Genomic DNA, 61397 nt, shown 5'->3' on the forward strand with positions numbered 1-61397 from the left:
GTTAGAATTAAATCTTGGATAGTGTGTTAACTTGCTGTTCAGGTTTAGGTAGGCATTCACTTCCTAATGGGAAACATGAAAATAAATCTATCCACAAGGTCTGACTACAAAGCCAGAATAAAGTTTATTAACCGAATGATCAAAATGGATTTATTTCTCCAAGGTGATGAAATAGCCTAAAAGACAGAAAGGAGGTCTCAACGCTGTACCCCAGAAAAGACAAGAATTAAGAAGGATTCATCAAGACTTGGCCGAGGTTGAGATGGCCTTAGCCTTGATGCTGGGAAGCTGATAGTGAGTGCAAGCCTGGGTGGTGCAGAGGAGGACGTGGAAGGCAGCCACCTCACGGAACGTGTGTGCAGACTTGGCTGGGTTAACAGCGGGGCTGCATAGGGACTCTCACAGCCAGGCTGAACATAGGAGTGGTCAAGGTTGATCCCTCAGGCCGGGGAGTCCAGGTGACAGTTGTTAGGCAGCCAGCCATTGGCACAGGTATCCAGGCTTGCAGCAGGGTGGGGGCAGGTGCTCACCTTGAGATGGGCTGAAGGCTGATCTCATGTGGGCGGAGTGCTGGAGCCAGACTCCCACAGGCAGCTTTATCAAAGGAGCAGCAGAGGTGGTAGCAGGAGGCCAATTAGGGGTAGCTCTTGGGAAGTACAGCAATCCATAGCAATGGGAGGTGGGTTTTGTTGAGTGAGAGAAGTCAGCTGGTGTCTCGATGCTCCTCTCTTCTACCCTGGCTCTTATATACCCCATCTCCTAAATGTGTACTGAGTTTCCCCATGTTTCACTTTATAGCTATCTCCATAAAACCGTCTAATTACTTGAAGTGTTTATTACCTAAGATGCACTGCTCACCTCATAAAGAGATTTAGGTTGTTTGTTATCCAAATTAGGACTCTTCCACATTTGCAATTTCCACTGCACAGAAAGCTTCATTCCAGTCTTCAAAGGTACGGGCCATTTATCTTCCTAATCATTATACCTCACTAATAATGGCTTGAGCAGGCATCCTACAAACCTTTCCCACTTCTTTTTGTTTGCTTTTCAGATGGAGGACAAGTAAGCTTTTTTGTTTGTTATACTACTAGTGACCAAAGGTTCACAATATGTGATCCTTTAGAGCCCTCAGCTGCAGAAAAAGTGATATCATTTTAGATTTATTATTTGTAGTAAAGAAATGAATGAGAGTAGTGGATAGAATCTATAGAATAGATTTTTGGTTTTGTGTAAAGAGGCACTTTTACAGGCTAGCAACAAATCATTTGTTCTCCATTTCTTTTCCAAATATGCCATGAGCGATAACTTGGTAAGAAGAACCTGCACAGGTGAGATGAAAGACCTGCATGGGTGACAAGATGATAGATTGTCCTTTAGCTCCATCAACTGTGTGTTATAAATGAAGATTATTTATGACCAAAAATCTAGTTGTATTATAGGCCATTCAGGCTAGTGCAGTATTTCCCAGACTGAGTTCCATGAACACGGTTCCAAGAGGGGCAGAGAGAGTTCTCTCTAGTGATAAGTTTGGAAGGGCTGAGTTCTTCATCGTTAGACTCCCAGACCTTTAATGTGCTAAGGTGCTCTACGACTTTCAATGCAAAGATAGAGGCATATGTTTTTCCTCAAACTTACTTGACCGTGGACTGCTTTTGTTTGTTTCCAGAGATTGGCACATAGGTCAGTGCTTTATCTAGGTGGAACATACTTGGGGAGTTGCTTGGCAGCTTACAGCAAACCTTGTCCAGCCTATAGAAGCATAGGTCACATGTGGCCCAGAATGGCCTTAGATATGCTTCAGCACAAATTTAAACTTTCTTAAAAGGCTTATTGTAAAGTTTTTTGTGGTTTTTTCTTTTTGCTCATCAGCTGTCATTTAATTATTTAGTGTTTTTACGTGTGGTCCAAGACAATTCTTAACGCTACTCCAAAGTGGTCCAGAGCCAGAGCCTTGAACACCCCGTCTTATTTCCAGGCTCTACTGTGGTCCAGAATAGAGACATTTCCAAGTTTCATCTAAAACCACTAAAACTCTAAAAATAAAGTTTAAAGTAGATGAGTAGAAAATTTAGTATGATTTAAAATTACTTTAGAATAGGAAAAATATTGAACTGGTAAAACCATTGAAATAAGCTTACTTAGAAGGTTTAAAAACATGTATATATTTTTTCTTATTACATTTTCAAGATGGATGGCTCAGAAGTTCTAAAGACAAGTAGAAAAGTATGCAATGCCAGAATCAAAGCCAAATGAGGATGCAAATCAACAGATGATCAGTTAAAAAAATGCTTAGCATGAGAACTGCTTTCATTTTGCATGTTTTTATTGGAATGAGATTTTGCAGTTTGGATTCCCTATGCTAAATTCCCATCTCTTAGATGTTACATATCAAGGAGTGAATTTATATGGAAATGCTCATTGATTGAGCACCTGCCAGCAGGTGACATCATGCAAAAGTCACAATAGGCTCCTGCCCTTACAGGGTCATAGAAAGAGAGACACAGAGTAGTAACCAGAGCAATTAACTTAGAAAGAGTTGTACATTTGGATTTTCCAGGTTATGATAGCAGGAGTTTGGAATAGAGCTATATAGACTTTACCTGGAAACTTAGGAAGCCCTTCACAGAGGAGAACTGTTTGAAGGGTGAAAAGACTTGTAGATAGAGATAAATGGGAAGGATTTCCAGCCATTAAAACAAAATGCCACAGGGGCACTCACTTGGGAGAGAGGACAAAAGTGTTGCCTGGTTGGAAGTATAGGTTCTGAATCTATTTGGAATGGAGTGGAAAGGTAGGTTGAGTACCCATAGCAGAAGAATTTACTGTGCTTAGTATCCTACACTTGGATTTTGGGCTATCTTGGAAGCAATATGGTCTGACTATCTAAGTTTACTAGACAAGTATGCTTACTTGGGTTGGAAATACACTGTAGTTTTAGGGAGGTTCATCATAGTTTATCATTGTCACCTACTAAGTATTGGTGATATGCCAGAGTGCTTTGCATGCATTGTCTCATACAGTTCTGCCTGAACAGGCAGCCTTATGATGATGTATGCAGTGATGGCCCATCCTTGCCCTTTGACAGACCAGGAGACCTGGGAACAGTGGCCTGATGGAGTAGCTGGCATTTGGGCCCAAGTAGTGGCTTTAGATTTGCAAGCCTTAATCACTGCTTATCCCCTCTTACTTCCAGGGATTATTGTCTGGCTACAGTGCAGGGCCTCAGATTAGTTGAGTGCTTAAGATTGGAAGGTAGGAAGGATAGAGGCCCCAGGTCATTTGGTCTTTAGGACCCACAGGGAGTTGGGTTAGATCTATTTTTCTGAAATGAAAGACTGCTTTTAAGAGGTATTAGATTTGTTGTTTAGAAATAGGGATAGTAGGAAGCTATTTGGAGTGTTCTAGAATCTTTAGAAATACTCCATAGTTTGTAGAGGAAATAGAAGGGACTTTGTCTGAGAGATTTCTGCTACATCATTCCAGTAGTTTTAGGGACCACCAACTGGGTAGTACACTTCGGTTCCACAATAAAATTAATATTTTTGTTTTAAGGTGGTGAGACACACTAATCCCTCTACTAACCGCTTTGCATATGGATGTATACACCATGTATCGGAAGCGCTTAGTGCAAGTATGTATCTTCTATATCCTGGCTTCTTTAAGAGATCACTATAGATTTTACAGTTACTGCACCCATTTCACAGATGATGAAACAGAGTAAGGATATTAGTAATAATGTTAAAGTCACAGATGATGGGCTCCACTGAGTGTTTTGCAGAAGTCTGCACTCTCGATTAAATTTTATGTAACTGAATTATGCTCATGTACTTTTAAGAACACTAATGTCTTCAGCAAAGGTAATAAGACTATAGGTGCTAAGCATGAGAGCCAGCCAACAGGTCAGATAAAGGTCCTTGTTTGATTAATTAATTCTAATTAGGAGAAACAGACTAATAAAAAACTAAAATGAATAAATAAGAACTCCAGAGAAGTGCTGGGGTGTACCTACTGTAGTGATTAGAGTGGTCAGAGTAGGCTGGACTGAGTGAAGAGAAGGTGTATAGGAAATATGAGGATACAGAAGGTGGCAGGTGGCAGGGCGTGGGACTTTTTAGTTGTTCTACACAGTTTGATTCTACTCTAAATTATTTGAAATCCACTGGATGACTTGAGAAGAGGGAGTAAAGGTCACGATTTATATGTTCAAGGAAAATAGACACGGCAGAGCAAAGTAAGAACTGGCGACTAGAAATTGTGAGGATAGACAGTTGATGCCAGTTTTGATGAACTATTAAGAGAATTGGTAGAGTTTGGAAGCCCTTGCAGAAGTGGAGATGAAAGGTCATAGCTGATTGGGATCATTGGAGCCAGGATCATATCTAGGTGTCAGCAGATTTACTCATGAAAAAGCCTTCTGTCTGGGTGGGTGATAGAGGTTGGAGATTGATAGATTTGGTTGGGACCTGCAATGAAGTCCTCTGGAAGAGGCTACGTGAAGGGGAAGCCCAGCTGGAGGTGGGTGGGAGGCTCCAACATATGGGAGAAAAATTTTGCTTTTTTATGAGATGGTCACTTTTATGTGCGTTAGTCAATGTTTTGCTGTGAGCCACTTTGTGCCTGCCCATCATCTCCCAACAACTCAGTGGGTTCTGGGTGGCTGTTGGGGCTGCCTTCCCACAGTGGCACCTCCTGGAGTCCAGCCCAGGGGTGTTAGGCTTCACACCTCAGGGCCACTCAGTTTTCCCTAAAGCCTGTTGGATTCTTCATCCCTTCACAAGCAGGATATAGAAACCTTCAAATTTGTCATCCTAATAAAATAAAATAAGTAAAAACGTATAGTCTTCATTTCCTGAATTGCATGATCTTTGAAACTGCCAATTACATTCATTCCCTTTGTAATAGATTGAAAGAAAGAATATGGCTGGAGTATCAGAATGCCATTGATATCAATGTATTCTTTGTTGTTTACTGTACATTTGCTGGAGCATTCACTTAAAGGATTCTAGGCTTAGGTTAAATGGTGAACTTTGGGGGTTTTCAGTTGCATCAGATTGTTTCACTTTTTCCAGTTTGTAGGTATAGTCAAGCCTGATATATCTCTTGCCACCTTTATTAAGCTTGCACTAAAATTACCCCCAAATTGAATTTCTTTTCAAGGGAAATAGTGGTGTTTTTCCACTTGAGGGCATCTGATAGTCTGGTTGTCATCTAGCAGCATGCAGAGCTGATCTCATAGCTTTCAGTCCGTGGCACATGCAACGATCCTTCTTGCAAGTGGTTGCTTAATAGCTGGCTGGAAGTGTTACTATTTCTTCCTGGAACTAGGCTCTCAGTTTAATTCTCATATGTATTATTTAGGCTGTGGAGTATACAGATAGTAACAGATAATTATGTATGATTAATATATAAAAATATTAACTAAATTAATCTGTTTAGAATGAACCCCACTCAATAAAATTTTGAGTACCTACTATATACCAGGCACTGGTGAAATAAAATTTGAAGCTGCCTACTATGTAGAATATTGAGGATATTTAAACATAATTATTCTAAGTAAGCTTTGGAATTTTTCATCCTTATGATTATTTTCTAGCAATGGATTGTACTTTTACAATTTTATTTTGAATCAGGACTTTTTCTCAATTGATTTACATAGAATCAAACTCCTATACATTGGTCATTACTGTTTTCCAAAAAAGGAACTCCATATATAGTACTCAAAAGTTTGGGAATTAAGGGCTTGTTTATGTATTTAAATATTAGCTGACACTAGGGTTTAAAATATACTTTGAGTTTTAACTTATTTTACTAAAACATATAGACTATATGAAAGAGCAAAACTCCTCATACCAAATTTTCTGTGTAATAACAGATTTTTTAAAAGTGCATTACATGCATCATGTCATTTAATTCTGCCACAGCCTATAGGAGGCTGGTATTAAAATATCTCTTTATACCTAAAGGAAACTGAGGCATAGAGTTAAGTAAGTTGCTCAGGTCAATAGCTGGTAAGTGGTGGAATTAAAATCTAGACAAGACCATCTGGCTCCATAGTCTATGTTCTTAGTCACTATACATTTAATCCTATAATCTCTCTATTATTGATTGTAGCCACATTTTTCAGAGAAAATACATAACTTGGTTTATTTCAATAATCTATTTAGGCACCTGGTATTTGCTTTGTATACTGTGCTACAGGGGCTAGGGACGCATTTCAAGGCCAAACGGGACATAGTGTACCCTTAAATATCTTTAAATTTACTGGGATTCTCAGGGTACAGGGCTTGGATACAGAGGCAGAGGAGTAGGAAAGGCATTCCAGCTGTAAGGAACAGCAGCAGTAAATGCATAGAAGCAGAAGAAAAGAACAAATGGTTGTTAGGAGCCGTGAATAGTGCAGTGTCTCTAGAGAACCATTGTGAGATAAAAGCAAAGTGGAGTCTTATTGGGATGAGGGAGTTTGAACTTGAATTAAGTAGACCCATGGGAGCGACTGGTATATATTTTTCAGGTAGGGAACTTACCTCTTGCTCCTTCATTTTATAGCAAATGGCACAATATTACTATCCACGGTGATAGAGTGTTTAAAGAATAAATTAAAAGAAAGCATTAAAATGTGATACGGTGCCTGGAACATAGTAAGTCCCTCAGTAGTAAATGATTCTAATAGGTGTGATAGTTGTTACTAAATAAGCAGAGGGAGGGCTGGAGCTTTTTTCCCTGAACATTTCAGGTATTCTTTCTCTCCAACAATAGGGCATCTAGGGCTAAATTTGGGAGTTTAGTTTTGGAACCTCAGGCCTGGGAAGCCTGCCTGTTGATAGTCTTCATTATAGTTTTGTAACCAGTGAGACCCCCACCTCCCACAAAGGGCACTGTGCCCCTCGGCCTTGCTTTGCTGGAGCCCCTGTGAGATCCTTTGGTGGTGTGTGTCCCTCATGTCTCCTACCACGTTGCCTTGCCTTTTCAGGGCAATACATCACAAATGCCTAGCAGGATTTATTACTCAGGGGACTAAAGAGTGCTCTATCCTGCTTGGTGGCTGCTTTTACTCATTCTACCATCTTTCTGATCACTCTCTGTAGTTTACATGAGTGATGATTTATATTCTGATACAGTTAGGAATTTCCTCTAGCAGAATAAGATGTATTGCAGCAACATGTAATCAAGCTGGTCAGTTTCCTGAGTGGAAATTTGACTTCTAGGTTCATTGGGATGAAAAGAGGCAGAAAGGAGGAAGATAACATGAGAGAAAACGTTCCACAAATATTAGGCGTGTTTTGTTTTTTACTTGAGAGTACAAGCTCAGTGCTGGAGGTAGAAGATTTGGAAGGCTTCTGGCTTTGGATAGAAATTTTGGATTTACTAATAAGAAGCGCTTGAACTGAGAATGAGATGATCATTTTTGTGTGATTCATTTTATTCTAATGGAATACAACATCACCCTAAGCAATGCTTTTCCTATTTTTAAAGCTATTTTCCACACATGACTATCTGGCTCATGCTATTCTCTCCACAGCCAAAAGGGCTTTCTGCTCCTGAAGACATACGTTTGAATGGAGAAGAGGAATAGAAAATAAAATTTTTTGAGCACCTACTATATGCCAGGCGTATTACTATTAATAACCTTATTTATTATTCACAGCAATACTGTGACATATTAGAACCCCCATTTGATATACAATACAAAACTGAGCTTCTGAGAATATTTGTCTAAGGTCACAGTGAGTGAGAGTAGATTTGGGATTTTAAACTCAGGTCTTCTGATTCCTTTCTCATCCCACTCTCTGTCCCTTCCTACAGTTAAAAACGTCTTTAGGGTGATCAAATTGTTAACCTATACTCAAACACAATAGCAGTCCCCAGGCTTTTTGACACAAGGGGACTGGTTTCATGGAGGACAATTTTTCCACGGACTGTGGGTGGGATGGGAGTGGGATGGTTTTGGGATGAAACTGTCCCATCTCAGACAGATTCTCACAAGGAGTGTGCAACCTGGATCCCTCGCATGTGCAGTTCACAGTAGGCTTTGCGCTCCTATGAAAATCGAATGCTGCCGCCGATCTGCTGATCTGACAGAAGGCGGAGCTCAGGCGGGAATACTTGCTCCTCTGCTGCTCACCTCCTGCTGTGTGATCCAGTTCCTAACAGGCCAGGGACAGCTATCGCTCCGCAGCCCGGGACTTGGGGACCCCTGAAAAACAACATGACAAGTTTGTTTTGCTTAGTACGTGTTAACACACAAAGCAAGTGTTTCGTATTACTTCTAATCTCAGCTTCCAGTTCCCTCTAACTTCTATCTGTGGCTTTTGTGCAGCTCTCTTTCCGTTTGGCCTTGTCTGATCACTAAACCAACAAGTGTAGGAATAAAGGGTAAAAACGTTAACCTCAGAGTTGCCGAATTCTATCTCTAGGATTCTATTGTTTTGTCTCCCTCAACCTCTCCTGAATAGAGAACCTTGAATTTCCTTCTTTTAAGAGCCTTTTTGTGGCTGTTGCTGTCAACCTCTGTCATCTCCAGCTCTTCTCTAACTTCCTCATGCTTCCTGGCTTCAGTTGCAAATCCTGAGTTCTTTCCCTTCTTCCTACCGTGAGCTTATCAGCCCACGAGGATCTTTTTTTTTCAGGGTCACAGGTGTCATATTTTGAACAAGTCAGTACTGTCTTAGAGTTAACATAATTGTAGTTCTTTACTGTGACCCCATTCGGAAAAAGACTTCTCTGATCCTTTTGGGAAAATATTTGGTGTGTTTCATTCATGCAACTAAAATAAATAAGATACTAAAAAATTGAGAAAGCAAAAGTCTTGACATTTTGTATATTAAGTGTTAACCCATTAAAAGCCAGGGATTTTGATTTTCGTGTTGTGTAGTGTACCAGTCCTGTTTCTCTATGTCATATTTGTAATGCAGGAACAAAGAAGAACAAAGAGAACATGCTTAGAAATGAATAGGCCAACATAGGCTCATAATACTTGGTGCTTTGGATTAGTCTCTCTCAACCTCACAAAACGATTTTACTAAACTCTAAATCTCCAGTCTTACCTAAGGCTTTCATGCTTTAGTTGATGTGATGATTCAACATTTTCTCCCTTCAAGTTTCTCAAAATCCCTTTGTGTCTTTGAGCTTTTAAAACTAATTCTGTCTAATGGCATTTAACAGAATAATCATGATGGACAATAGGTTTCTTAAGTCAGAGTTATGATTTGGGGGATAAATCAGTCGTTAACAAAGGGCCGTCTGCAGTCAGGTGTCTGGGCACATCCCACTTTTCATGGAAGGCTTTTGGTAGAAAAGGTGGAACTTTCTTAACTACAGAGCTTAACGTTGCCAAGTAATCTTTCTAGTTTCTCAGTTGGATTCTGTCAGGCCTAAAATGCTGTAATTCTCTGACTACCATCTCCAAAGCTCTGAGATAATTTTTTTCCCATATCCACTATGGTGATTAATGAAAGGGAGTAAGTGAACATTCTGTACAAATGGCTCACTAAATAATCGAATTTTCCAAAGGCAATAAGAGTATAACAGTTAGGGTCCCACAGGAGGTGAGAACCAAATGCTGTTTTTTCTATTGAATAAAATTTGTATGAAGAATTTTTAAGTTGTTCACTAGAGAACTGAAAGGATTGAAAGAGGACTCTAAAATATCACAAATGTGGAAACTGCAGAAAGTCCTGGTTTTCAAGGGAAGCTTTAAAGGCCTAGCTTTAAATGTAAGAGGCAAGGAATTAAACCTTAGAGAGGCGGATGTCCTGTAGAGCTGAAACTGTTGTTTTAAGAGAGGACTGGTTAGTCCTGGTGACCCTGGAAAGGAGACAATGAAGCTGGTTCTACAAGTGTTGAGAAAACTGCAAACTGAATTCGTGTGCTGCCATGGGCAGGATCTGCACCTGCTGGACTGAGAAGTGTGACTTGGGGCGATTATCCTGGGATCTGCTTAGCATACAGGAAGCCCCAAATGGAGCAGAAAGAAGGAACAAATCTCACCTTACTCTTCCAGCTTTGCAGTTTTCCTCTGTCGCCCCCTAGTGGAAAAGCCTAACAGAACAATGGGCAAAGTCACGCTGTGTTTTGCAGAGTACAGAAAGCAGGTCTTGGAGCCGAGAAATAGGAACGTAATGGCACAAAGGGGAACTTATTCTGAAGCCCACAGCTGCCCAGAGAGATATCCTTAGATCTACTGAATCTCCCAACACCAATCTTTACTTCCAATTCCTTAACTTCGTGGTCTCATCATGAATTTTGGGGTCAGAGTTGGGTTTGTATTTCTGTGTTTTACTTATGAACAAACTATTGAACTGCCTTTAGGTTTGATTTCCTCATCTACGAAGGTAAGGTAACAGTATCTATTTTACAGGATTGATGTAAGTACTCAATGAAATTAAGTTCATATGACACTTACTTAGCTTGGGATATAGCATACAGCAGTGGCCCCCAACCTTTTTGGCATGAGGGACCGGCTTCAAGAAAGACAATTTTTCCATGGACTGGGGAGGTCAGTAGGGTTGGTTCAGGATAAGTCAAGTGCATTACATTTATTGTGCACTTTATTTCTATTATTATTATAGTGTAACATAGAATGAGATAATTATACAACTCACCATCGTGTAGAATCGATGGGAGCCCTGAGCTTGTTTTCCTGCAACTAGATGGTCCCACCTGTGAGTGATAGGAGACAGTGACATATCATCAGGCATTAGAGTCTCATAAGGAGCCCACAGCCTAGATCCCTCACATGCACAGTTCACAATAGGGTTTGTGCTTCTGTGAGAATCTAATCCCACTGCTGATCTGACAGGAGACAGAGCTCAGGCAGTAATGCTTCTGGTCGGTGGCTTACCTCCTGCTGTGCTGCCTGGTTCCTAACAGGCCACGGACTGGTACCGGTCCACTGCCCAGGGGTTGGGGACCCTTGCCTTAATAGATTGCTCCTATGCACATCCAGCCTTATAGTTTGGTGGGTGGATAACACCCAGTTAAGCATGAGAAGCTCAGGTTGCACAGTCATTCCATTTTTTCTAGTTCTTGCCCACTAGCAAGCTGGAAGTAGTTTTTTAAAAGGACAGTAGTTATTTTCAGAGGAGGGCATGGATTTTCTCCAAAACCTTAGAAGTCTGACCTATAATTCTTCTATTGCTGCTTGCCAGAGGCTACATACAGTGAGCCTGTATTTTCCATAGACACTTCAAATACGGTTGGATGTGCTGGTTATAAGGCTCAAATGAAATAGCAGCTTGAATTATAGCTGGGACTTTTCTGTTCTCTTTCTTCCTTTCTTCCTTTCTTTCTTTCTTCCTTTCTTTCTTTCTTCCTTTTTCTTCCTTTCTTCCTTTCTTCCTTTCTTCCTTTCTTCCTTTCTTCCTTTTTCTTTCTTTCTTTCTTTCTTTCTTTCTTTCTTTCTTTCTTTCTAATGGAGTCTTGCTCTGTCGCCCAGGCTGGAGTGCAGTGGCATGATCTGGGCTCATTGCAACCTCCGCCTACCAGGTTCAAGCAATTCTCCTGCCTCAGCCTCCCAAGTTGCTGGGATTATAGGTGCCCACCACCACACCCATAGCTGGGACTTTTTAGAGCCTTCTCTTGCTCTTGTCCCCCCTAAAACCTAGCAGCATTTTGAGTTATTCATTAAGTGGGTTGAAATAACACACTCAAATATGGTATATATTGACCCCCAAATACAAAAATGCCCACCAAGAGTTGTGCCTTTTTAGTTGAAGTTAGCTTAAAATACAGCAGTTTTTCTTTCACCTTGGAAAGGATATCTCAATATGTTCCAGACAGTTGGACTCCAGGAAACTTCACTGAGGTGATGAGCTTTTTAATTTTTGTAGAGTTTGTTTCTTGCCCTGGAGTTCATTAATGTTTTATCAAGTCCTCTAAGGTACTTGTCACTTCCTGCTCATCAAATGTAACCAGCATGATGTCATAGATGTAGTGGACTGCTATGATGTTGTGTGGAAAGTCAAGATGATTAATATCATGAGTATATTAGGACAGAGAGCAGGATAGTTGACATAGCCCTGAGGCAATGCTTGGAATGTTACTGTTGGCCATGCCAGGTCAAAGAAAAGTACTTCTGGTCGCCCTGATACAGAGAAAAATGCATTTTCATGTCAATAGGTGCATACCAGGTGCCAGGGGTTGTCTTAATTTGCTCCATTCAAGATACAACATTTGGGACATCTTCTCCGGTTGAGGTCACCACCTGAATTCATTTAAAATAATAATAATATATAATTGTTCTGTTATACTCCAGGGTTTATCTGCTTTGTCCATAGGATAAACAAGCTCAGTGGGGAGATGGTAGGTATCACAATCCAGCTTTTTCCAAGTCTCTGATAATGGAACCCATCTTCAAAATTTTCCCATCAATATAGTACTATTTTTTTATTTACCATTCTTGTGTCAAGGGAAACTCCTGGGGGCTTCAACTTGACCCCTTTTCCAAATGAGCCTTATTCCTCAGGCCAGTGTGCCAATGTGGGGATTCTGCCAGTTGTCAAACATGATAATTCCAATTATACTTTCACAAATTGTGTGATTATTCTGCAGGCCCACTGGGTCTACTGTGATTCAGACGTAGACCAAGATTCTAACTATCATCTGGCTACCAAAAGTCACCACTTTTTTTTTTGGAGGGCCAGTGGCATTTGGGTCTCTAGAAATTAGAGTCAACTTAATGTCTAATAGTTCCTGTGATTGGCAGAATTTCAGCCTCCAAGGCCTCTGAGCCCTTGTCATGACCATGGCTATGTTTTGCTACATAACAAAAGGGACATTTCAAATGTAATTAAGGTTACTAATCAGTTGACTTCAAGATAGTGAGAGTATCCTGAATTATCCAGGTGCATCCAGTGTAACTATATGTGCCCTTAAAAGCAGAACATTTTCTTCTAGCTGAGAGCAGAAGAGGACATTGGAGAGGGAAGCGGGGGTAGGGTAGGAAATCAGAGAGATTCAAAGTATAACATGAACTTGACCTACCATTGCTGTTTTGAAGATGGAGGGGACTATATTAAAATGTGAGAAGGAAGGACTATATTAAAATGTGAGAAGGAAATGAATCCTGCCAACAAAACAATTCCTGGAAGAAAACTAAGCCTCAGATGAGAATCAGCTGATACTTTGGTTTTATTCCCGTAAGACCAAGAGCAAAGAATCTCACCATGCCCTGCTGTACTCCTGACCCACAAAATCTGTGAGATAATACATTTGTGTTGTTTTTGGTTGCCAATTTTGTGGTAATTTGTTAGAGGAGCAATTGGAAACTAATCCCCCGAAGATCTGAGTATAGTTATCAACCAACATTTTAATACGCCTCTCCTTAATTTCATTCCAAGGATACCATAATAAACTAACTACTGACAGATCCCTGTGGGTCAAAGCATTCTGGCTCCCACTATATCTCTATTTCTCTTTACAGTGAAGGTACAGTTGTCTCTCAGTGTACTGGGTGGGGAGGATTTTTTCCAGGTCTCCTGTATATACAAAATCTGCTCATACTCAAGTCTCACACTCAGCCCTGTGGAGTGTTTATGAAAAGTCAGCCTTCCATATATGCAAGTTTTGCATCTTGAGAATACTGTATCTCAATCAGTGTTTGGTTGAAAAAATTCTGTGTGTAAGTGGACCCATGCAATTCAAACAGGCCAACTGCACTTACTTTTACTTTGGTAGTCAAGTTTTGTGACTTAACTTCCACTGCTCTGAGATCCTATTATCTCTACTGAAATCAAAGAGAGAGAGAGTGTCTCCACCATCATACCTAGGCTACTGCAAGAGTCCCCTATGAATATAAAAGCCTTGGGTGAAGGCAGTTTTCTCTGGGACCTGTGGGAAGTTACTTGGCGATGCGTATGTGTGCAGTGTCATATGATAAATCTTCTCCAAAATTCCTATCTCCTTAAGTCTTTGATTCCTTTCCTTTACATTATGTCAAAAAAGTCCCGACACCTGAGCATCAGTAAACATAGACCATTATTGATTTCAAGTTTAAGCCAACAAACCGAATAATTCTTTGTACAACAATTTTACATCCAGAATCTTTAAGTGTAATCACATCATTTAGGCATTCCTTACACACAACTTCCCCAAGTGAGATTATTAGAGTGAGACCGTGTTATATTCCATCTTCTTTGCTTTACTACCCTAAAAATACACTTACACATATTCCTCAGGTTTCTGCTAATACATAATAATGCAATAATGCTTTTTAAAAATACACTTTATTTTCCAGAGTAGTTTTGGGTTCACAGCAAAATCAAGCAGGAGGCACACAGGTTTCCTATATACCCCCTGTTTTCACACCTGTGTAGCTTCCCCTATTATCAACATCCCCTGCTAGGGTGATACATTTTTTATAATTGATAAATCTACATTGACACATAATCACCTAGAGTCCAAGTTTTCATTTGGGTTCACTTTTGTTGTTCATTTTATGGGTTTAGATAAATACATAATTTGTACCCACCTTACAGTATCATACAGAATGGTTTCACTGCCCTCAAATCCTTTTTTGTTGTTCCTTTTCCACCCCTTTTACCCATAACCCCTGGCAACCACTCATTTTTTTTAGTCTTCATAGTTTTACCTTTTTCAGAATGTCATATACTTGGAGTCATACAGTATACAGCCTTTTCAAATTGGCTTCTTTCATTTAGTCATATGCATTTAAATCTCATCTATGTCTTTTCATGGCTTGATAACTCATTTCTTTTCAGTGCTAAATAATATTTCATTGTCTGGATGTACCACAGTTTATCCATTCTCCTACTGAAGGGCATCTTGGTTGTTTTCAAGTTTGGACAATTATGAATAAAGCTACTTTAAACATCCATAGGCAGGTTTCTGAGTGGACATATGTTTTCAACTTTTTAAGGTATATACCAAGTTGTATGCTTGCTGGATTGTATGGTGAGAATATGTTTAGTTTTGTGAGAAACCACCAAACTGCCTTGCAAAGTGGCTGTACCATTTTCCATTCCCTCCAGCAATGAATGAGAGTTCCTACTGCTCCATAATCTTGTCAGCATTTGGTGTTGTCAGTATTCTGGATTTTGGCCTATGGCATGTTTTTTCATGTATGAGCTATTTTTCCTGGATGATACATCATATTTGCCTTATGGAGCATCTGAAATTTGATCAGAAGTACAGGACTAGTAGGAAAAAGATATAGTTATGGTGGCTATTCAGGACGATAGGAATTCCATATAAGTACCTTTCCCAAGTGAGATTATTAGAGGATTTTCCAGCAGTGGACAGCTGTTCTCATCAGACTCAGGGGGGAAATCTATTTTTACTGGTCAAAGAAGCTCAGAATGACTTGGAGATTCAAGATCCTCAGCCCCCTTTGAGTTCAGATGGAAACCCTTATGCCAGGTTTCAATTCTAAAACTTCTTCCTTGTCAAACCCCTAACTTTCACATGACAGTCTTGTTGAAGCTGTGAATTCAACTTACCTTTCAATTGTGCAACTCACACAATTAAATTTAGTTAGTGTTTAATATGGGACAGTACCAGTCCTGTGGCTATAAGAAACAAGTGATTATTTTAGGGCTGCTGCTGAATCTTTTCTGGATCTCTGATTATGACTTGACATGAGATATTAAAGTCTTGAATTTGCCATTTTTCTTTCTGAAAGCACGCAGTACACTCAGAAGACATCCTCCACAACAACGCTTATAATCATCATGACTGTCTTAAGAGTCAAGAGCAGCAGCAACTTGGGCTCCCAAGCCACTTATTTCAATAGGTACTTTATTTAAACAACCAAAGTAATAATGGTGATGCTATTGCATGCGATGCATTTCATTTTTCATTGGCAAGGAGTTTAACACTGGGTTCAAGCTCAGGGACTTTGCCAAAGCAATCCCCAACTCCCATCTATGAAGGTCGATTTTCCAGGACCACTCCTGGTAACAACTTTTCTGTCAGTCAGCACCTAATGAGGAGACAAAATCCATGCCAATTATTTGAACATGGAAGTAGCAACTACAGGAAGCAGCTACTGACCCAAGGGTTGAAGGAACAAAGGAAGAGTTAGGAGTTTTTAAAATGTATACATTTAGAGGCTGGGTCCTGCAGAACTGACAGTCATATTTTTTCTTCACATATTCTGATGTCTCTGAACTAGGAGGATAGTCCCAGTGGATCTGACTCAGAACTCTGAGGACGGGGTGCTGGCTGGCTGGAGCAAGGCCTAACATGGAGAGCTGGAAAAGCAACAATGTGGCTTGCAGATTTCATCACTAACATCACAAAGCTGAGTATAGTAGGGAGGGTGTGGAGTTCTGAGACCGCAACTTAACCAGCAGCACAGAGTAACTTATTCTGAAGCCCACAGTCTCCGAAATAGCCGTCTTTAAATCTTATAAACTTTCCCACACTTTCCTTTATATCCATTTTCTTAATTTCATTCTCTCCATAAATTTTGGAGTCGGCAGAGTTGCATTCAGATTCAGTTTTGTTTCTAAACTTATGAGCTATGTGACTGTAAGCAAGCTATTTAACTTCTTTTAGACTTACTTATCTATAAGCCAGGATCGCAATATCTATTTCACAGGATTGGTGTAGATGTTATGTGAAGCAAAGTTCGCATGATGTGTACTTGGCATATGCACAGCGTGTGGTACTAGCAAGGCCACGCTGGTTCACCTCCTTCCCCTTCAGATGTGTCTTCTCCATCACTCTTCCTCCTTTTCTTTCAGCCTCTCGTACCTAGCCTTTTTCACTGTGTCTTCTCTCTGTCTTTTCTCCTCTATTTTGTTCTCTTCTCCCCCTTTTCATTCTTGTCTCCATCCTTTAATACTCTAATTCATCTTGCTTCATCCCTTTCATTGTCCACCTACCCTTACATGGCCAATGATCCTCAATAAAAGAAAGGCTCCCACGTTTGCTTTGGACTTGGAAATGTATGTCTTTTTACCATTACTTAACTGTTTAGTGCACCTTATATCTTCTTTGGTGTCATATATAGAAAATTGCCATTTTGAGAGCTTATTGCAATTTATCGCATAGTGTAATGGAGTGCAGTAGCACGATCTCAGCTCACTGAAACCTCCGTCTCTCAGGTTCAAGCGATTCTCCTGCCTCAGCCTCCCAAGTAGTTGGGACTACAGGCATACATCACCACGCCCAGTAATTTTTTTTTTTTTTTGTATTTTTAGTAGAGACAGGGTTTCACCATGTTGCCCAGACTGGTCTCAAACTCGTGAGCTCAGGTTATCCGCCCGCTTCAGGCTCCCAGATTGCTAGGATTACAGGTGTGTACCACTGCTCCTGGCCTCAAGTAGACATTCTTTTCTTTTTTTTTCTTTTTTGAGACGGAGTCTTGCTCTGTCACCCAGGCTGGAGTGCAGTGGCGCGATCTTGGCTCACTGCAAGCTCTGCCTCCTGGGTTCACCCGCCATCCTCCTGCCTCAGCCTCCTGGGTAGCTGGGACTACAGGTGCCCACCACCACGCCTGGCAAATTTTTGTATTTTTAGTAGAGACGGGGTTTCACCGTGTTAGCCAGGATGGTCTCGATCTCCTGACCTCATGATCCACCTGCCTTGGCCTCCCAAAGTGCTGGGATTACAGGTGTGAGCCACCGCGCCCAGCCTCAAGTAGACATTCTTGAATTATAAGCAGTTAAACCAGGTGATGTACAAGTGAAAACAAATACAATGGTTTCTTTGCCTAGTATATACTATTTATTAAGAAATGACAGAAGACATTGTATTACAGATATAACTGAAATATCCAGCAGGCAAGATCATTATGATCCAAAAATCAAGGGATGGATCAGATGTTAAAATGTAGAAAGTCCAGCCTACTTCTTAGAAGCTGAATGTTGGGTAATGAGCTTCCATTCTCTCTGGTGACACTTGAGGAATGTCACCTGGCTATAATTTGGTGTCTTTGATGTTGCAAAAACTTTTAGGTAAACAAGATAAATATGGATTATAAAGCATAGAAACATTAGACTTGTGGATAGCTCTCATGGATAAATTCCACAACATGTCAGTAATTTTTAATCCTGCAGAAATATCAGAAATAGTATATCCCAAGCAAACTGATGATCAGCAGGTGACTTTGTAGCATTTCTGTGTCCGCAGTGAAGAGTCCAGGTATTCACTGTAGAATGGAATCAGATAGAATTGTGAACTCTTATACTTAGTAGTCTCCATCACAGACAATGCAAAGTCCGAGAACTTGTTAGTGGTCCAGGGGTGGTCAAGGGATGAACAGTTCAGAGATACTGTGACGTAGGCAATTGAAAATAAGCAAACTGGCTTTCAGCAAATGGGCTCACAGCAGCAGACTGGGCGGCAGCAGGACTGTCCACAGTAGGACGGGCGGCAGCAGGAGGCCTCGGCGTGGTGCAGCTGGCAGCAGGATGGGGGTGTGCAGCTCACCACACAGCAGGGGGGCAGGTAGGTGCCCTCCACACGGCAGTCTGGGCGGCACCACCTGATACGGGTGCTCACGGATCCACTGCTGCCCTCTTGGCCATAGCCGATGCCACCACCAATGCCATAGCTGGTTCCGCAGGAGCTGGTCTGGCAGCAGCTTGGCTGGCAGCAGCTGGTCTCACAGCAGCTTGGCTGGCAGCAGCTGGAGCCACAGGTCCCACTGGTTTTGAAGCTGGGAAATCCGCAGAAGCTGGTCTGGCAGCAGCTTGGCTGGCAGCAGCTGGTCTCACAGCAGCGTGGCTGGCAGCAGCTAGTTTCACAGCAGCTTGGCTGGCAGCAGCTGGAGCCACAAGTCCCACTGGTTGAGAAGCTGGGAAATCCGCAGAAGCTGGTCTGGCAGCAGCTTGGCTGGCAGCAGCTGGTCTCACAGCAGCGTGGCTGGCAGGAGCTGGTCTCACAGCAGCTTGGCTGGCAGCAGCTGGGGCCGCAGGTCCCACTGGTAGAGAAGCTGGGATATCCACAGGGGCTGGTCTGGCAGCAGGTCATGGTGTTGGGAGTTGGGTTGAGAGCTGCGTTGCTTGGAGGAGTTTCTGAGTTTTGGTGGTGACTTCCACATTGGCCCTTTTATACATCTGAGCCAGCTGCTGTTTACAAAATTGTTAACATATTTTCTTTGTTTTTGTTTAAATTTGTTTCTCAGTGGATCTCCAATTGGCTTACGTTGAAGTACTTATGACACATTATGAGCAATAGTTTAGAAATTGCTCTGTTTTATAGTTTCTTCCGGACTCCTCATATCAGTCCTTTGCTCTTTGGAGTATGTTTGTGGTTTCCCATGTTCCAAGAGTCCTTCCATTTTAGTCCAAATGAATGCTCTCATTTTATGTAATAGTTATTCCATGTGACAATCTATTCAGACCTCTAAGGCTAAGAGTAATAACTGTGTTGTTATATTTAACTATTATTTTTTCCTCCTGGATAGATAGACTAAATTCTATTAAGTTTTGGATATCTGGATATCTACTGAACTGAAGGAGTACCTTTGGTCATGCATAATTCGCAGATTTCACCTTGTTTTGTTCCAGTGTTGTATTGAATTACCGATTACAGTTCCTTTGATTTCAACCAATTTGAAATGTGTGAATATTATTCCTGTTCCAGACCAGAAATCTGTTCTTGGGAACCAAACTGACATAGTATTTAGGAAGGTATCCAGCAGAGTCCTTAGTTTGTGGTAGAACCTTAATAAATGTTTATTGAATCTGATTCAATAAATGTTTATTGAATAGGTGGAGTAAAAGGCATGATTCATGGATATCAATACCACTCCCACATAATTAAAGAGAAATTTCAAGCTGTAGTACCTCTCATGAAAGAGTCTTGTTATTTACTGTAAAGAGACTAGGAAATGTGTTTTTTGGTTTATTTTATTTTATTTTATTTTATTTTTTGGTTTAGTAGTGGAACCGGGCTTAGGAAAAAATATCTAGGAGTTGTGACACTTTGAAGAATGTACTGCCATCTACTTTATTCCTCTTGGAAATTGCATAATCTTGTGTGTAATCCATCATTGCTACCAAGTAAATGATAGAGGTAAGTTCTGGGAGCTTGTAAATAATGTGGAAAATATGTTCCTTTCTATATTTGCATCCTATTGTATTTTGTATATTACACTCTAATACCTAATGAAGAGTTTAAAAATTAAATGGTAAAATATGTTTTGTTTTGTTCTAGGTTGTGTTAACTTCTTTTTTTTTTTTTTTAGACAGAGTCTCGCTCTGTCACCCAGGCTGGAGTGCAGTGGCATGATCTCGGCTCACTGCAAGCTCCGCCTCCTGAGTTCATGCCCTTCTCCTGCCTCAGCCTCCTGAGTAGCTGGGACTACAGGTGTCCACTACCATGCCCGGCTAATTTTTTTTTTTTTTTTTTGTATTTTTTAGTAAAGACAGGGTTTCACCGTGTTAGCCAGGATGGTCTCAATCTCCTGACCTCATGATCTGCCCGCCTCGGCCTCCCAAAGTGCTGGGATTACAGGCATGAGCCACTGTGCCCGGCGTGTTAACTTCTTAAGAGAACATCTTTTAAGTTGGGTTGCAAAGTGCAAAATATAATAGAGCTGTTTCAGATTTCTAACGCATCTGCCTGACAAATGGCAACGGTAGAACTCAGCAGGTGCTCTCTATAGCTGTTTCTTCTATTATAATTTAGACCAGAGATACACTTTATGCATACCTACCTACATCAAATGAAGGTGAATACTGGAAGTTGAAGCTTAGAGAGCAATTCAGGGATCAGTGGGAAGAATGTGAAAGGCTAAGGCATAGAAATTAAACCTAAATACTCTTGGAAAATAGGTAGTATCTGGTAGATATTTTAAAATCTATTTAGAAAGTAATACAATGTCTTTAGATTTGGGGGCATAAATGAAGGAGAATATTTAGTATATAAAATGGAAGGAGACAAAAGATGGTAGAATTACATTTAGGTTGAAATCAATAGCTTTGATCAACCTTAAAATTTTAGCTGAAGGTCAACCTTTATTGGTCTAGACCTAATTGTAATAGATTAGAGCATGCAAATATTGGAATAACTATAAAATTATTTAATTCATGGAGCATTTCTAAGTTGATGGATTCAAGCATAATTTACTTTGTTTTTAATCTTTCTGGTTTAGACTTTGTGGTTATACCTTGGTATTATTATCAAATTGCGAATCCACTCTTAAATACCAGCCACAGGAAGACATGCTTAAAGGTAGAAGGTGGACATAACTCAGTTTGCTTTGCACATTAAAACATTTTATTTGAATTAATCAGAGATATTCAAGGAAAAACCAGGTCTGAAGATGCATGGGCATCAAGAGAGAGTTGGGGGAGCAGAGATGTCACTGAAATGATGAACTATTCCATCCTGGTCCTCTGCTCAAGCAACGTAAGCTATCCAGAACTGATTGATACGTGTTTCAGTGAGTGAATTCGGCACATCCACAGTGTCTTCACTAGGAGTTTCATTATCTCTGAGCAGCTTAACAACATCATGGTACTTAGCATCCAAGTAAAATCGAACAGTTCTTCAGAAATCAGCATAATTTTGCTGTGCTTCCCCTTTCATTCGTAAGCGATCAGCAACCTGGTTTTTAGCAGGTGGGCTCACAGCATTGGCAGCAGCAGGCTGGGCGGCAGCAGGACTGCCCACAGTAGGATGGACGGCAGCAGGAGGCCTCAGCATGGTGCAGCTGGCAGCAGGATGGGGGTGTGCAGCTTACCAGGCAGCAGGGGGGCAGGCAGGTGCCCTCCACGCGGCAATCTGGGCGGCACCACCTGATACGGGTCCTCACAGCTCCACCCCTGCCCTCCTGGCCACAACTGATGCTACCACCCATGCCACAGCCAGTTCCGCAGGAGCTGGTCTGGCAGCAGCTTGGCTGGCAGCAGCTGGTCTCACAGCAGCTTGGCTGGCAGCAACTGGAGCCACAGGTCCCACTGGTGGAACAGCTGGCCATGGTGTCAGGAGCTGGGTTGAGAGCTGTGTTGTTAAGAGAGGTTTCTGAGTTTGTGCTGCACCTTCTATATCTGTCCTTTTATATGTTCCCTAGAGCTGCATATTTACCTAACATCTTTTCTTGATGTCAATTTCAGCATGAGTCTCTGGCTAATACCCGAGGTGTTTAGAAAGTTATAAATAGCATTTCAATAGCCTGCTTTTTCCATTGTCCAGTTGAGTCTCATTATGTTTCTTCTTTGCCCTCCGGACTAAGTGAAGGCTCATCATGGAAGCCAAGCACAAAAGTGCCTCTTGATGCAAGTCACATGACAGACTAGCCTTGAGCCAAGTGTTGCCCTGGCATGCTTTGTCATACTTGTCCTTTGATAACCTTTAGGCATAATTTATCTTAAGTGACCATTTTTCCTTAAATGATCACTTAACCATGATCATGGTTTTATAAACAATTGTCTAGACTTGGAAAGACTAACATTAGTGTCATCAAAACATGAACTGTAACCTGATGTATCAGCTTTCAAACCAAGTATGCCTTTCTATGATCAATTTGTGCAAGTTATAGGATCCTCAGAGCTCTATCTAATATTCTTGCCTTCAGTAGTAGTGAATGTACATGTTGATAACCAAAATCTTTAATGACTTTTGCTTGTAGATTGTTTTCTGACACTATTAAATTAAACATATGTGCTAGTAATGAATACACATTGTAACAAGTCAAAGAGTACAGAGGCATATAAAGAAAAACTAATATCCTTTCCCTTCCCTGAAGATGCACACATCTCTACCAAAATTAATGCTCTAGAGGTAATCAATAGTAAGAATTTGGTGCACATTCTTTGATACCTTTATCCCTGCTTCTGCAAATATAAACCAGCATATATACATATATATCTTCTATTTCAGTAAAGTTTGGGTCTCCTACATGTTTATACTTACAAATTTTTAATTGTGGTAAAATATACATACCATAAAATTCATGAACCGTTTAAGTTAACCATCTTAACCATTTGTAAATAGTCTTGTCACCCTTGTTGAAAATCGTTTGACCACATTCACATGCAGAAGAATGAAATTAGACCATTATCTCACATCATATACAAAAACCAACTTACAATGGATTAAAAGACTGAAATGTAAGAAAGACTCAAAATGAAAACTATTAGAAGAAAATAGAGGCAAACTCCATGACTTTTGCCTGGCCAATGATATTGTGAACATGAACCCAAAAGCATTAGCAAAAATAGACAAATGGGATTACATCAAACTAAAAAGCTTCTACACAGCCAATAAAACACTAAACTGAGAGAAGAGACAAACCACAGAACGGGAGAAAATATTTACAAACTACATATCTGATAGGGGGTTAATATCCAAAATATAGAAGAAACTCAAACAACTCAATACCCATAGTAAGAAAACAAATAACATAATTGAAAAATGGGCAAAGAATCTAAATAGACATTTCTCAAAAAGAGATCTACAAATGGCCAACAGGTATATGAAAAAGTTTTCAAAATCACCAATCATCGAATAATGCAAATTGAAACCACAATGAGATATCATCTCACATATGTTAGATGGTTATTATCAAAAAGACAAAAGATAGCAAGTGTTGGAGAGGAAGTGTAGAAAACAGAACTCTGGCACACTGTTGGTGGAAATGTAAATTAGTACAGTCTTTATGGAAAACAATATAAGGTTCCTGAAAACATTAAAAATAGAACTGTCATATAATCAAGCAATCCCACTTCTGTGTATATACCCGAAGGAAACTAAATCAGTATTTTGAAGAGACATCTGCATTCCTGTGTTCATTGCAGCATTACTCCCAATAGCCAAGATATGGAAGCAACCTAAGTGTCCATGTCCATCATTAAATGAGTGGATAAATAAAATGTGACACACACACACTCACACACTGGAATTTTCTTAGTCATAAAAGAAGGAAATCCTGCTATTTGGGGCAACACAGATGAAACTTGAGAACATTATCTAAGTGAAATAAGTCAGACAAAGAAAAAGACTAATATTGCACTTTCTCACTTACAAGTGGAATACAAAAAAGTTGAATTCATAGAAGTAGAAAGTAGAATGGTGGTTACCAGGGGCTAGGGTGGTGGTGGAGTGTGTTGGGGAGATGTTGGTCAAAGGATTACAAAATTTCAGTTAGGTAAGAGGAATAAATTAAAGAGATCTGTTGTACGACATAGTGACTATAGTTCATAACAATATGTTATAGTCTTGAAAATTGCTAAGAGAGTAGATTTTGTGTTTTCACTACAAAAAAATTATGTGAGGTAAAGCATATGTTAATTAGTTTGATTTAGCCATTGTACAAAGTATGCATATTTCAAAACAATGTGTTGTACACATAAATACATATAACTTTTGTTAATTCAAATAAATAAATAAATGAACTCATTTAACCATGTATGTATTTGAGGGTTTATTTCCAGGTTCTCTGTTCTTTTCCATTGCTTTATATGTCTGTCTTTATGTCAGTACCACACTGTTATGATTACTGTAGTTTTGCAGTAAATTTTGAAATAGGAAAATGTGAGACCAACTTTGTTCATTTTTAAGATTGTTTTGGCTATATAGGACCCCTTCTGATTTTGTATGTATTTTAGGATGGATTTTTTTTTTTATTTCTGCAAAAACATCATTGGGATTTTTATAGGGTTTGCATTAAATCTGTAGATTCTCTGGGTAGTATTGACCTCTTAACAATATTAAATCCTACAATTCATGATGTCAGGATGTCTTTTCATTTATTTGTATCTTCTTTAATTTCTTTCAGTAACATTTTGTAGTTTCTGCTGTACAAGTCTTTCCCTTCCAAGGTTAAGTTTGTTCCTAAGTATTTTATTCTTTATTTTATTATTATTATTATTATTTTTTGAGATGGAGTCTCACTCTATCACCCAGGCTGGAGTGCAGTGGCACAATCTCGGCTTACTGTAACCTCCACCTCCTGGGTTCAAGCAATTCTCTAGCCTCAGCCTCCCCAGTAGCTGGGACCATAGGCATCCACGACTATGCCTGGCTAATTTTTGTATTTTTAGTAGAGACAGGGTTTCACTATATTGGCCGGGCTGGACTTGAACTCCTAACCTCAGGTGATCTGCCCGCCTCAGCTTACCAAAGTGCTAGGATTACAGGCATGAGCCACCATGCCCAGCCATAAGTATTTTATTCTTTTGATGTTATTGTAAATGGAATTGTTTTTAAATTTTTCTTTGTATATTTTTCATGGTTAGTGTATAGAAATGCAATTGATTTTTGTGCATTGGTTTTGTATCTGCAACTTCACTGAACTTGTTTATTAGTTATAACTGTGTGTAAGTGTGTGTAAAATCTTTAGATTTTTTTACATATAAAGTCATATTATCTGTGAATGGAGAGAATTTACTATTTCCTTTCCAATTTGGATATCTTTTATTTCTTTTTCTTGCCTAGTTGCTCTGGCTAGGACTCCTAGTACTATGATAAATAGAATGGGCAAAAGTGGGCATGTTTGTCTTGTTCCTAATCTTAGAAAAAAAACTGTTGATTATGATGTTGCCTATGGCCTTTTCACATATGGCTTTAGTTATGTTGAGGTCATTTGCTTCTATTCCTAGTTTGTTAGATTTTTTTTTTTAATCGCAAAAGAGTTTGGAATTTTGTCAAATGCTTCTTCTGTATCAATAGAGATGAGCAAGTGCTTTTTCCTCTTCATTCTACTAATGATTCATTTTTGTATGTTGAACCGTCCTTGCCTTCCAGGATAAAATTTCATTTGATTATAGCATTTAATGCTTTTAATGTATTGTTTAATTCTATTTGCTGGGATTTTGAAAGGATTTTTCATGAATATTCATCAGGGATTTAGGTCTGTAGTTTTCTTTTTCTTATAGTATCTTTGTCTGACTTTGGTATTAGAGTAATGCTGGTTTCATGGAATGAGTTTGAAAGTGTTTTCTCCTTTCTAATTTTTAAAAAGAGTTTGAGGAGGATTGGTGTTATTTTTTCTATAATGTTTTGTATATGTCACCAATGAAGCCATCTGGTTCTGAGCTTTTCTTTGTTAGGAGGTTTCTGATTACTGATTCAATCTCCTTGTTATAGGTCTGTTCAGATTTTTTATTTCTTCATGATTCAGTTTTGGTAGGTTGTACATTTCTAGGAATTTCTCCATTTCATCTAGATTGTGCAATTTGTAGATGCATTCTATACATATTAGTAACTCTTTTTAATAGTTATATAATATTTCAGAGTATGATCATACCACAAATCACTAAACCATCCCCAATGATAAAACATCAATCATTTTTATTTTATGCTTTTGAATTTAAAAACAATCATAGAATTTTAAGCTTAACTGGGTCCAACTTTAGATGATTAGGGATGGTTACATGATGTATAGGACCAAATTCTTAACTGAAAATTAAATTAATTAAACTAGTTGGACTTCTCAGACTGGTTCTACCACTGACTGACTGTATGACCTTAAAAAAGTCATATAATTCCTCTGAATATTGGTTTATTCATCTGTAAAATGAGATAATCTCTCAGACATCTTTCAGGGCTCTACCAGATTGTCCATTCCTTAAAAGCATAATCTGCCTATGTCTAATGCATCTGGGTATCCCTTGTAGTGCTTTCTGTACTATTTTGCATATAGATGCTCAGTGAATGCTTGTTAATAAAAGAGGGAATGAACGACTAGCAGTGTACAGTAATGATGAAAAGCCCAATTTGCATTTTACCTAAATCACTTGTCATGTGTTTATTTATTTATTTATTTATTTATTCATTCATTCTAGCAGGAGCTTCTTAGGTGGTGATACCGGCATTTAGGATCAAAGGGCCAAAAGGACAAAACATGTCTCAATTTCTGTTCTGTTGTTCAAGGGTGTTTTCTGGATTGGATTAGGTCTCTAGATAGTATGTTGGGGAAATTGGTTCTTTGCTTTGCAAATGTTATCCTTTGTTCATACCTTCTAATTTTCTGATTTTCATTAACCACTGAATAAAGCATTGTAATTTTAACCTAAGTAAAAAACAAAAAACAAAAAAAAAACACCTTCGATACTCTCAGTTCTAAGTCCAAGGAACCGTGAATTAATCCTAAGCCTTGTTCTAAAAACCTTTCAAATTTATAAAGCATTCTCTGATATTTGTCTTTAAATGTGTACAAATTTATTGTGTATGTGTATTATATATAAAAGCATATTTATATATGTATATGTTTACTTTGAAGTGAACATTTTAAACCAAAGTATATATGTTGATTCTAAAAATACAGTAAATTCATTGTTATCCTCACTTCTGTTTAGAAACTGGAGGAAAAAATTCAGAGTAAAAATTTCCATCTAATTGAGAGTGTATTTCCTCAGAGAGGCTTTCCCACCCTATATTTCTCTTGCAATCCTTCGCAAGGTTACATGTGAATGGAAGACTGTGATTTATTAGCATACATTACCATTCTTTGATGATTGCCTGAAAGAGCATTTCTCTAACAGACAGGAAAAATAAGTAATATTTTGGCTCTAGATTCAGAGATTTTTATTTTTTATTTTTTTCAAAATGGGGTCTTGCTCTATCACCCAGGCTGGAGTGCAATGACACGATTTTGGCTCACTGCAACCTCCACCTCCTGGGTTCAAGCAATTCTCCTGCCTCAGCCTCCCGAGTAGCTAGGATAACAGGTGCGTGGCATGACGCCCGGCTAATTTTTTGTACTTTTAGTAGAGATGGGGTTTCACCAGGTTGGCCAAGCTGATCTCGAACTCCTGACCTAGTGATCTGCCCACCTCTGCCTCCCAAAATGCTGGGATTACAGGTGTGAGCCACTGCACCCAGCCAGAGATTTTGATTTCTGTAACTTCCTGGTTGTGAAAGCACTGTGTAAAGTTAAGTTATGGTAACAGAGCCTTTACCATTTCTGAGGCCCTAAATAACTACATTTACTCTATGTTTTTATGGGCATTAACCTCCACAGGGCCTCTGGATAACAAATTTCCTAATGTGGTATTAGAAGAGAAGGGATATCAAAAGCAGATTAAAATTTTTCATATGACATTCTATGAAATATACATCCTGAATACACTCAATGAAAAAAAGAGACATGTTTGTTGCACCAATAGTTACAATTTATTAGACCTTGGTGTATTATTCCTCTTTCATAGGGGGTGCAATTTGCAGGGTGGTGGAATAGAGAAAGTGAGTGTCCTGAGAAGAACAGATGGCTCTTCCATGGTCTCGTCGGCACTGAGACTCAGAGCGTGGGCTTCAATGCTTGTAAAGGGTCAATTTCAAGGTAAATCGGCTTTTTCATTTTTTGGGTCAAACTTGTATTTTGGCGTCCTCAGAGAGAAGAGCAAGGTCTTTCTGGAACTGAAAGGAATCAGGTAATTCTGAGGCCTAAATATTTGGTAACCCCCATAACAAAGCCAAAGAAAAGTTCAAGAATTTGTTAGTGGTCCACAAGTGCTTGAAGAAATAATTCATTCATGAATTGAACTGAAAGTGGAAATTTCAAGTTGAAAATCAGCAAACTGGCTTTTAGCAGCTGGGCTCACAGGAGTAGCAGCAGCAGGCTGGTGACAGCAGGACTGTCCACACAGTAGGGCCAGGCGGCAGCAGGAGGCCTCGGCGTGGTGCAGCTGGCAGCAGGATGGGGGTGTGCAGCTCACCACGCAGCAGGGGCAGGTAGGTGCCCTCTACGGCAGTCCTGGGCGGCGCGCACCACCTGTCTGGTGCTCCGCGGATCACCGCTGCCCTCTTGGCCATAGCCGATGCACCACCACCAATGCCATAGCTGGTTCCGCGGGAGCTGGTCTGGCAGCAGCAGCTGGCAGCAGCTGATCTCTGGCAGCTTGGCTGGCAGCAGCTGAGCCACAGGTCCCACTGGTTTTTGAGCTGCAAATCCGCAGAAGCTGGTCCTGGCAGCTTGGCAGTTGGCAGCAGCTGGTCTCACAGCAGCAGTGGCTGGCAGGAGGCTGGTCTCACAGCAGCTTGGCTGGCAGCAGCTGGAGCCGCAGATCCCACTGAGGTGGGCAACTGGGAAATCCGCGAAGCTGTGGTCTGACGGCAGGCCATGGTGTCAGGAGTTGGTCTGAAGTTTGGGTTGCTTGGAGGAGTTTCTGAGTTTTGGTGATGGCTGCCACACTGGGCCTTTTATAAGCCTTGGCCAGCTACTGTTTACATAATTCCTGAAGTCTCTTCCTTATTTGTGTTTGATAATTTGTCTCTGAATGATAATTGGCCTCTCCCTGAGTTATTTGTTGAACCTTCTGGGAGCCTTTGAAAGTTGATTGTATTTGGTCTGCAATTAAGCTTCTTTACCATGGTCAAGTAGTCATTGGCATTAATTAGGAATATGATCCCTAACTCCCCATGTTTCTTAAAATTTTCTCATGGTCGAGGAATAATTGACTGATGCTTCACCTTTAAGGATTGTCAATATTATTCAGTGTTGACCCTTACAACTGGGTGATTGGGTCTCACATGACAGTTTAATTCCCTCCAATTTTAACTGCAGCTCCTTCTCTGCCTTCCTTATCTTCCCTTTGACTGTGAAGCAAGACTATATTCAGCTGGCCAGAAAGGGATGCTTTCTTGGGCCAGGGAGATTTGCATTAATTGCTATTCATAACATTTTTCCATCACTGATTATGTGTCTAAATGGTTCTGAGTACTTTGTATGTATCAACTTGCTGAATTTTGACAGCAATCTGTGGACTAGGTATCACTGCCACTCCCATCAACCATGTGAGAAAACTGAGCCACAACAGATTGAAGTAACTTACCCAAGTTCACACTAGTATCTAGTGAATCTGAAATTTGAATCCACATCCTCTGATTCCAGACTAAACTCTTTAAACACTATAGTCAATTCTTTCTCTCTTTCTCTCTCCCTTCCTTCCTTCCTTCCTTCCTTCTTCCTTCTTCTTCCTTTTCTTTCTCTTTCTTTCTTTCTCTCTCTCTCTTTCTTTCTTTCTTTCTTTTTCTCTCTTTTTCTCTCTTTCTTTCTTTCCTTCTTTCTTTCTCTTTCTTCTTTTTTTATGTAAGCAGTCATTCGAAGGAAAATCCAAGTGTGAAAGCAAGATGTAAAAATGTGCTTCCTTTCTTATAGACTTTTTTGAGAGTAAAAGGAAAGAAGGGGGAACTTAGGGTAAGTAATAACACTGTTTACTAGAGCCATTCCTAGAGATTTTATTTATTTATTAACAGCATAATAAGCACACTTCAAGAAAATCTTAAGTGCTAAAAAAGTTAACCTCCTTGACTTGTGACTTTGTCTCATCTTTTATCTTAGGATATTCTATAGATTTAGATTTTTTGACTGCATAAAATTATACTTTTAACATATTAATACTGGAGTATGTGATTTACTACAGTGTGTTAGATCTGCTGTATGCAGTTTCTTATAGATATTAGAGACTAATCTAGTGAACTGGAAAGTTTATATAATTTGAATGAGGCAACTGATGATGGTGAACATAAACGTTTTGTTTAGATGCAATAAAAGGTGATGAGGCCTCCATGGAGTATGAGCTCATTGCAGAGAAATGCAAGTTACAGTGCTACTCTTGGGTTTTGAACCAGAACACCAAATGGTAGTTCCGCTTCTCTAGAAATGACAGCTTTGAGTTTACATCATAACTCTTTCTGAGTCAGAATTAGGTCATTTTCAAATTCCACATCAAATTTGGTTTAAAAGATGTGATTCTTTGTGAATTCCTTGCTTCTTCTTAAGCAAAGCTATATCACAGAATCTTTGATTAGCTAGTATTTTTTTATGTTGGATGTTTGAAATATGTGGATGTGTCATGACAAGAATCTCAGGAGCTATTTAATTCAGATCTAAACTTAGCAGAATCTTTGATACTAAACAGATGTGTCTCCTTTTGCAAAAGGCTCAGATATCTGAGGACTTGAAATACATTATTGATAAGAGCACTGGAGACAGTGGCGTTGCATATCGGTTCTCCCTTTCTGGGCTTTTCTACTGTGGCACCATTTTCAACATCTTCCTCAGTGCAAAATTTAAGGTATAACACTTACTTGAGAATTTGACTCTTGTGCCACAGAATGAAGACTAATCTGAACATTCCCTTACCTCCTCTAAGTAAATTAAGGAAATGAAATTTGTATTATTTCACTTTACATAATATCCTCCAAGTTTAGATATGTTGTAATATGTGACCGAATTTCCTTCTTTTTACAGACTCAGTAGTATTCCGTTGTGTGTATATACCACATTTCTTATTCCTGTGCTTATTCCCTCTGGTTTTCATTACTTCATTTAAGTGATGGGTTCCAGACCATTCCAGTACCATAAGAAGAAAGAATATGTTTGTCTATTATTCTTGAACATTGGACTTTGGCTTAACACAGATACTAATGTTTGAAAATATTTTCACTTAAGATATCATGGTTCTGATTTTTAGTTACAAGTTCTGGGGATTCTTCCAATTTCTTCATCTCCATTTTACTAGTTCTCTAATTCAGTTGTGACTGCCTTACTTAGATTCTCAAGAAATAAAGCATGGTTGATGTACCAGTCAAATGAATACAGCATTCCTACGTAGAGCTTCTGTGCTTCTGCTCTGGGCTTCCAGCCTAGTAATCTAGACCGGATAACACATAAACTTCAAGGACCTCGTCTTACCCCCAACTTTTATCTTAAGCCAAGTCACAAGATCTATCTCTTCCCTCCTGAATGCCAGCCAGGCTTTTTGGGGTGCTGCTGAGCCAAAGTCCTTTTAATTAAAAGGTACATCTAACCTAAACCCTCTCAGCGACAACAGAGCTCTAAATGAGGGGAATAAAATGTTGACCACATTGCAGGGCCATTGTGTATAGATGTACAGGTCGTGCCCTGATGTGGGGCTCTGTGGCTCTGTCTACTCAGAGGAAGGAGCATATTATTTCTTACATCAAGCTGGAGGCTCGACAAGCTGTACACCCCTCTGTCTGTATCTTCCCCAAAGTGGTACCTTTTCCTAATTCCTGTAAAGTTGTGCTAGCAGAGGTCCTGTTCTTTTGATTTTTTAAAATTGAGGTGAAATTCACATAACCTACCATTAACCATTTTAAAGTGTGTAACTGAGTGACGTATAGTATGTTCATAATGTTGTGCAACATCGTCTCTCTCTAGTTTCAAAAACTTTTCCATCATCCCAGAGGAACACCCCCATGACCTTTAAGCAATCACTTCCCATACCCCTCTATCCCCAGTCACTGGCTCACCACTTTGATTTAACGATGAAAGATTTTATCCCTTGGAATGAAAGCCTCACTATGTGTCTTTTATTTAATACTTGCTTCATCTAGAACTCTCTCTGAAAATTAGAATAAGAATGGTGATAGTATACAGCCAACATCACATTCATTTAAATCTATCCTTGCAGTGAACATTTATTTTCTGCTTCACAATACATAAGAAGTATGTACAGATATTATAAAAACATCAGTTTATGCTCCCTTTCACCATTTTTCGAAGTATATTTTGAGGAGTATTGGTGTTACAGGGTGTTAACAGGTAATATAAAAATAGAGTTTTCTGGCTAAGTTAGTTTGGGAGTGATGGTTATAGAGTTTCCTTCCTTCCTTCCTTCCTTCCTTCCTTCCTTCCTTCCTTCCTTCCTTCCTTCCTTCCATCTTTCTTTCTTTCTTTCTTTCTTTCTTTCTTTCTTTCTTTCTTTCTTTCTTTCTTTCTTTCTTTCTTTCTTTCTTTCTTTCTTTCTTTGCCTCTTTCCTCTCTCTTTCTCTTCTTTCTTTCTTCCTTTCTTTCTTTCTTTCTTTTCCTTCCTTCCTTCCTTTCTTTCTTTCCTCTTTCTTTCTTTCTTTCTTTCTTTCCTTCCTTCCTTCCTTCCTTCCTTCCTTCCTTCCTTCCTTCCCCTTCCTTCCTTCCTTTTCTTCCTTCCTTCCTCCTCTTTCTTTCTTTCTTTCTTTCTTTCTTTCTTTCTTTCTTTCTTTCTTTCTTTTCTTTCGGGGACAGACTCTCACTCTGTCACCCTGGCTGTAGTGTAGTGGCACAATCTTGTTTCACTGCAACCTCTACCTCCTGGATTCAAGTGATTCTCCTGCTTCAGGCTGTGAGACCACAGGTGCCCACCACGACGCCTGGCTAATTTTTGTAGTTTTAGTAGAGACGGGGTTTTGCCATGTTTGCCATGCTGGTCTCGAACTTGTGACCTCAGGTCATCCACCTGCCTCAGCCTCTGAAAGTGCTGGGATGATAGGTGTGAGCCACTGAGCCCGGCCACTGGTTATAGAGCTTTCTTTATTGCAGGGTATCTCAGTCTGTTTAATATTCCAATGTGGCTTTATAAACCTGCAAGATGGTGATAATGCATACGACATTATTTAACCACTGTATATTTTTTCCTCTTTGGGCATCTGAAGCGATTACTGGTCAATGTGTCGCCTGTTTAGGAAATTATCTACTCTCTTATGCCTGGAAGGGATGTTGTTGGTAATGACTCAGTTCTTTCATTTTCCAAATTAGAAATAGGTACCCAGTCAAGCGAAGGGATTTGCTCAAGGATTCATGGATAGCTAGTTACAAAGCTGGGACTAGAACTCAGGAGTCTGTATTTGCTTTTTGTTCTTCCTTTTCTAGAAGGAAAAAAAAACACACTCAAATGTTCTTTCTGTTTTCTCACTCAACAACAATCAACATAAGATTTCTTTTTTTTTTCTTTTCTTTCTTTCTTTCTTTCTTTTTTTTTGAGACGGAGTTTCGCTCTGTTGCCCAGTCTGGAGTGCAGTGGCGCGATCTCGGCTCACTGCAAGCTCCACCCCCCGGGTTCACGCCATTCTCCTGCCTCAGCCTCCTGAGTAGCTGGGACTACAGGCGCCCGCCGCCACGCCCTATCACCAGGTAAATAGCATTAGAATGGAATTGGAGTGGAGAACACGCAGCTGGTATCTGCTGCATCATTTATTTCCTTGCTTATTGATGGGGAGAAATTTGGCCTGTGGCCTAATGTGTTCTCCAATTCCATTCTAATGCTGTTTACCTGGCGATAGCGTCAGGTTTTACAGGGTGAGGGCTCAGTCCCGTAAGACTGCCCCCTACTTCCAGTGCCAAGCACACAAGCTCCAGGTTGCTTTGCCTGTGCTTCCGACCGACCAGCCGTAAGTTGGGAATTCCACGACCCCCTCCTTAAGTTTGATGAGTGTGCTAGAGCGGCTCCCAGGACTCAGGGAAACATTTAGTTTATTGGTTTATGATAAAGACCATTACAAAAGGTACAGAAGAAGAGAGGCATAGGGTAAGGTGTGGGGGAAGGGGTATGAGGAGCTTTCATAACCTCTCTAGGAACAGCACATTCCAGGAACCTCCACACATTCAGCTCTCCGGAAGCTCCTCAAATTCCATGGGTTTTTTTTTTTTTTTTTTTTTGGACATTTTATGGAGACTTCAGTGGATGGGCATGATGGACAACCATTAGAAACGTGATTGGACAAAAAGAGTATGATGTAATGTTAGTAGAGTGAGTGGTGAAACCCGGTAAGGCCTGTCTGTTCAGATCCTTCTTGGTCACTCTGTGCAGCCTTCCTTCCTCCGGGGCACGGGGCAGAACCTCTTCTGAAATGGGGATCTTATGACCTACAAGCAGACAAGGAAGGTAGGAGAATATCTTGACGGCCAGTGCCAAGAACAGTGGGGGAAGATTCTTGCCTTGAGGAGTAAAAGGAGCAGGTGAAAAGAGGGCAGGAGAAGGGCAGAGAGAGAGAGAGCAAAAGCGCGCGCGCGCGCGCGAGAGAGAGAGAGAGAGAGAGAGAGAGAGAGAGAGAGATTCTGTTTTCTGAGGTCTGCTTCTGAAGTCTAAAGTGCCCTAACATCATAAAAAGGGCTATGGGAGTTATGAGCCTAGGACCTTGAATAAAATGTGTATGTTTGTTATGTGCTATTACTCTATAATCTTGTGTTTGTATTCTTTCACAATTTTTATTGTGTTTTTGTGTATCATAGATGATAGAAATAATTGTACACAACCTCATATATGAATGAATGAATGGACAAATGAATAGATTTGACAGAACCTCAAGAAGCTGAATAACATGAAATTCCTTTTTATAAAATCAGTCTATTGGAATACCTAGCCCACCACTTAGCACATGTGAGAACCTTAGGAAACAGTTCCTAAATGCTGTCATGTTCCTTTAATCATATGTCTTAGCTGCAAAATATTGGACCATTTAATGGTAAAACAAAAGAAAATTACTTTTGAAGATCATCATTAAAAGCAGAAATACAGAAAAACCATAGTGCCATGTCATGTTGATATTTTGAAAAATCCCAGTACCCCAATATCTGTAACAAATTCCAAAGCAAAGAAAGTTCTAATGACTTCATCATTGAAAACCTTTATTAAATTTAAGTCCCAATAATTGTTGAAATATTTCAGATGATATTTATAGTAAAATATTATCTAACTCTTTTCACATTGTAGGACTTTGGCTGACATCCAGGTCTAGGAACAAATTTTGGTCTTCCATTGTAAATGAATTTACATCCTAGAGAATTTATGTGGCTGTGTGATGAGAGGTTGCAAGCCCAGTTATAGGTACTGGAGTTCAGAAGATTGTTAGGATTCTAATTTGGCTAGTTTTAAAGTGCCATCTTATCAGGATTCCCAGCAGAAGGAGGTTTTCAACAAGTGGGCTCACAGGAGTAGCAGCAGCAGACTGGGCGGCAGCAGGACTGTCCACAGTAGGATCGGGCGGCAGCAGGAGGCCTCGGCGCGTGGTGCAGCAGCTGGCAGCAGGATGGGGTGTGCAGCCTACCACACAGCAGGGGGCAGGGCCCTCCACACGGGCACTGGGCGGCACCACCTGATACGCCCGCCATTCCACTGCTGCCTTCGCCATAGCTGATGCCACCACCAATGCCATAGCTGGTTCCGCAGGAGCTGGTCTGGCAGCAGCTTGGCTGGCAGCAGCTGGTCTCACAGCAGGTTGGCTGGCAGCAGCTAGTTTCACAGCAGCTTGGCTGGCAGCAGCTGGAGCCACAAGTCCCACTGGTTGAGAAGCTGGGAAACCCACAGAAGCTGGTCTGGCAGCAGCTTGGCTGGCAGCAGCTGGTCTCACAGCAGCGTGGCTGGCAGGAGCTGGTCTCACAGCAGCTTGGCTGGCAGCAGCTGGAGCCGCAGGTCCCACTGGTGGAGCAGCTGGGAAATCCGCAGAAGCTGGTCTGACAGCAGGCCATGGTGTCAGGAGTTGGTCTGAAGTTTGGGTTGCTTGGAGGAGTTTCTGAGTTGTGGCTGCCTATTCCACCTCGGCTTTTGAGTAAAACCACCCTCTATCTGTATGCAGCAAATATTTTATCTTGTTACTCTTTAAACCAGCCTTTCTAGGGCCCTCTGATGGTTCAAATGCTGAATTGTTTTAAACATATCTTGAAATTGATTTTTCCTTATTGCTCAGCTAATACTCACCAAATATGTTTGTCCTTGGTAAAAATGTTAACATTTTGTTTTCAAACAATGGTGTAATTTCTACTTGAGCTTCAGCTTCAGTTTTGCACTTGTGGGCATATCATCTGACAAGGTGACTCTCACCCATAAGATGATGTGATTTTGGGGATTGTATTCACCAAACCTCAAGTCTCCAGAAAAGAATGATGAATCATGACTGTCCTTATGTAAGACTGCTTTATATTTTTTAGACTAGTAAGATTATACTCTCTCTCTATAATCTTATTAGCCAGATAGAAATTCTGATAAACTCTACATTCATAGAAATTCATATATTTTTCACTGAAATGAAATCTTTCCAATTTCTGTGATATCTCCTGAACTTCACATTCATATCTGAGGAAACATTGATCACTCAGGAGGATATATCAAACAAAACCTGTTCAATTCCAATGTCTCTTAAAAGAAAGGCTAAAATTCATATTCAGTAATTGGAAAAAGATTGCAAAATATTTTAATGAAATGTACACTTCTCTATGAAAGACAAAAACCACCGGTATATGGATTATCTGGCATATCATTTCTCAAAGGCAGAATTTATTTTTAATTTATGTCATTTCACATTACCAAACTGTGTGTCCTGTGAAAAGATATTAGACCAAAGAGCATGACAACTGAATTTAGGAAGGGAAATCAATCAAAGAAAAAGCAAGAGTTAGAAAATACTTTTTTCTGCTTTATAAGGCAGGTTAGAAAATGGGTGACCAAATATAGTTCAAGAGGTGTAGTATAATAAATGCAAAGAGATTAAGATAAATTTCGACAAAATAAAAGTTAAAACAATTCCTGGCCATTGCTAGAAGAAAGAATGTGATTTTCTACTGGGAGTTTAGGGTTACATAACATACATGAAAAAAGTCTGGACAAAAACATATTATTTCTACTTGGGGTAGGTTTATTTCTCCCTTCCCATCATGAATAGAAACACATAGTTAGCATTTTATGAGGTGGTGGTGTTTGTACAGGAATAGGGTTATATTACAATGTGATTCATGCCAGCATCAGTAAAGATGTTCATGTCATATGGTAACTATGACTGTAGGTATGACATTGAAAATGGTTATATGTAATCACTGAACGTTGGAGATCAAAAATGTGTAAATTATCTTGTTCCACCACTTAATTTTATAGGTGTAGAAACTGACATCATTCTTATTATAAATAGCACATATTTATTAACTTCTACTATGCCCAGAGCACTAAAGGCTTATACAGAAAGCAGGACCCCATCTGTTTGTTTCATATCTTGCTCTAGTATAAAAATCAGTGTAGTAGTAACAGGAGGGATTAATCAAGGAAAAGAGTGGAGTAAAGAACTATTTAGCCTCAAAGTTCTAAATGGGAACATTGGTGGTGTGGTATGGAGCACTTTTCATTTTCACTTAACATTAGTTGGTGTTAGAATACTCTTGAGTCTTGGAGAGGTTAAGCGACTTGTTTCCATTCCCACAGTACACAACTAGAAGAGCTGGGTATAAAACTCCTATCACTCATTCCTAGACCAGTTCTTTTTATTTTATACCATGCTACTTTTCAGAATCAATTAATGTTAGTAAAGCTCTTTGTATTTGTCTTTTTTTCTTAAAAAAGGTATTTTGTAATAGCTCAAGAATATAAATATTAGATGGTAGACAGATGATACTATGGACTAGCAATTTTAAATACACAATAAATAAGTATAAATATGTTAAAGTTCTTTTAAGTATCTGGACCAGAGACTTTTTAAAAAAAATTATTATTATACTTTAAGTTCTAGGGTACATGTGCACAACATGCAGGTTTGTTACATATGTATACATGTGCCATGTTGGTGTGCTGCACCCATTAACTCGTCATTTACATTAGGTATATCTCCTAATGCTATCCCTCCCCCCTCCCCCCTCCCCACAATAGGCCCCGGTGTGGACCAGAGACTTATAATTGGAATAAATCACATTTGCTTCCTAGTCGTTTTTTGTTTCCCACATTCAACTAGGTTAATAAACTTTCTGGGTTTCTACATCTGCCATACTCATTGTGTCTTCTTTATTCCATGGGTATTATCTTAGTTGAGCTCTTATTGTACATCGCTTGGACCAGGGCAATATCTTCCTGATTAGTTTCTGTATAGTTCTGTGCAACTTATTTCTCTGGCCTTTGACCTCTATCTTTATAAGGTGCTATCATGAGAATTGTCCCAATGCCCAGCTCTTGTTATGCCATTTTCCTGCCCCAAAGCTTTCAACAGCTCCTTACTGCTTATTGCATTAAGGGTGTACTCCCTTGTCTAGTATTCAAAGCATACAAATTTTCCAAATCTTTCTTTCACTATCACTCTCTATATATCCAGTGCCCCCAGCCAAACTGTACTCTGAACAATGCTATGGTTCCCCTCCCTCCATACCTTTGCTCATACTATTTCTATTGCTACGAATGCCATCCCTCTGATCTGGGTAGCACAATCTGAACCCATATAAAATGTTAGCTTCTCTTTTCAATCTTTCTTTTTTTCCCCAACCAATAGTGACTTCTGTGTTGACACCACACAGTGTTGTACTTTTATTTTTTCATATTCTACTTTTTAGATGAATTATAGGTGAATATGACTCATGTCCCTAGAAGCTTTTTGAAGAGGGGAACATTTTAAATTCAATTTTAATTTCTATTTTATACCATGTAGCCTGTGACTTGCATATGGTAGGCAAACAGTGCATTTAGACCCTATTTGTCAACGTATTTAAAAACAACCCAAAATGGATTAAATACTTAAATATAAGACCGCAAATAATAAAACTACTAGAAGAAAACAAGCAGGAAGCATTTTATGGCACTGGTCTGGGCAATGGTTTTTTTCTTGGGGGGATAAGACCTCAAAGGCACAGGCAACAAAAGTGAAAGTAGACAAATGGGATTATATAAAAGTAAAAACCTTCTGCACAGCAAAGGAAATAATCAAATCAACAGAGTGAAGAGACAACCTAGAGAATGGGAGAAAATATTTTCAAACTATGCATCTGACCAGGGGTTAATATCCAGAATATATAAGGAACTTGAACAACTCAACAGTGAATAATGATGATAAATCCAATTAAAAATAGGTAAAAGACCTGAATAGATATTTCACAAAAGAAAACACACAAATGGCCAACACATATATGAAGAAGTGCTCAGCATCACTAATCATCATGAAATGCAGATCAAAACCGCAGTGAGATACCATATCACCCCAATTAGAATGGCTATTATCAAAAATACAAAAAAGTAACAAATCCTGGTGTGGATGTGGTAAAAGGGGAGCTCATACAAGGTTGGAGGGAATGTAAAGTAGCATAGCCATTATGGAAAACAGTATGGAGGGTCCCCCAAAAATAGAACTACCATATGATCCAGCAATCCCATTACTGAGTATATGTCCAAAGGAAATGAAATCAGTATGTTGAGGAGATATCTGCACTTCCATGTTTGTTGCAGCACTATTCACAGCAGCCAACATATGAAAACAATCTAAGTGTCCATCAATGGATGAATGGATAGAGAAAATATGACACACACTCTCACACACAAACAATGAAAACTATCAGCCATAAAAACAATGAAATACTGTCATGTGCAACAACATGGATGAACCTGGAGGACATTATGGTAAGTGAAATTAACCGGGCACAGGAAGACAAACAGCACATTCTCTCACTCCTACGTGAAATCTAAAGAAGTTAATCTCATAGAAGTAGAGAGTAGAATACTGGCTACCAGAGGCTGGGGAGAGTGAGAGGAGGGGAGGATAAGCAGAGATTGGTCAACAGGTACAAAGTTACAGATAGATAGGAGGGATAAGTGTTGGTATTCTAATGTACAGTAGGATGACTATGGTTAGTAATATTGTATCGTATATTTCAAAATAGCTAACAGAGAAGATTTTAAATGCTCTTACCATGAAGAAATGATAAATGTATGAGGTGATGAATATGCTAAACACCCTGACTTGATTATTACAAAATGTATACATGTATGGAAACATCACACTGCACCCCATAAACATGTACAATTATGTGTCAGTTTTTTAAATCAAAAGTTAATTTAATACAAAACATTAGAATGAGTAAATAAAACCAAAGTTTTTGCAAGACCAAAGAACAGATATTTATTAGAAAATAAACATGCCACAAAATCTTAGATAGGAAGAAGGAAATTGCTTCCTTTACAAAGACTTCAGAAGGGCCCAGGTCTTAATGATGAGCCAGGTTCTCAGTTCCCAGCTTGGTTGATGTGGGGTCTTGCGGGCTCAGGGCAGGAGGTTTGTTAAAGTAGAGAAACGGGAGTGTGACTTTTTCAGAAGGTGAGTTGCATGTTCCGGGCAGTCAGTGCCCTGCTCAGCAGGAGAAGGTCCTGCAGGTGGTGCTGCAAGGCGTCGGCTGGCCGCAGGGGGGCCGGCAGCAGGGGGACTGCACAGACACAGGCTGGCAGCAGGTGGTGGCCCAGCAGCAGGGCCTGCAGACCACAGCCGTGCACGACGTGGGGCAGCAGGTGATGGGGCGGCAGCAGCCTTCCTGCAGGGAGCAGGGGTCGCAGCACACCGGGCGGCGGCAGGGCTCGCAGATGGGACGCGTGCAGCGGGGCACGCAGGTCACGGGGCGGCACACGGTGGTCTGGTAGGTCACGGGGCGGCAACAGCAGGGGTCGCGGTAGCAGCAGGGCTGGCAGCAGCCTCCCCCGTAGCTCAGGGAGGAGAAGGTGGAGCCGCAGCAGGAGCCGGTCATGGTGGTGTCTGAGGCTGGTGTGGGGTGGGCTGTTGAGAGGAGCTGGGTGTTCTCAGGTGTGAATGTCCTCCTCCCGCTCCGGGCCCTTTATATACCCTGGCCAGGGGCAGGTGACCCTTTTCGTTTACCTTTTGGCCAATTAAGTAGAATTCTGTTTTGGCTAATGGTTGCTTGTGACACACTCATTATCTCATTAAAGAGCTCTTGTTGCATCTCTAAGTATGGATGTACTACACGGTGTGAAAATCTTAAGAACTCATCGTTATTTGAGGTGATAGTAGCTCTCGATGCTTATTTTGGCTAGATAGCGCTGGATCAAATCCGGACAAAATGGTCTAAAAAATTTTCAGTTTTAAAAAGAAATTATAAACATAGAGGAGTACATAGAACACTGAGTAGAGCCTATCCTGACCCCAGCAGGGGACTCAAGTCCTTGGAAGCACCTACATGTGAAAAGTGAATCACACGAGTGTTAGACAAGACCTCCCATGTAGTCTGCTTGGGAATATGTTTATCACTTGAAATAGTGGGATACATAGGCCTTGAATAGGATAGTAGCTCATCTAGTTTCACAGGACAGATGAAAATTTTTGCAAGCCACTAAGTATTGGAATAATACCTCCAAGCCTGCCTTGCATGTTTTCTTTTCTCTAGTACACGGTTCTGTGCAACTCTGGTCCTTCTGCTCATAAGGTGCTGCTTTTTATCTCTGAAACATGTCATTTTTTAGCCTTGCCTTTCTTGTGCATGTAATGAAGAATTCTGTAATGGGAAATTTTTCTTAATATACCTTGACAGCCGGGCGCAGTGGCTCATGCCTGTAATCCCAACACTTGGGGACGCTGAGGCAGGCAGATCACCTGAGCTCAGGAGTTCAAGACCGCCCTGGGCAATATGGTGAAACCTCAACTCTAATAAAATACAAAAAATTAGCCAGGTGTGGTGGTGGGTGCCTGTAGTCCTAGCTATGCAGAAGGCTGGGGAACGAGAATCACTTGAGCCCCAGAGGCGGAGGTTGCAGTGAGCCAAGATCATGCCACAGAACTCCAGCTTGAGCTACAAAGTGAGACTCCATCTCGAAAGGATATATACATGTATACCTTGACATAAGTGCTATGACTAGCAAGTGACAAGAAAGGGGTTTTCAACCGACATTGCACACATATCCAGTACACTGTTCAATGGAGACACGTTGGGAGGCTGCCCAGTGTTCTGCTGTGGCACTGCTAAAAGCGTGATGGACGGGCTCCTTCAGGAAGTGTTGCCAGAGGCAGTTTAGGAACTGCAAAGGGAAACAATCCCATTACCTTCCAGCTTTACTCCTCCTGTTAGTCACCAGACAGGGTTTTGAATCACTTCAGGATCATTTTCTTTATTTGAAAGAATGTGCCTTGGACCCTGACATCTTAAGCTCCCCAAATGGAATCTCAAGCATAATTTCAAAACTTTAAGGGGAACGTAAATTGACTGAACCCATAGTCACAATTAGCGAAACAGAAGAAGGAGCTATCAGGCACAATCTCATCACTAGAGACCTTTGACTCTCTTGTTTTAGATTCCTTTCTTTGTTCATGGACATGGGATTTTTGTTTTTCAAAGCGGTAACCAGAGGTAACTAGGCAAAAAGTTGTATATTCTGCTCTTTTTGAGACATATTATCTCATAATTTATTTTCATGCTGCTGTGGCGTCTTCATGGTAATCACATTTTATGCAATGGGAGCCTCTTTGGAAGACTTAAATCATCACATTAACAAGACTCATTTCTCTACTGCACAAACTTTGAACCCAAGTTAATTCCAAAGACATCTGTCTCTCCCCTTTGTAAAGATCCCAAAAAATAGTCTGTGTATCACTCAGTAAACCTTTCTAATGTTTATTCACTCTAAGACACTTATCCACACCCCATAGCCAAACTTAATTTGCAGGCAGAGAAGTTATGGGTCACGCTTCAGTTATTCATGCCCCAGAGTTGTGAGAGCACAGACAGCTCTGCGGTTTGAAACTGGTGGCAAGTCACATCCTATTTTCTGACCCCACTTATTCTGAAACTGGACAATGCTCATTTAAAGCTCTGCTGCTTACTGGCTGTGTGTCCTTGGGCCATAATAATAGTTCATATCAGAATTGTTGTAAGGATTACATGAGCTAATATTTGTCAAGTGCTAAGAACAAACAGTGTCTGGTACTTAGTGTCTAAAATATATATATTTTATATATAATATATAAATATATATTTATATATAACATATAAAGATATATTTACTATATATACTATATATTTACATATAACATATAAATTACTATATATTTATATGTTATATAAAAATATATAGTATATATAGTAAATATATTTTTAAATATACAGTAAATATATATATTTATACATATATACACATATATAGTAACATGACCTTTTACTATATATAGAGTAAATAGATATAGTACATATATACATATATGTATATATATGTACATATATACCTGTATGTATATATATACATATACATATACACACATATATATGTATAAGTATATAGTAAAAGGTCATGTTACATTGGTACTTTTTAAATTCTAAACTTTAAGTTTAGAACAAAGATCAACATATTTGTTATGGCAAATGATCGGTTCTCTGCTCAGTCACCAAAGAATATGCATGAAATAACATTATTCAGTGGTGAGTTCCATTAATAGCATGAAGTAAAATAAAAGCACCTGGAAGGAAGAAATAGAGCACCTTCTCATTGAGTACTTACCTCTGTTAAGGGAGTCAGGCTATTGTTGAACTGACAGGCGGCAGGTCTGTCAGGACTGTGTATAACAACAAGACCCCTACTGAGAACCCCACGGTCCATGCAATACAGAATGGGGTCTTAGAGAAGCATCCTTAAAAAAAAAAAAGGCCTTCAAATTGATTTAGACAGATTTCTCGTGGTGGTGGACAACAGATTTTGTGTAATAAACTCTAGAGCTTTATTTCACATTATCATTTAACAATAACATTATGAACAATTTTTTTTTCACTATTTCAACTTTTCCTTTAGATTCCGGGGGTACATTGTGTGATGTACCAGTTTGCTATGTGGGTATATTGTGTGATGCTGAGGTTTGGGGTATGATTGATCCTGTCACCCAGGACTGAGTGTAGTAGCCAATAGTTTTTCAACCCTTGTCTCCCTCCCTCTCTCCCCACTCTAGTAGTCCCCGATGTCGATTGTTGCCATCATTAGGTCAATGAATACCCGATGTTTAATTCCCATTTGTCAGTGAGAACATATGGTATTTGGTTTTCTGTTCCTGGGTTAATTTGATTAGGATAATGGCCCCCAGCTGCATCCATGTTACTGTGAAGGACATGAGTTCATTGTTTTTTATGGCTGAGTTGTACTCCATGGTGTATGTGTACCACATTTTCTCTATCCAGTCCACCACTGATGGGAACCTAGGTTGATTCCATGCCTTTGCTATTGTGAACTGTACTGTGACAAACATGCAAGTGCATGTGTCTTTTTGGTAGAATGATTTATTTTCTTTTGGCTACAGACCAAGTAAAGGGATTGCTGGGTCAAATGATAGTTCTATTTTAAATTCTTGAGAAATCTCCACATTGCTTTCCATAGTGGCTGAACTAATCTACATTCCCATCAACAGCATATAAGCATTCTCTCCTCTCGACAGCCTTGTCAGCATCTGTTGTTTTTTTACTATTTCTTTCTTTATTCTGAAAGTATGGGGCTTCAATTACTGAGCTTTTTAATAATAGCCATTCTGACTGGTGCAAGATGGTATCTCATTGTGGTTTTGATTTGCATTTCTTTGATGAATAATGATATGGGGCATTTTTTCACATGTTTGTTGGCTGCTTGTATGTCTTGTTTTGAGAATTGATTGTTCAAGTCCTTTGCCCACTTTTTAATGGGGTTATTTGTTTTTTGCTTGTTCAATTGTTTAAGTTCCTTATAGATTCTGGATATTAGGCGTTTATTGGATGCACAGTTTGTGAATATTTTCTCTCATTCTGTAGGTTGTCTATTTACTGTGTTGATAGTTTCATTTACTGTGCAGAAGCTCTTTAGTTTAATTAGGTCCCACTTGTCAATTTTTGTGTTTGTTGCAATTGCTTTTGAGGACTTAGTCATAAATTCTTTCTGAAGATTGATGCTCAGAATGATGTTTTCTAGATTTTCTCCTGGGGTTTTTACAGTTTGAGGTCTTACATTTAAATCTTTAATCCATCTTGAGTTAATTTTTCTATATGGTGAAATGTTGGGGTCTAGTTTCAATCCTCTGCATAGAGCTAGCCAGCTATCTCAGCACCACTTATCGAATAGGGAGTCCTATCCTCATTGCTTATTTTTGTTAATGTTATCAAAGATTAGATTGTTGTACGAGTGTGGCTTTATTTCTAGATTCTCTATTCTGTTTCTTTTGTCTATGCCACTTTATATTTTACAACCTTCTGTTTTGGTACCAGTACCATGCTGTTTTGTTTACTGTAGTCTTATAGCGTAGTTTGAAGTCAGGTAATGTGATGCCTCCAGATTTCTTTTTATTTAGGATTGCTTTGGCTATTTGGGCTCTTTTCGGTTCCATATGAATTTCAGAATCGTTTTTTTTCTGGTTCTGTGAAAAATGAGATTGGTAGCTTGATAAAAATAGCATTGAATCTGTAGATTGCTTTGGGCAGTGTGGCCATTTTAATGATATTGATTCTTCCAATCCATTGGCATGGGATGTTTTTCCATTCGTTTGTGTCACCTATCATTTCTTTAAGTCGTGTTCTGTAATTTTCTCTGTAGAGATTTTTCACTTTCTTGGTTAGATGTATTCCTAGGGGGTGTGTGTATGTGTGTGTGGCTATTGAAGTGTAAAATAAAGTCGTAAAATATACAACCATTTTGTGATTAACATGTCTCTCACCATACTAAGAAGAAGTGTTTGACTTAAGGTCTAAATGCAGGAAACATGCATTCTCCAGGGTCTTTTCTAAACTTCTGTGATTATAATTACATTAGTAAGTTACTCTTACATTACTCATGTTTCTTTAACTTTTGAAAGAGAGGTAATTGGCCAGAGGTTGCCTGAGGCTTCTTCCACCTCTAACACCCTGGGTATTCTATGATGTTCCAACAGGTGTTGGATCAGTAAACACACCATTAGGCTGGGAATATAAGTTTCAACCCAGGTGCAGCCTCCCAGGGTGTTTCTTGTTGCAGAACATTTCTCAGGTGTTCGATGCACGCCTGGAATTCTGGGCACAAGTGACTCTGTACACATGATAAAGACATAGTTGTACTCATCTTCCTGACTCAGCTGTGCTCCACAAATGCCATTTACGATGATTATAAGAAAACTACTCAGACTTAAGTTATGAGAACTATGTAAGAGGATTGTTCTGCATCTTGCTTTGAGTATCTCTAGACAAAAGAGAGATGCAATCTACCGGAAGGAAATATCACAAAGACCATGATTTCTATGCTAAGAATATTGAGTTTTATTAGAAAGCAGACAACATAATATGGGAGTTAGACTGGAGTCCTAGGAAGAGAGAGTATTTTTCATCTGTAGTTGGTCTGAAAAGGTATCTTCAGTGCATAGGGTGAGCTAGTATGAAGAGATGAGAAATGGGCTTCTCAAGGAAACGTGTATTGCTCTGCGGTGAAGCCCTGAGGGGCAGCGGGATGGTCCTGGCCATCTTCTGAAGGGCCCTTCGCGGATACCCGCCCAGCAGGAGAAGGTCCTGCAGGTGGCTGCAAGGCGCTCCGGCTGCCTATGTGGCCGGCAGCAGGTGACCGCACAGACAGCTGGCAGCAGGTGGTGGCCCAGCAGGGTTTCGCAGACCACAATGCGGCACGACGTGGGGCAGCAATGGGCAGCAGCCTCCTGCGGTGGAGCAGGGGCACACCGGGGCGCGCAGGGCTCGCGGATGGGACGTGCTGCAGCGGGCACGAGGTCACGGGACAAACAATGCGTCCAGGTCACGGGCCAGCAGCAGCAGGGGTCGGTAGCAGCAGGCTTTTAAGCAGCCTCTCAGCTCAGGGAGGAGAAGGTGGAGCCGCATGGCCGGTCATGTGGTGCCTGAGGCTGGTGTGGGGTGGGGCTGTTGAGAGGAGCTGGGTGTTCTCAGGTGTGAATGTCCTCCTCCCGCTCCGGGCCCTTTATATACCCTGGCTAGGAGCTGATGACCCCCAGGACACGAGGTCATTTCCTTGTTTTCACTTATTCTTCCTGAAATAACACCTGCAGATTAGTAAGTTTTCTAGACATTGTTTAGATACTCAGGTACACATAAATGTCTATTTGTTTTCCTTATTTAGTGTAGACCCATTATATTTTGCTATTTATGGTTCAAATATGAATTTAATGACCCTAACTTCAAAGTCTCCAATTATCATTATAATTCAATGATGCTTTTGCCAGTTGCTGTTTTGATAGTACAAAGCAGCTGTCATGCTCTGCATGCTCTGAGGGTTACTTGCTAGCAGTTGAAGTGAAGTACACCTCAAGTTGTTAGCATTCTTTGCCACTGCTAAGCTTCCTGGGCAAAACAAGTTGAGGATAATACTACAGGGATAGTTTAAAAGTCAGGATTTCTCAGTAAAAGAAGAATTTTCCAGTCCTCTTTTTGGAGGTACAAGAATGCATTTTAGTAGGTTTCCATCATCCAGTGGTTTTTGTCTTAGAGATATGTTCATTGATTTCTATGGTTGTATATTTCCAGACCAAGGTAAATTTCACTGTAATCTTCATGATAGCCAGTATCATTAAGTTCTAAGTATGTTCCAAGCAGCATATTAAAAAATACATGTATTAATCTAATCTTCATAACATTCTTAGGATGTAGATACTGTTTATTTCTCATTTCACACATGAGGAACCAGATAAGTGACTGGTACCAAGGTCATGTACCTAGTAAGTGTTGGAGCCAATACTCACTCCAGAAATATCTGTGGGAACATTATTTGTCAGCCCAAAAAGCTGAAGAACTCACTGTAGCTAAAGAATGGATTGTAGGTACCACATTCCCAGATATTAAGGAATGTCTATTTTATTTAGGAACTTTTACAATGTATTTACTTTGAAAACAGTTGTTATTTGTGATATGGCTAAGTTTTTAGAGTCAGCTGAAAGGACTCTATGTCTTACCAATAGCCTCAGGAATGGGAAGAATTACCTTCTATTCAGCCTTCTGAAAATGTCAAAACATACCCTAAGGAGATAGTGTCATAGTTGGGCATAATTGAATGATCATGGGGTATTGTGAACAAAGCCACCAAAATGGTGAGGAAGTCAAACAAGTCTATGTAGATGAAGGCTGCAGTCTTGCAGTATAATAAAACCCTTCAGTAGTGATCCCAGTTGAATGTGTTCTCAGGCCTCATCCGGCCCATACCTCAGTGTCTTCAACATCTCCCTGTGTGCTATGCTGGGGCTCATTTCTGCTTATGGAACCAATTGTCATTTTTAATTGTTTCAAATTGTCATGACTTGTAGGCAAATTATGTCACTCAATCACATTTTAGTTTTTGCCTCTTAATTTGCTTGGTCCTGACCTTTTCCTTTACAACTAAGTCTGTTCTATTAGGTTGGTGCAAAAAGGAATTGTGGTTTTTGGCATTACTTTCAACGGCAAAAGCTGCAATTACTTTTGCACCAATCTAATAGATCTGAAGTTGAAGGTTCAAGTGTAGGCCTTCTTATTGATCACACTTCTTGCATGGTTTCTTACAGGCTTACCCAGATCTGCACCAGCCACTTTGGCCAACCAGAGAATGGGGTGACTGTGGAAATAAACGAGATTCAATAATAGCGATAACTTTAGGGGGAAACAAGGCATTCTCCATTTGAGAAAACACTTTTAAATAAGGAGGTCTCTAGAAGGCTAAAAAGAAAAACTCTGAGAGGAGAAAAACAGATGTACTTAGCAAATTTTGAAAACACTGATCAAGATTATATACAAAGAGGCTGGGCATGGTGGCTCACGCCTGTAATCCCAGCACTTTGGGAGGCTGTGGCAGGCGCATCACGAGGTCAGGAGATCGAGACCATCCTGGTTAACATGGTGAAACCCCATCTCTACTAAAAATACAAAAAATTAGCTGGGCATGATGGCGGGCACCTGTAGTCCCAACTACTCGCAAGGCTGAGGCAGAAGGATGGTGTGAACCCGGGAAGTGGAGCTTGCAGTGAGTGGAGATCGTGCCACTGTACTCCAACCTGGGCAACAGAGCAAGACTCCGTCTCCAAAAAAAAAAAGAAAAGAAAAAAAAAAAAGAATATATAGAAAGAAATTAGACTTACGAGCCTATCCATTGGTTAATTACCAAACGGTTAACAAAGATAAAACTCCATTGTGCACATACTGAAAATGTAAAGGTTTTGAATATAACAGTCTTCTTGTTGAGAAACTTTTACCATATTTCCAGAAAAAAGATCTTTCTTCATGATTGGTTTATTGTTTTATTTTAAGAATATGCACATCCAGCATGATGAGTTGAGAGTTGGGATGGAATGATGATGTTTTTCTCTCTTCTAACCAATCCCCTTAGAACTTATTCATTCATCATTCAACACATCATTTTTTATTATACTCAATGTGCCAAATATTGTGCAGGTCAGTGGGAATCTAGTAGTGAACAAAGTTAGTCAAGATCCTGGCCCTCAATGTAAATTAGCTCAGCCATTGTGGCAAGCAGTTTGGCAATTTCTGAAAGTATTTAAAACAGAATTGCCATCCAACCCAGCAATCCCATTATTGGGTATGGACCCAGAGGAATAGAAGTCATTCTACCATAAAGACAATACATGCATACGTCTGTTCAAAGTAGCAAAAATATGGAATCAACCTAAATACCCATTAAGGGTGGACTGGATAAAGAAAATATGGTACACATACATCACAGAATAGTACACAGCCATAAAAAAAGGAAATTATGTCCTTTGTAACAATGTGGATGAAGCTGGAGGCCATTATCCTAAGCGAACTAACGCAGATACAGAAAACCAAATACCACATGTTCTCACTTATAAGTGGTATCTAAACATTGAATACATATGGACACAAAGAAGGGAACAACAGATACTGAGGCCTACTTGAGGGCGGATGGTGGGAATAGGGTGAGGATGAAAAAACCACCTGTCTGTTACTATGCTTTTGTTTAATTTAATTAATTAATTAATTTTTTGAAACGGAGTCTCACTCTGTCACCCAGGCAGGAGTGCAGTGGTGCAATCTTGGCTCACCGAAGCCTCTGCCTCCCAGGTTCAAGTGATTCTCCTGACTCAGCCTCCTGAGTAGCTTGGATTACAGGCGCATGCCACCATGCCCAGCTAATTTTTGTATATTTAGTAGAGACAGGGTTTCGCCATGTTGGCCAGGCTGGTCTTGAATTCCTGGCCTCAGGTGACCTACCCACCTCAGCCTCCCAAAGTGCTGGGATTACAGGCATAAGCCACTGCACCTGGCCATCTGTTACTATGCTTATTACCTGGGTGATGAAATAATCTGTATACCAAAACCCTGTGACACACAATTTACCTATATAACAAACCTGCACATGTATCCCTGAACTTAAAATAAATTTAAATTTAAAAAAATGAAGACCTCTGCCCTCACAAAGCTTCCCTTGCCTCACTTTTCTCAATGGGCAGGTAGATATGCCCAGGAATACATGCCGAACAATCAAAGAAACCTCTTTTCTATCAGATGCTAGGAACTAAAAACATATTTCTCAGTAAAATGATAGTGGTTAGCCTTCCTTACCAACCTACAAGTATTTAACAATATCAACAATATATGCAGTATGGATTAATGTTATCAGCATTTCAACTGCATTGGTGTTGTTTAAATGGTAAGATGAATGTGGAGCTCAAAACCAGGATGATGACAACCAAGGCTTCACTTCTCCCTGCCTTCTCAGCAGCAGCCACTCCACTGGAAGTAGAACTGGCTGTGATGGTGCTGATGGGAACCGTGGAGAATTTGGGATAGTGGTTCCTCCAGCATGGGATGTTCAGTGGCTAGGGATTCCCAGGTCCTCTTTGACATCAATTACTGCACAGTTTTCTACATTGGTGAACAAATGGGGCTGTAACTTAACTTAGACTTCCTCCCCCTTATCATGTGTGTGAATTATTCATAAGTCAAGTTTATGTTTACAGAGACCTACTGTAGTCTCACCATTTCCTCAGCATCACCATAAAACCTGCGACTAGAAATATGAAGGTGAATCACTTGAGATGATCAGATTTATTTTGACATGCTATTAAAATTATAGACCTTCCACCTGAGTTGTTCCTATTCTAAAGCTCAAAAATGGCCCTTAGAAAATCCTTCCTTTCGTTCTTCTGATTCTGTATGCTCTAATGTAAGCTAAATATGAACTTTTGAAGAGTGATAAACAATAAATAAAAAGAAATGTGTTTACTTCCCCAGAAATAAAATTTTATTTTATTTTTACAGGCAAAAATACAGCATACAAATAGTATTATCCTGGAAGAAAAAAAATCTCATCTGAGAACCTTGAAATAATACAAAAAAGGGTGATGAGTCAGTGGGACAGAGTTCTATTCAAGAGGAGCTTTGATTTCCATTTACTCGTTTTTTTGTTTTTTTTTTTTAAGCCAAGAATTCAAATGATGAAAGCTGGAATTTTTCTCAAGATTGTCAGAGAGGGCCAGGATTAGCTACATAATTATGTGGGGAAACAGGATGTTATTGTTGAATTCGTGCTTGTGGATCAGCTAGGCTGCAAAGGTGGGGTCTCTCATCTGATCCAGGAGGGGTGGAAGAGTCTGCACATGATTCTGTGCACCTGGGAATGTTTTGTGCGTTGAGGGGAGAGGTGGGGTCTCAGCAGGAGAAGGTCCTGCAGGTGGTGCTGCAAGGCGTCGGCTGGCCGCAGGGGGGCCGGCAGCAGGGGGACTGCACAGACACAGGCTGGCAGCAGGTGGTGGCCCAGCAGCAGGGCCTGCAGACCACAGCCGTGCACGACGTGGGGCAGCAGGTGATGGGGCGGCAGCAGCCTTCCTGCAGGGAGCAGGGGTCGCAGCACACCGGGCGGCGGCAGGGCTCACAGATGGGGCGCGTGCAGCGGGGCACGCAGGTCACGGGGCGGCACACGGTGGTCTGGTAGGTCACGGGGCGGCAGCAGCAGGGGTCGCGGTAGCAGCAGGGCTGGCAGCAGCCTCCTCCGTAGCTCAGGGAGGAGAAGGTGGAGCCGCAGCAGGAGCCGGTCATGGTGGTGTCTGAGGCTGGTGTGGGGTGGGCTGTTGAGAGGAGCTGGATGTTCTCAGGTGTGAATGTCCTCGTGCCCCTCTGGGCCCTTTATATGCCCTGGCTGGGAGCTAATGACCCCCAGGACGTGAGGTCATTTCCTGGAGTTGTAGCTGCCCGTTGAAATGAGAACTCTGGATTTAACTGCTGAGGCAGTGATCCCTAAATCACTAAAGGATGCTTTGTTTTCTACCTGTCTGCTTTTTCCCTTGAACTGAATACCTGGTGATGTATATCATCAGAACAATTGCTCCAGGTCAGCTTCCAGGTCATGCCATGTGAGAAGGTGCAAGTTTGAAGAATCCAGCGTTGCCACCATCACACTTTCCTCTTGTTTGCTGCCATGGGTGACTTAAGCATAAGACTGGAAAGTTCATGAGTCACAGGCCAGGTTTCTGATTGGCATTGAGATCAAGTAAGAATTTCTAAAAAGCCAAAATGGTTCATAAGAGCGGATGTGTATTGATTCTGCTATGGAAAGCATGGCCCAGTGTTTGATGACACAGTGCCTAAACTTGTTTGTAAGAAAATCATCACCAAAGCTGCTAGACTGATTTTATTTTAGTAATCTGAGTTGGTTTATAACTCATTAACACTTATGAGACACTATGTAGATGATGCTGTACTATTTGGGGGTGGAGAGGGAAAGGAAAGAAAAATAACTTTCAAATAGTTTCCTATCACATAGCAGTCACAAATTTTAGTAAGGCAAGACAAAGATAAATCAAGCAATTAAAGGGAAAGAACTTTTCTGGAAACAATAAAGTCAAAAGTAAGTGGGGATTTCATTCATTCTGTGCCTTTCTGAATGCCCTTCCATGATTATTGTCTTAGAAATAAAATTGAAATTGGCTATTTCCTGCTTTCTTGCTTTGACATATGCACTTTGTATTACATACTTCAAAATCTATGGACAATATCTACAAAGGAATCAGTTATCTTTCTGTCACAGCTGCTTTAGTTTGTTGGCTGAGGGTTTTGTTTGCTTATGAGGTGGTAAGGTGGTATTATGAAAAAGACAAGGGGAATTAGTTGAGCTGGTGACCAATAAAATAGCTTTGTCTTTTCCAGCCATAGTGAAGACGAATAGGAATACAGAAAATAAATTTAGTGTTGGAAGGTAGATTAAAGATAACATTGCCCAAGGAATGCTGATGGTCTTCGGCACAAATTTACCTCTGAGGTGTGTTTTGTTTTGTTTGCTCTTTTTAAAAATACACCTTTGGTCTACCATATCTCTGATCTTTGAAGACCTTTGAGTCTATGATCCATCATAGTCCATCACAGTTTTTGGAAGACCAGATTTACAAAATGAATTCCTCCAAAGTCGTACGGATCAAAGAGTGGCAAATCTTTAACAATACCACAGGTCTTCTGTGGAGTAGAAACACTGGTGATGTCTCCTAGTCTTTTTCCAACTTGGAGTCACTCAAAATAGACAACATGTAGCAGTTGTTATTAAAAATTTTTATTCTCTTTAGTGAAATAAAATAAGTACTCACTTGATACATGGTATAGCATACTGTTCTTTGTTTCGGAATGTATACAGAGATGCCAAACTAAAAAGAAATATGTCTATAAATCCACTGCTTTTGTTAACAAAAGAACGCAGTACGAAGAAATACTTTTTTCTAAAATTATAGGCTGTCAGAAACCTTGCTCTTCCAAGCCGTATCAGTAAGAAGCAAACATTCCACTCTTGCCTGGACAGGATCTAAGTCATTTGGACAGAGAAGCAACCTCAGTACCCAAACCAGGTGCAGAATTTCAGACAATTGACTTTCAGACACAACATTCCCCATTTGTCTTAACTATACAGCTTCCAGCAAAGGAGGACCATAAGTCTGTTTCACAGACCACATCTGGTGTTAATTATTTTTTAAACACAGCCCTGTTTTTCCCTAAGCTTATGAAAACACTATGTCATGTAATTTTACCCCACCATTCCTCAACATTTTATAATAACATTTCTCTACTTTGTTTGGGAGGATGCCCTGTGGTCCTCAGCCATGTGGTCTCCCTTGCTGTAGCACGTTAATAGTCCTAAGCTATTGGACAAGAGGTGTGTCCCTGGTCTTTACCACATGGACTTTTTAGTCATATTATTCAAGTTACACACATACTTCAAGTGCATAATCACCAGAATGGAAACAAGTAAATCTTAAGCACAGTGAAAATAACTTGTGAGATTTTTGTAGTTGGATAGATAAAGAATGTAGTGTTGGTGACCCTTTGTGATGGTGGGCCACGCCCTCTTCTTAATAGTTTTATGAATTGTATTTTGTTAGGAACTAGTCTGGGAGCCACTAGATGTTAGGAAATTTATTAAAATTCTGAAATTAGAATATACATTCCTTAAGGACTTTGTTCTCAGAAATAATCTTAAAAATATCCTCCAATCGTAAGAGTCAGAGATGGGATGGGGAAGATTGATGGGCAAAGGGCAGGAGGAGAATGGAGAAGATAAAGAAGGATTCCAATCCTTTCTCCATCTCTTTGCAGTTGTAAATGACTTACCTTAGCCAGGTTTCCTCATCTGTAAAATGGGCAGAGTCTTCAGTGCCTGGTGTTCTTCAGAGGCTGGCTTATCATAAAATCCATGCAAATGTGGAAGACAGAGAGAGGAATATAATTAATTAGATATAATTAGAAAAGAGAATATAGTTTAGTTGGGAGAGATAGAAAAACTAAATGATCGGGGGACTGGTGGAATTTGTTGCTAGAATTTTTTTAAAAGATTCGTCTGAGTTTTTTAGATATTCATCTGCCTAAAGTCAGGGAAGGCAAAGTAATCTTTTGGGGTCTATTACAGCTTTGAGTTGTTTAATTCCCTTGGATGGTTCAATGTGAAAGAAAGAGTCTAACCATCAGATACTTACATTTTGCTCAGTCCTTCTTTTTTCCGATGCTGCACTCCTATTCATAAATCCTGTAATCTCGGACTCATTCCTGTGGACTTGTAGAATGAATTTTTAAAGATCATTTTCATTCTGAGACAGCCTTAATCTGATGCCAAGTTGTTGTGGGGTTTTTTTTTTTTTTTTTTGCCTTCTTCATTATATTTATTAGAAAATCTATTGCTGCCAGTAGAAGTGGACTATCCTGAAAAAAAATTACAATTTAAGTGTGATTAGTAAAGCCTTCCCCCGAATTTGTTCCCATTCTCAATGATTTGGTATGTAGTAGATAGCACGTCTTTTGAGCCTGTTCAATACAGTCATGTCCAAATGCACCACAGGAATATAAATGAATGGTATTGGGCATTTAACTATGTGCTAGGGCATCTTGCAGTCATAAAAAGTTATAAAAGTTATTTAACTTTCCCAATAATCTACGTTGGTAAATGTTGCTTTTCCCATTTTGCGGATGGGATAACTAGAGTCAGAGAGGTTAAGTTACACCAATGCCGAAATTTTTGCTTTAAATAAATACCTACCTTTTAAAATTCTTGTGGTAAAGACAATTTCCTTTTAATTAATTAATTAATTAATTAATTTATTTATTTTTTTTTTTTTGAGACGGAGTCTCGCTGTGCTCCCAGGCTGGGGTGCAGTGGCCTGATCTCGGCTCACTGCAAGCTCCGCCTCCCAGGTTCACGCCATTCTCCCGCCTCAGCCTCCCAAGTAGCTGAGACTACAGGCGCCCGCCACCACGCCCGGCTAGTTTTTTTTTTGTATTTTTAGTAGAGACGGGGTTTCACCATGTTAGCCAGGATAGTCTCGATCTCCTGACCTCGTGATCCACCCGCCTCGGCCTCCCAAAGTGCTGGGATTACAGGCTTGAGCCACCGCGCCCGGCCTTAATTTATTTTGATAACTAAACAAGCGGAAATTAAATACTAGTTATGTATTAAATGTTGAGCTCAGTATTGGAAGCCAAAATAAACTGTGATCCCCTCCATGGAGGCCAAAAAAAACATATAATCTTAGTACAATGCCTTATGGGGAGGGAGGTAAGCTTATTGGAACTTGCTGAGAACTCCTAACCTGTGTGTGTGTGTGTGTGCACGTGTGCACTCATGCATATGTGTGCAAGCGCACAGGTGCGTATGCATTTGCACATGCGTTTGTGTGATACAGGGTTTGGGATAGGACTACTGGAGAAGACTGAATTGAATCTTGGAAATGACTCAGAGTTAAGTAGGTGATGAAGGTGAAGAGAAAGAGTGTGTGAAAGAACAGATAAGTGAAAGAACATGAGGAAAAGCAAAACATTCGGAACTGCAAATGTTTAATAACTATAAGGTCAGTGTTGCTTGAAGTGAATCTTAGTGGGGAGCAGTGAGACATGGATCTGTAGAGATGGGCAAAGGACAGGCAGCAGACTGCCTGATGTGCACACGCTTCCTAGCCACGTGGGTAATCTAAGGACTAGTCTAGCTCTCCTGTAACATCTTCAAATACTTGTACCGGGAATCCTAGTGCCTCTCTCTTTTCCTCTTCTGTCTTCCTCATCATCTCCATCATCTTCCTCTTCGCTTTTCTTCCTATTCATTGCCTTGCCTCCCCTCTTCACTTTTATTTAATCCCTTATCTCTTCCTTTTTGTCTCTCTTTTTTGTCATTGTTGTCATTTTATTCCACCTATGACAAGCTCAAGACACTGTCTTTTTGCACATTCATTTCTCTGCCAGATTGATTCTTCTGATTACAGTTTAGCAGGTGCTATTTCAGACTTATTACTATATTACCCTTTTTTCTTAACTGTGGTTGTCTTCATTGTGGCTTGTTCCAGTGACTATTCTTGGAAGGCTACCAGGCCATGCTTGTTGAGGTCTCAAGGAGCTCAAATCCTGGTCTTCCTCCGAAATAATGGTCCTGAAATTCTAAGGAATTACATGGAAGTGACAGAAAATAAACAGTCTTGGGCCCCATTCCCAGAGATTTTGATTCATTAGGTTTGGTTTGGGGCCCAAGAATGTGCATTTTAAATTGCAAGAGATTCTAGTGTGTATGATGCATGGGCCACACTTTGAAAAACGCTACTCTAGGAACTATGCTAAGAAGATGAGATGCACTGTGCTGGTCAGGTTTACTGCCAGTGGTCATTCTGGGCTTGGCATATGCTATTCCCACTTTTACCCTCTTCATGAACATTGCGTTTCCTTTTGTCTATTCCATTAGCCCATAAGCTCCTTGGATGCAAGGCATGTAGCTTGTTCATCACTAATCAGGCTGCACCTGTCAATTGGAGGTCCCTTGATAAACAATTCTTGAATGACTGAATGGATGAGATTTCCATGGATAAAGTTTTGCTTAGGTTGAGCTTTGGTTCCCTGGTGCAGGTTCCAAAATCTTGCTTATCTGTGTGCACTAATAAACATGCACTAACAAATCAGGGAGCAGGGCAGTTTGCTATGCCAGGAAAAATTAGTTTATTGACAACAGTGAGCAACACATTGCAAAAGATGATGGTGACAGTTTGAGCAGTAAAACCATCAGATTGTAGAATGTGTTTGCAAAGTCCACCCCAGGGATTCTTAAAGGTCAATTTACTATCCATAATGACTAAGGTTGATGTAGACACCTGAAAAGGTGGGTGAGGGTGGCAGTGGACATCTGCTTATACCAGGCTGTATCCAGATGGTAAAAATCACTATTGTCACCTGGTGAAAAAATATCTATTTTTCTTTTGACTTTTGAAAACACCAAATAGACGTTTAGGCTTCAGTGTATTGCTCTGTGGGGGCAGTGGGGTCTCAGCAGGAGAAGGTCCTGCAGGTGGTGCTGCAAGGCGTCGGCTGGCCGCAGGGGGGCCGGCAGCAGGGGGACTGCACAGACACAGGCTGGCAGCAGGTGGTGGCCCAGCAGCAGGGCCTGCAGACCACAGCCGTGCACGACGTGGGGCAGCAGGTGATGGGGCGGCAGCAGCCTTCCTGCAGGGAGCAGGGGTCGCAGCACACCGGGCGGCGGCAGGGCTCGCAGATGGGACGCGTGCAGCGGGGCACGCAGGTCACGGGGCGGCACACGGTGGTCTGGTAGGTCACGGGGCGGCAGCAGCAGGGGTCGCGGTAGCAGCAGGGCTGGCAGCAGCCTCCCCCGTAGCTCAGGGAAGAGAAGGTGGAGCCGCAGCAGGAGCCGGTCATGGTGGTGTCTGAGGCTGGTGTGGGGTGGGCTGTTGAGAGGAGCTGGATGTTCTCAGGTGTGAATATCCTCCTCCCGCTCTGGGCCCTTTATATACCCTGGCCTGGTGTTGATGACCCCTCGACACGTGATCATTTTCTTGTGCATCTTCTGGCCAATTAAATGAAGATTTAGCATTGACTAATGGTATTTTGGTCACTCTTCACCTCATAACATATTCATGTACATACACCACAAATATTCACTCATTTTCTTGTGTTGTTTATCCTTACCAAATTTAGACATTGGATTCACTTCTGATTAATTTTCCTTTGAAATATTCCTAACCCATAAGAGAGAAAAGAATGTGTTTTCTAAACTATTTAGTGTCTAATCACTCTGCCCTTTGGCGCTAAAATTAGCATGTTATTCCTTGTCTTCAAAGGCTCCCATCACCAGCACCCAAGCAGTGACTTGCCTTATTAATGCACATGGGCATGATGGTAGCAGGTTAATAGCATCATCCTAGTGCAGACCAGTAGTCATCTGCTTCACAGATAGCTCCTTCCATGACTCACTTAAAGACAGGCTTGTGGTTTTTCATGTCAGCAGGGACCACACGAAATGCGGATCCCTGCCCACTGGTGTGGTCACTCTCCCCTGACTAGGACCTGGGCTTTCCTGCCTTGGTTTTGATGTGTCATCATTCACCTGGAATGCCCTCCTCATCCTTCCAATCCAAACTCAACTTCTACCTTGACTGTAAAACCGTCTTCAAGGATCCATTGCAATTATTATCTTTGTAATTTATTTGGAATTAGTCATTGCATCTGTAGAGTCTGGGAAGGGATTGTGGAGAATACGTAGGCCTATGCCCTCACTCTACAGCTGAGGTCCTGAGAGTGTACCAAGGTCACACAACGAGGTCACTATATGAGGTCTGAAGTCCAGGTCTCCTCAATCTTGAGTAAGTAGCCTCTACTATGAGTTTTATGCTCATTGGGTTCAGTAAACCATGGTCTTTAGACAGGAAAGAAAACATATATTAAATTAGAAGCCCAGACTTCAAGCCACTATGCAATATATCCATGTAACAATGCTGCATTTGAACCTCTTACATTTATACATATTAAACACAGATTTAAAAAAATAAGTAATGAACTTTCCTTTCAGCAGTAAAGTTAGAAGTGGTACTGGAAGAGAATTAGGGAAATGTTTTGCTCAGATGACAGATTGTCATCCTGGACCCCCATTGACTCCAATAAGGATGACAATGTGTCCGAGAGGCTAGAGAAGGGACCTGGAGACAGCTAACATGACGCGGGGTTTGTTAGGGGAACTTACATACAAGGGCAGTCCAGTGGTGGTGTCTGGACAGGAGAACTGCTACCATTTGTAAAAAGCATGCAGTTCACATAGTATTTTCACTTAGAACCCTCCACCTAACAACCTCCATTTAATCCAAAACAAAGGGCCTCAATCCCCAGTATGACCTGTGTTCTAACGGATGAGGTAGGGATTCAAACGTCCTTCATAGATAAGGAGTGGATCTCCAGGTTGGCCCCTCCCAGATCCTTAGCTCAGAACTCCAAGCATACATTCTTCTTTGATTGTAGGGTCATTCTCAGAGTATGCTTAAGTTAAGTTATTGCTGCCAGGTGTGTCTGCCATACCCTCCACCCCAGCATGCTTGAATAGCCCTTACATTCTAATCATACCATTCTTCTGAGATTTCCCTGGGGCCAGGGTTTGCAGAGGAGCCTTGCAACCAGATGTTTCAGCAGCAATACAAGCTACTGCAACAAAAAAGAATAATGAATGTAATAGCAATCATACTGTATATAAAGTTTTTCCAAGTGCTCAGGAGTTGATTAAACCATGTGGTTACAGGGTCATAAGATAGTGATTCTATAGCAGAAATATGTATATCTAGGGCCCGCATGGCCTGTGTTACATTGTGAGAGTAATCAGGGATATATACACAAAATTCAGTTTTAATTAATACACAGGTTCTGCCCTGGTAGGTGGTTAAGATGTCCTGGGCCATGCAATTTTGCAAAGTAATGCACCTAATTTGGGCAGTTTCTTCAGTGAGAAGAGTAATATCATGATAGGTATCATTAAAGACTGCAGCCCTATGTTTAGCCAGGGCCTCAACTTGCAGCTGTATGTCTGTTGTCACCACTTGGGTGGTGGGCGGGGGTGGGGAGTGGCAAAAGTGGCCAACAGGTAAAACTACCAGGATGCATGCTTCCAGTAGTGCCTGGCTTTTACAATTTCCCAGTTAGGAAGAATGGTGTGTAAACTGGGCACGATGTGTCCCAACAAATGAGGATGTCCCCAGGTGCATCTACCAGTCCAATTATAGGGTAAGTAAGGACAACCGTGGATGCCATATGCCCACGGCCATCCTAAGGGGTGTGGTAGGCCCCCACGTGGAGAGTCACTCTGTCATCGCAGTCACGTATCACTGGTTACCTGAAGAGATTGGTTACATTGCCGTCACATTCCATGTCTATTACCTGAAGAAATAGATTACATTACACTGTGGGGGTAGCCATCCCATATCACCGATTTTAGCTTGTGGCATGCTATTATCATGCCTTTTAATACATGTGGGTGCACAGCCCACAAGCTGTATCTGTACTGCTGTTGTCCACCCTGGCCCATCATCTACAGAATACCCCGCAGTGGGGGTTACATTAACCTGCTCTTATGCTAGGTGGAAAATATGTTGTCTCATCTCTGATGGTGGGAAACTTATCACATGAAGTGCTTTTATTGCGAAAGGGAAATGGGTGGGGGTCATTATACCAAGAATAGAAGTGGCTCCAGATACTGAGGTTAGCTGCTTGGATGCCCCATGGCAGGCTGATGCTGGAGGAGAAGGGCAGCTCTCTGCAGAAGCAACTGTCCATTTTGTTTTGGAGAAAGGTCACCATTTGCACCCAGTTG

General features: G+C 40.5%; 5 protein-coding genes and 1 pseudogene across 5 annotated transcripts; all 6 read right to left on the reverse strand.

The window, feature by feature from the left end:
• Positions 1–17665: 17665 nt before the first annotated feature.
• On the reverse strand, positions 17666–18969 carry LOC116270986 (keratin-associated protein 1-1). Its single transcript, XM_031657085.1, has one exon. It carries the CDS (start codon positions 18934–18936, stop codon positions 18274–18276), a length of 663 nt encoding a protein of 220 aa, XP_031512945.1. The 5' UTR covers positions 18937–18969; the 3' UTR covers positions 17666–18273.
• Positions 18970–21496: 2527 nt separating this feature from the next.
• LOC103878829 (keratin-associated protein 1-4) lies at positions 21497–22019 on the reverse strand. Its single transcript, XM_031657092.1, has one exon. The coding sequence runs from the start codon at positions 21890–21892 to the stop codon at positions 21527–21529; it is 366 nt and encodes a 121-aa protein (XP_031512952.1). The 5' UTR covers positions 21893–22019; the 3' UTR covers positions 21497–21526.
• Positions 22020–35182: 13163 nt separating this feature from the next.
• Positions 35183–36161, reverse strand: LOC101007060 (annotated as a pseudogene).
• Positions 36162–39950: 3789 nt separating this feature from the next.
• Positions 39951–41197, reverse strand: LOC101005353 (keratin-associated protein 2-1). Its single transcript, XM_003913011.5, has one exon. It carries the CDS (start codon positions 41105–41107, stop codon positions 40721–40723), a length of 387 nt encoding a protein of 128 aa, XP_003913060.1. The 5' UTR covers positions 41108–41197; the 3' UTR covers positions 39951–40720.
• A 10335-nt stretch (positions 41198–51532) lies between these two features.
• LOC101004996 (keratin-associated protein 2-1) lies at positions 51533–52403 on the reverse strand. The gene has a single exon (XM_003913010.5). The coding sequence runs from the start codon at positions 52343–52345 to the stop codon at positions 51959–51961; it is 387 nt and encodes a 128-aa protein (XP_003913059.1). The 5' UTR covers positions 52346–52403; the 3' UTR covers positions 51533–51958.
• A 5334-nt stretch (positions 52404–57737) lies between these two features.
• Positions 57738–58523, reverse strand: LOC101004300 (keratin-associated protein 2-1). The gene has a single exon (XM_003913008.5). It carries the CDS (start codon positions 58463–58465, stop codon positions 58079–58081), a length of 387 nt encoding a protein of 128 aa, XP_003913057.1. The 5' UTR covers positions 58466–58523; the 3' UTR covers positions 57738–58078.
• Between the last annotated feature and the right edge of the window lie 2874 nt (positions 58524–61397).

The sequence above is a fragment of the Papio anubis genome, chromosome 17, assembly GCF_008728515.1.
Source record: "Papio anubis isolate 15944 chromosome 17, Panubis1.0, whole genome shotgun sequence".
NCBI lineage: Eukaryota > Metazoa > Chordata > Mammalia > Primates > Cercopithecidae > Papio > Papio anubis.

Excerpts from the sequence above, each read along its gene's own strand:
- LOC116270986 (XM_031657085.1), bottom strand. The coding sequence starts at position 18,936 with ATGACCTGCTGCCAGACCAGCCCCTGTGGATATCCCAGCTTCTCTACC.
- LOC103878829 (XM_031657092.1), bottom strand. The coding sequence starts at position 21,892 with ATGGCCAGCTGTTCCACCAGTGGGACCTGTGGCTCCAGTTGCTGCCAG.
- LOC101005353 (XM_003913011.5), bottom strand. The coding sequence starts at position 41,107 with ATGACCGGCTCCTGCTGCGGCTCCACCTTCTCCTCCCTGAGCTACGGG.
- LOC101004996 (XM_003913010.5), bottom strand. The coding sequence starts at position 52,345 with ATGACCGGCTCCTGCTGCGGCTCCACCTTCTCCTCCCTGAGCTACGGA.
- LOC101004300 (XM_003913008.5), bottom strand. The coding sequence starts at position 58,465 with ATGACCGGCTCCTGCTGCGGCTCCACCTTCTCTTCCCTGAGCTACGGG.